Here is a 67,746-nt window from a genome sequence, read left to right on the forward strand (position 1 = left end):
TCCACACCTCTAACCCTGCCTCACTCTTGCATTAACCCCTTCTCCCAGGAACTCCCCTTGAGCTTGGCCTGGCTTTGGGGCTTGCACAGAATGGAATGGCCTTGCTGGGCCCCAAGCTTTAGCTTAACAGAGCTCTCTCAAAGAGGTCCCAAGCCTCAAATTCTTTTCCTTTGCTTTTGCTGTTCGCTCTACCTGAGTGTCTCTTCCATCTGAGGCAGGATAGTAAGAAGCTGGGAAATTTTCTTGGCGAGTAGAATGGGGAAACGGAGACAGATAGATGAACACACTGGCCAAGCAATTTACAGCCAGATACGGAAGGTCGCCTCCCTAGAGACAACATCTAGGCCTCAGCTGCATTTCTGCTCCAGGCCCAGAAAAGCAGCAAAACCAGGTGGGGGGTGCCAGGACCAGCTGCCGTGACTAATGACCCCCTGCCCTGGCACTGACCAATCAGTAGAAACCACAATCTTGAAAGTCACAACTGGAAAACGAAAGAATATTCTGCTGAAACCCTCCTCTGAGACCTCCCCTAAAGTTCCCATCTGCAAGAGAGAGATAAAAGACCTGGCAGTGTGGCTCAGTGAGTTGGGCATTTTCTGTGCACCAAGAGGTTGCTGTTTCGAATCCAGTCAGGGCACTTGCCCGGGTTTCGGGCTTGATCTCTGGTAGGGGGCATGCAGGAGGCAGCACTCTCACATTGCTGTTTCTCTCTCTGTCCCTCTCCCCTCCTCTCTCTCTCAAAATCAATAAACTATTCTTTCTTAAAAAAGAGAGATAAAAGCCTCAAAACAAAGGACCCAGAAGACCCAGTGCATGCTCTCCCTCCCTCCTGGGAGCAAACCCATGCCTTTCTCTTTTCCTTCTTCCCCCACAGACACGCATTTCCTAAACTCTAAGGGACCCCAAAGCCGCACAACTAGGGGAGCAGTGGGCAGCGGCAGCTTGTATCAAGCTAACCCCCTGGACCTGTCTCCAAGGCCCCCTTTTCTCTGACTTCCCAGTGAGCCAACGCAGCCCAGCCTGGGCTCTCCTGTTACTGCTTCTATGCTAAGCCCTTCCTTGTTTTGGGGGGCTGCTGGGCCATGCTGTACTGGAGCTGCCTGCCTTCCCCACACTGGGGATCGAGCCTGTAACCTGGGCATGTGCCCCGACCAGGAATCCAACTTCAACCTCCTGGTTCATAAATTGATGCTCAACCACTGAGCCATGCCGGCTGGGCCATAAAAATATTAACAAGTCCCTAGCCAGTTTGGCTCAGTGGATAGAGCATCAGCCTGCAGACTGAAGGGTCCCAGGTTCAATTCCGGTCAAGGGCACATGCCCAGGTTGTGAGCTGGATCCCTGGTAGGGGGGCGTGCAGGAGGTAGCTGATCAGTGATTCTCATCATTGATGTTTCTATCTCTCTCCCTTTCCCTTCCTCTCTAAAATCAGTAAAAATATGTTAAAAATGTTACTAACTAACATTTATTGCATCTCTACAGCAACCCATGACAACGGTACCATGATAGTCCTCTTTGCAGATGGGAAAGTTGAGGCACAGTGTCTTGTTAGCGCTGACCCGTCCTTCACATCTTAGCTTGATTGAGCATCACTCGTGTAGGGAAGCTTATGTGAGTCCTGATCTCTTTGCTGTGGGCCCACAGAGCAACCTCCCTGTATCTGTACTTGCTTGTTATCACACGGTTCCCGCTAGACCAAGCAAGTCAAACTCAAAGGCTCACACGGGCCAAATAAACAAGGTTTATGTGTATGTGGGCCGCAAAACAACAAAAGCTTCAATTTTCATAGAAACGTAGGTTTATTTCGATAGAGACACGCTGAATACAAAGGGCTGAAATAAATGAATCATTAACATAAAATAATAGAACATTTTAATAAAAAATTAATATTTTTTCTTGGACATTAACTTACCAGACACTGAATAACTGCACAAATTAATAAGCGTGACGCAAATAAACCTATTTTTCTTGTTCTCCAAAAACGAAATATTCCTGTTGCGCACACCAAACAAGTCAGTATAAGACCAATGACGTGGCAATCAGCTGCTAAAATATTCGCTGCTGTATTAGTGGAGAGAAATGGTGCACCTGCGAGTAAGGCGCGTAAGGGAAGTGAATGCAACACGATTATAGTAATCAGTCATTAGCGAACGCTGTAGTTCGTTATTAATAATTACGTATAACAGGATATTGTAAAAATTAAGTTACGAAATTTTTATTGAAACGTTTTTTTACATACTGTTGTATTGGCTGGGCCGCAAAAAATATTCATTGTGGGCAGTGAGTTTGACATGCTTGCACTGAGTTCCACAGACCTCAGATGAGTGGGTGAATGATTCTCAGCCCACACGACGCTGCTCTCCTGTCCATTACCCTCTTTCTCCATCCCTGATGGAGGAGACTGTCCCTTCCGAGGGCGGCCTCAGGGCTATGGCGGGATGGTCACAGGGACCCTGCTGGTCCCCACCTCCCAGAAGGGGAAAGTGAGGTTTCTGGAGGGGCTGAGAGCCTCCCTCCAGCTGGAAGCAGGCCTGGTGGAAGGGTAGTGGAGCGCCCTCCTGTGGCCTAGAAGGGGGCCCAAGGCCTTGCCCATAATCCAGGAGGTTAACAGTGTCCCTGAAATGGAAATTTCCCTGTTGGAATGGAAATTTCTCACTTACTTTCAGAAGTTAACAGGGTCCCTGAAATCAAAATTCCTCACTTATTTTGATCTTTTCTCTAAAAATAAAATTGGAACAATAGGAATCATGTACACACCTAATTACTTTGTTATTTTAGGAATTTAGAGCTTTTTGGCTCAAGACTTTGGTTCCCACTGAAGGGGAAATGCCTGGGGGTGTGGGTGGGCCAGGGTTGGGGCCAGGCCTGGATGCTGGAGCTGGCTGACCCTGGGGCCTCAGGGCCTGCCCTCCAGCTGCCCTTTTGGGCAGGCCTCCCAGGCGTCCCAGAGGGAGCACACAGCGCCTGAGCATTGGGGGTGAGGGGAGGTGGGGGCAGAGGCAGGCTCCCGGCTTCTGGTTGACAGAGGCCCATGACAGATGACTGCAGGCTGTTCTCCCACCTCACGTTCCGGTCATGATCATACGCTGCTATTTGGTGAGCACTTACTATGTGCTAGTCGCTGGGCCGAGCACTTTGTCTTCATTATCCCATAGAGCTGTCCTAATTTCCGGGGACGGAGGTACTGTTATTTATCCCTCTTTGGCAATTTGAGGGGACCTGGGGCCCAGGGCTCAGGGCTGAAGTGGTGGGCTGGGATTGTCACCAGCCTGTAGGACCCCAGACAGGGCTGCCCATCTAGGTCCCCTGGGTCACCCAGAGGGGACCGCTCTGAGGCTTAGAAGGAAACAGCTGCCTCACCCGTGTCCTGGCCTCCGGGTCAGCCTCCTCCAGGCCCTGTGTCACTCCAGTCTCCCCATAGTCCCAGGGCCCTGCCTCGGGAAGCCTTGCTCAGCCTCACCTGGGCAGCTTGGGGACAGGATTTATTTTCCAGGCCGGCACACAGTGTGGTCCCATCTGGTCCTCGGAAGAGCCCAGGACAGTCTGCGGTCTCTAAGCCGAGGCCCACAGAGTGTGGGTGACTGGTCCAACATAGGAGGGAGGGTGGGAGCCCAGTTTGTAAGATGCTGCCCTGGGGATGTAGAGGCCTGTGGGCTCCAGGTCCCTGTGACTCAGCCCTGTCTGTGTTCTGGGCCTCTGCTCCCTGCTCCCCCACCCACTAGCTCTGCACACGCCATGATGACCCCCCACCTGCTGCCCCTGTTGCCTTCTTCCAGGACCACCTGCTGCTCCGTGGGCCCCCAGAGCTTGCCTGATGCTCTGGGTAAGTCCCTAGTGGCTGCCTCGTGCTGCCTGTGCGGGTCGCGGCTGGTGAATGATGGTGCCAGGGAAGGGGAGCAAGGAGAGCTGCCGATGACGGGAGGGTGGCTCCGGGCTGGGCACACGGGCACGCGCTGGGGGCTGGCACCGTGCCGACACAGAGCATCGATCCGCATTTCCGGTATTTGCTGAATGGTGATTGTGAGAGTGGCGGGTGAGGGCCACTTCCGGAAACAAGGCAGGGTGGCTGGCTTAGGTGAAAGGTGGAAGAGGTGCCTTCCCCACGAGATGCGGGCGCTTTCTTGTGTGATTTCATTTCTGTGTTTTAGGGGCAGTGGTGCCCGAGCACTCCCCATGCCATCGTATGGAAGCTGAGTCCCAGACAGGGAAGGTGACTTGCCAGGGTCACAATGTCAGGAGGTGGGTCTTTGGGTCAGAGTCTGCCCGACTGGCTAAAGCGTGAATGAGCCTGCGTGGCACCTGCAGTTCAGAAAGCACCTTCACACCCATCGCCTCCCTCAGTCCTCATGTGGCTCGAGGCGTGACCCTCCTCTTTCACCTCTGCCCATGTCTCTGCTCAGAAGACCCGCACCCGAGGGCACACCGCGTCTGCAGGGGCGGAGGGGAGAGGAGAGCCTCTGCCCAGGCTGGTGGGGGGCATCACGTGGCCAGTGGGGGCAGAGCCAGGCCTGAGCTCAGGCTGGTGACAGGGTGGTCCCATCTGGTCCTCAGAAGAGCCCAGAACAGTCTGCGGTCTAAGCCGAGGCCCACAGAGTGTGGGTGACTGGTCCGAGGTAACAGCCTCCAGCCCCAGGTGAGGACCAGAGAGTGTGACGCTCTGCCGCGCCGGGAGGTCTGGGACACCTGGCAGGTGGGTTTGGCTCCGCAGAATGACCACCGTTAGGTTCACTAACCAATGGGACTGGCCCTAAAGGGCACCCAGGCAGGCGCCCTTCTACGGGTGCCCAGGGACCTCTAGGCTGTCAGAAGTGTTTGGGGCCACACGTGAGCACAGGCCATGGCCCTTGGCCTCCACTGGGCGGCATGTGACTGAACCCCCGGTTGCTGCCTGTAGCTCTGGCATGTGGGGTGGGGCGATGCACCAGCACCCCCATCCAGACCAGAAGTCCAGGCGCTGGCTTTCCCTGGGGCCTTTGCAGGTGCTGTTCCTCTGTCCGGAATGCCCTTCCCCTCCACTCCTGGCTCGTCCTTGAAGGTCCTTCCAGGAGCCATGCCTGAGGCCCATCCCAAGGGGATGTGAGCACCTGCGGGCAAGGCCGGTGTGATGAGGGCCTGGTAGGACATGCCAGTGGAGTGAGGGAGAGGACTGGGTCGGGGGGACTCGGGCGGTCACTCATGCCGTCCATAGAGCGTACTGTGCCATCCCTTCTGCCTGGGTGACACAGGGATGGAGTCTGTGAAAGACCAAGGGCCTCCTGGGAGGTTCTAAGAAGCAGCTGTAAGGTGCTGCCCAGCCCAGGTGACCGTCCCCTCAACTCAGAGAGGGGCCCGGCTGGGAGCCTTGAGGCCACGTGGCCAGCTGACACCACCCCTCCCACAAAGGAAACATTGAGGTCTGGGGCACTTGGGACTGACCCAGAGTGTCACGGGGAGTGGCGTGGGTCCCCTTCGTGGTGTGTAGGAGGGGAGCCGGCTGCGCTCCACCCCCACCCTGGTCCCAAGCTGCAGCCGTTCTCAGCGGGATCCAGGTCAGGTCTGTGGAGGGGATGGAAGGAGCCGGAAAGAGCCAAGTCCCAGGGCTCAGGTCCCCAGTATGGTGGACATGGCTCCTTAGAGAAAGTGCATGTCGCCCAAAAGCTGGCAGAAATCCATGTTGATAATTCATCCCAGCAAAAGGTAACACTGGGGGGAAAATCTGTGAGCGCTTAGACCAGTGATGGCGAACCTATGACACGCGTGTCAGCACTGACACGCGTAGCCATTTCTGATGACACGCGGCCGCATGCCAAGGATGAAACATTTGCTGCTCCTGAGGATGAAACATTTGCGAAATAATGTTTTTTCCTCAAAGTGACACACTACCCAAGTTATGCTCAGTTTTTTGGCGAAGTTTGACACACCAAGCTCAAAAGGTTGCCCATCACTGGCTTAGACCAAAACGTTAGCCTGAGCGGTGGCAGGATGGTGCGTGATATTGTCCTGTTTCTTTCACTGTGATTTCCAGATTTTCTAGAATGTCTGATAAACTTTTATAACCAAAGGGATGAAGTTATATTTTAAAGGAGAGAGGTAAGAGAGGTGCTCTGAGAACAGCCCGCTCACCATTTGTCCGATTCTGGAGTCACCACTGTGCTGGGCCTCACCAGTGGGCGTTGTCTAGCCCCCGGCAATCCCCCCGAGCAGGTGCACCTGCTGCAAACAGCTTGCGTGTCAATTGCATGTCTCTCGTCCTGGAAATTGGGTCAGTGAGTGTCCAGCTCTGGGGCTACTGGGGTGCAGTTCTGCTTGAATTCAGTCCAAACCTCTGACCTCCTTTCTCTGGCGCTGCTCTGGCCTTTGCTCCTCTTCCCCCATGCGCCCCACATTCCAGCCTTGGGACCGTTGCTGTTCTCTGCACACGGTCCTCTTTTGCCCACCTCTGGCCTTCGCTGTGCCAGGCCCTCTACCTGGAAAGCCAGCCCTCTACCTGGTGTTGCCATCCTCCAGGGAAGCCATTCCTGCCCCTCCCAGCCAGCGGTGGCCCCAGGGCTCTGAGCTTTGGTGAGCAGTAGTCACTCTCGTGGTCTCCGCTGAGCCAGGCCCACTGGTGCCTGACCTTGCAAGTCATGTCCCCTCTCCAAGCCTTGGTTTCCTCATCTGTGAAGTGGGGCCATGAGGCTGAGCTGAGATGGAGCACAGACTTGGGAAGGGGCACTGCTCTTGGAGCCCAGGGCCTCCCAGGAGGTTGTTGAGACTAGGACCCTGGCCACCTGACTCCTGGACCTCACCTCCACCCCACCAACCCCACCACGGTGCCCAGTGAGTGTGGGTCTCTGTTGACTGCCTTTCTTACTGACTCAGCTTGAAGTGACTTTCCGGAGGCCCTCCCACAGCATGGGCAAGCTCTCCCTGTGGTGATGGTGTTTGTCATCACAGCTGAGCCCTGATTTTGGGGGATGGGGGGGAGAGGGACTCAATCTCTGTCTTGCCCATGGCCCCTGACTCTGCCTGATACAGAGCACTCATTCATTCATTCATTCATTCATTCATTCAGTGATTATTCACTGAGTGTCCACTATGTGCCAGGGGCCGAGCTAGGTGCCAGGGGCACAGATCTGCCCACTTCAGGGTGTGACTGTCTGTGTTTTCCTGCATGCGTTTTGTGCACTTCACTTGCACATGAACACAGCCGAGCATCTCCATCACATATGAATGCGTGTCCCTCAGGCTGTGCCCACGTGCATTCCTGCTAGTACCTTGGGCATTCCTGGTTAATTCATTCAGCAAGTGTTAATCCACTGCCTGCCAAGGAGGTGCCAGGCCCTGACCCTGAAGGAAATACCCTCTGCCCTTGGGAAGCGCTCATCTCATGAGGCGGTTACAATGCAGACTGTTGAGGGCAAGGGCCAGCAGAGGTGGGGGTGGTCAGAATGGCATCCTGGGGGCACAGGGGAGAAAAGTGGAGAAGAGCATCCTGTGGGCTATGCCCCCCACCCCGGGCACCCTGGGCCGGCCCTCCTTGGTGCTGGATACGCCCCTGAAGCTGAGAGGCCAGCAGTATACTGAAAGGTACAGATGGGTGGATTTGGGGGAGAGTCATCTATTCATTCAACAAACAGGTTGACACCTCCTTTGTGTCAGGCTGGGGGAACCCAGGAAACTTGGGCAGCGCAGCCTTCGTGTGCAGTGAGGGATGCTGGGGGTGCAGGCCAGGGTCTCCAAAGCAGGGCCAGGGAGCCCTGGAGGACGTGCAGGTCAGCTGACCCCTCCTGAGACAGGCATGGGACAGGGGTGTAAGATTATCCACCAGCTTTAGCCTCCTGGAGGATTTGGACTTTATCCTGAGGGATGAGTTCCAAGGTGGGAGGGGCAGCGTCAGATTCGGTGGTTTCTTGGCTCAAGGGGATGAGGCTGTGAGGCCGCTGTGCTGTCCAGGTGAGCGCTGATGGTGGTGCAGCCAGCATGGGACAGTGGCCCTGGGAGGGGGTGGGTTTGAAAAGTATAGGACATGGAATCGACAGGGCTAGGTGATAGGTGTGCGGGGTCATCGAGGCGGGGGATTCCTGGGGTGTGCAGCTGAGTGGATGGTTATATCGCTAATGGGGCCCAAAAGGAGGAATGCTGGAAATTCCCGAAGTTGTCCAAGCGTCGCTGGGTGTCAGGCTCAGGTCACGGGTCATCAGCTGAGGTTGTTGGAACAATTTGAGTGAGGTCTTTGTGCCTCATTTTGCAGCGGAGGGTCCCAGGCAGGACGGAAACCGGCTAGAGTGCAGGCCCCGGCCCTCCCTGTGGTCTGGCCCAGGCCCCCTGGGTCTGCTCCTCTGTCTCCCTTACCCCAGCGGACACTCGGCCTCAGTCCACAGGTGTATCCACCACCTGCCACCCGGTACGCAAGGGGAAGTGTCCATGGGAGCGCCACGACAACCAATCTTTGCCTTCACTCCGCATGGGGGCGCTCCCCACCCCGACGCCCCAGGACGCAATGCAAGGAACCAAGCTTTCCAGCCTTAGCTTGGTTCTGTGGCTCTGTGCCGGGGGAGGCCCCCTGAGGACAGAGGAGGGGTGGGTGTGTCCTCCCCTCCCTTCCCTGCCTCAGGCCTTCTGGGTTGGAGACTTGTGCTCTGAAGTGGCCCTTTGTATATTGTCCCTGCAGGACAGGCAGCCTGGAGGGAGGGGCTGGCACTGCCAGGGCCAGAGGGGCTGTCTCAGCAGGGCGAGCGCTGGGGCTTTCCCTGGGCCTCCGGAGCAGGGGAGAGACCCTGCTGGGTGTGGGCACGCCCTGGCCAGGCCTGCTGCCCCCATCCCAATCCAGACGACTTTTGTCACTCAGAATCTGTCATCAGTTCTCATAAGTGTTCCGCTGTCATTCGGCAGCTGTTTATGGAGTGCTGTGCCCAGGCCAGGCTTTGTCGGGGTGTGGGGCAGCGGTGACCAGTAACCAAGGCCCACAGTGACCCTGCTCTCCTGTTGTTGACATTCCGAGCGAGCAGTGTGTGGGTGGGGGAGACAGCTTCCGCAGCGAGGAGTGCTGGGGAGCAGATGACCTGGGAGGGGACAGTTGCCGTAGCTGGCTGGTCAGGAAGGCCTCTCTGAGGAGGTGGCCCACGTGTGGAGATCCGAGGGAAGGGCATTCTAGGTGGAGGGAACAGCTAGTGCGAGGACCCTGAGAGAGGAGGACCTGGGGTGTGGGAGGGACAGAAAGGCAGGGACTGTGGCTGGAGCAGAGTGGACGAGAGCTGAGGTCAGCAAAGAGACAGGGACCAGCTTGGCAGGGTCTGTGGACACAAAGACAAGTTTGGATTTCACTCTGAGTGTGTGAGGCTGGAGGAAAACGGGGGTCAGAGGGGGTGTCAAGCAGGGGAGACATGGCCTGATGAGAACTGGGGGGTGGCAGACTTTGTGGGGCCCAGTGCCAAATGAAAATGCAGGGCCTCTTGTTAAAAAACGAAGAATTTTAAGATGGAATTTTTAAAAAGGAGGAGGCAGGAGGGAGGCCAGTGAGGAGGAGGATCGGGGTGAGTCCTTGGGACCATTTTCGAGGGAGGTGACGACAGGCCTTGCAGTGAGCGCCCAACCAGGCACAGGGTGAGGCGTAGAGGGCGCATGAGCCTCAGCTCAGAGGCCTGGTCTACGTCAAGACTCTTTGGATGTTACCTCATTTCACATGAGGGGCTGGTCGGTCCCACATTGCAGATGGGAACTCTGGGGCCCGGGGATATTGACCTGATCACACAGGGCTGAGGAGGGGCAGGCAGGATTTGAATCCAGCTCCCTTTGACCCCATAGTCCAGGGCGCTGCGGTCCCCACAGTGCCCTGCCCCTCTCCTCCTGAGAGGCTGGGCCTGGGGGCATCTCGCACAGCCTGGGCCCAGCGATGAGTTTCCGCTCTTGTCTGGATAGGAAGCACCCAGCTTGGGCCTCACTGGCCTTACTTTTCCTTAGAGTGAGCCTGGGAGGCGTGGGTGTCCTGATCTCCATCCCACAGATGTGGAAACTGAGGCAGGACAGGGCTGGTCTCAGCCTCCGGTCCCCTGGACTTGTCTGCTTGCTGGCTTCTCTTCTCTGGACAGGGCAGGGGGAGCTATTGGTCCTGGAGGCCAAGTGTTTGGGAGGGACCAGGCCTCTGGGTTCTGTAAGGATGGGAGTGATAAGCTGCATGGGGCACAGCTTGGTCAACAATCATCCAAGGACGGGGTCCTTTCTCTAATCAGAAAGTCTGTTAATGATTTATGCTTTGCTCAATTAATTATAGGCTTGTGCTGCTCCTCCCAGGGCTTCGACCCCCACCTTGGCTGGACTCTGATCTCTCTCTTCCTCCTGGCATTCTCCCTGCCCCTGCCCTCCCAGCCATCAGTCCCAGCCAGGCTCTCCCTACAGAGCTGGCCAGGCCCGAGCCCTTGGGGAGTGCCCCCTCGCCTGGCATTCTCTCAGCGGTCCTTCTCGGGCCTTCAGCTACCCCACTTGGTGGACGTTATCCCATCTGACAGAGGGAGACACATCGCTGGATGTTCACTTCCGGTATTCACTGCGTGACCAGCTCGGGAGCAGGACTGGGGCACTCACGGCCTTCAGGGCAGGAGAGGGGCCAATGGGAAGCTTCCACCTGGCACAAGGTAGAGCTCAGCAAAGCAGCTGAGATAGGACACGGCCTCACCTGTGACCGGGATCTGGGGCTTGAGGCAGGTACCAGGTCAGGGGACGGGAAGGGTGCAGGGAGAAACCAGGTGGGACGAGGCAGGGTGGAGTGTAGGGAGCAGGAAGCCCCAGGCGGGGGACCGACACCCCACTGCCACTTCCAGGGTAAGCCAGGAGCGAGCCAGGCTGGTCGTGGGCTCTCACAGGGACTCTGATGTGAGGGCACAATTAGCGAAGGGCTAGAGCCCTCAGAGCATGCTGCAGAGGGCGGTCCGGGGTGGCTCAGCCATGCCCTCCTCCTTTCTCCTTGTAGGTGCGGGGTTGGGTGTCCCAGCCCACACAGCCGGGCCCCACGGGCTGGAGATCAGGTCAGGCGAACAGGAAGCCACAGAAACCCCAGGGTGGTGGCTGCAGCCAGGGTGGGACCCTCCCTGTCTCCCGTTCCCAGCCGGCAGGGCTGGGGGAAAGTTCACAGCAGGAGGTGGGTGGAAGGTGTGGGCGGGGGCAGCGGGGGCGGATGTCTGCAGTGCAGAGCGGAGCCTCCTGAAGTCCAGGCCTCACCTCAGAGGTTTCCCAACTTTCTAGAGCACCTGATCCCTTCAAGTTCCTGGAGATCCAGCAGGTACAGGGTGATTTGTTCCATTTGGAATCGGTGGGGGATGGGAGGGAACCCTTGGCTTAGTGAGACCAGGTTGTGGAGAGGGCAGCCTGGGCAGAGGGGTCTGCCCGGTGAGCTCTCCACTGGCTCTTGCTGGGGACCAGGCAAGGCTGGAGGCAGTCGCCTGAAATCTTGAGGACCCGCAGCGGTGGTGTGTGGGTGTGAGTCCTGCTGCTGCCAGCTGGGCCTCAGGTAGGTCCTCAGCCCGTGCCCTCACTGCCCGTCACTGTGAGGATAATGCAGTCAGGCGAGTGCACACCGCATCTGGCACCCGGGAGCACCAGTGCTGCTAAATGCAGCTGCCAAGAGGGATGATGGCAGAGGCACCGTCTCCTGGGAGGAATGTTCCAGGCCCCCTGCTCCCCAGCCTGCCCAGCTAGAGGGTTTGCCTGCATTGGGATTACAGACCCAAGAGGGTGGCTACTGAGAGGGTGGTCAGGCTTGTGCCCAAGCAGCCCCTGAGGTGTGGGGAGTATCCCTTGCCACTCCACTTGCCTCTCAACAGACTCAGGACCCCCCGACGTTGCTGCACAGCACTGGGGGTTCCCAACACACAGGCCTCTGTGCCCTTGGCCCGCTGCCTGGGGTGCTGTCTCCACTCTGCGCAGTAGCTCCTGCTGGACCTTGGGTCTTGGCTGGGCTGAAATGTCCTCTCCTTGGAGGCCCTTGCTGACACCCGGCATGCTCTGTCCCTCCACTGGACTGAGCTGTGTGAGGACCTCATCCACCCATCTTGCTGCACCCCAGCGCCAAGCCCAGAGCTGATCTGCCCTCTCCACCCACCCACCCACCCACCCACAGAGCCTGATCAGTTCTCACTCTTGCTGGTCTGGGACATCAGGTGGCCCCCAGGGCTGTGTCCCTCCTCCCGCCCCCTCCCTCCAGCATCTAGTATCTGCTGAGCACCTCAGCATCAGCTCCGCTGTCCCCACCCCTCCCCGTGTCCCAGGCTGCATGCCCTGGCTGCCTCCTACCCCCAGTACAACAGCTGTGCCCCAGGGTCCTCCTCTCAGCTCCTCCCACTGCCTCCTCCACATGCCACCCCCCACTGTCCTGCCTCCCTTCTCCCCAGTCCTTTCTAAACCTACTCTGTCCAGTTCGGTAGCCACTAGCTGCATGTGGCTATTAAAGCTAACATTTTATTTAAATTACAAGTTTCTTTATTGTTGACAACATTACAGATGTCCCCCATTTCCCTCCCCCTTTGTCCTCCTCCACCCAGCCCCTGCCTCACCCCAGGCTTCTCCACACTATTGTCCATGTCCATGGATTATGCATATATGCATATACACTGAGTGGCCAGATTATTACAATCTCTGAACGCATGATAATCTGGCCACTCAGTGTGTGTGTGTGTGTGTGTGTGTGTGTGTGTGTGTGTGTGTGTGAATGAGGCCCGGTGCATGAATTTGTGCATGGGTGGGGTCCAGCCAGCCTGGCCAGGGGGAGGGGACATGGGTGGTTGGCCAGCCTGCCTGCTGGTCGAACTCCTGGTCTAGGGGACAATTTGCATATTAGCCTTTTATTATATAGGATATAGACTGCGTGGCCAGATTATTATTCGTTCAGAGATAATAATAATCTGGCCACTCAGTGTATATATTTATTATATAGGATATAGACTGCGTGGCCAGATTATTATTCGTTCAGAGATAATAATAATCTGGCCACTCAGTGTATATATTTGGTTAATCTCTTCCCTTCTTTCCCTCCCCTCTCAGATGTCAGTCTTTCATGCATCCATGCCCCTGCTTCAATTTTGCTTGTCAGTTTATTTTGTTCATTAGATTCCACATATAAGTGAGATCATGTGACATTTGTCTTTCTCTGACTGGCTTATTTTGCTTAGCATAATAATATCCAGGTCTATCCATGCTGTCTCAAAGGGTAAGAGATCCCTCTTTTTTACTGCTGCATAGTATTCCATGGTGTAGATGTACCACAGCTTTTTAGTCCATCTGCTGATGGGCACTTGGACAGTTTCCAGATCTTAGCTCTTATAAATTGTGCTGCTATGAACATAGGGATGCATATACTCTTTCTGGTTGGTGTTTTGGGATTCTTAGACTATATTCCCAGAAGTGGGATCGCTGGGTCAAACAGCAGTTCCATTTTCAGTTTTTTGAGGAAACTCCATACTGTTCTCCACAGTGGCTGCACCAGTCTGCATTCCCACCAGCAGTGCACGAGGGTTCCCTTTTCTCTACGTCCTCGCCAGCACTTGTTGATTTATTGATGGTAGCCATTCTGACAGGTGTGAGGTGATACCTCATTGTCGTTTTGATTTGCATCTCGGATTAGTGACGAGCATTTTTATGTGTCTATTGGCCATCTGTATGTCCTTTCTGGAAAAATGTCTATTCTGGAGAAGTATTTATTCAGCTCCTTTGCTTCAGTTTCCCCAGTCAATTTCTTTATTTTTAAAATTTATTTATTATTTTTGATTTGACAGAGAGGAAGGGACCGTGAGAAACATCGATTTGTTGTTCCACTTAGATATGCATGCATTGGTTGATTCTTGTATGTGTCCTGACCAAGGATCAAATCCGCAACCTTAGTGTATCGGGGTTGATGTTCTAACCAAGTGAGCTTCCCGGCCAGGGCGCACCAGTCAATTTCACGTGCTCAGTAGCCACATGTGGCCAGTGGCTGGTGGGCTGGCCAGCACAGGCCCGGAGGTTTCCACCATCAAAGAGCGTGTCATCAGATGGCTTTGCAAGCTAACAGGTTCGTCATCCTCAGGCCCAGCCTGATGCTGTTGCCCTGCTCAGAGCCTTCAGGGGCCGGTGACAGGCCAGCCTCCCTGCCCCTGCCCCAGCCCCTCTAAGTGGAGGCTGTGTGGGCCTCAAGCCCTGGAGAGCAGGGGTTTGTACAGGGCATCAGAGAAACGCTCTACAAGTTGCTTTACCCTCTGAGCCTCCGTTTCCTTGTCTGTAAAGTACGGATAATAATTCCTACCTCCAAGGATGGTTGTGAGGGTCACATCTATATGCAACCCAGCCAACAGCTGGCACATAGATAGTTAAGCATGCAGTAAGTGGTGACCGGCACATTAACATGAACAAGGCGAGGTGGGGCAGATAGAGAGGCCAGGGTCACAACCGCTGTGAGCCTCAGTGCTGAGCACAGCTGTCCCGTTGGCTGGTACGTGAGGATGAGTAATCTGCTTAGCCTACAGTCCTGTCCATAGGACGTTTTGGGATAGCAGGAATGTTCTATATGTCCACTGCCCACTGGCCTCTGGAGACCATAAGCTGGTGTCCTGGGTGAGCCAGTGACCAGTGGGGAAAGGGGAGGAGGCCCCAAGGAGCAAGGGCAGGTCCCAGCCTTGGGAACCAACCTTCCCAGGCACGTGTTCGCCCTCTGGGGGAGCTGGGGTTGGGTGGAGAGATTTGGAGGAAGGAGAGGGACAGGGCGCACGGGCTGGTGGTGGAGCAGGGAGAGAGGTGGTTCACCCTGGAGAGGGCTTCTGGGCTTGGGCGTTGGCCTGAGCGTTCCGCCAGCCCAGACCCTTGTGCCCAGGCACGTTGGGTATTCTGGTGGCATGGGTGCCCTGTCTTCCTCCAGCACTGCCTGGCTGGTCCAAGAACTGGTTCCCCATGCAGCTCTGCCTCTCCCTTCTGGGCCTAGGTTTCCTTCCCCCTCTGCGGCTCGGACAGCTGCTGCCTCGGGGTGAACAGCGTTTGCCAGGACTCTCGTCACCTGGAACAGATGGAGTCCTTGGCCAGGGATGGCCCCATGAGGCCACTCCCTCACTCGGGAATGCCCGTGGAGGCAGAATTCCTGGGACCCGGGGTCTTGGTACAGCAGACCCTCCATCAGCCAGGCCATTCGTGATTATCCTAGGGCAGGACCCCAAAATCTGCAGTCCCACTGTCTCAGTTTCCATCTGTTTCATTCCCACTAGTCCTGTGTGGCTAAGCAAGTACTCTGTTTTCTTATCTCCCCAAGTACCTCCCCAAGCCTCTGTTTTCTTATCTACAAAATGGAGACATCTGGATGTTCCTCCAGGGTTGGTCCCCTGAACTGGCTTCTAACTTCTCTCCAGCCCTCATAGCTGCAATGCCTGGCGTACAGCAAGGTCTCAGTAAATGCCCACCAGTGGCCTGGAAAATGTGCTGGCTGTAGAGTGACCCCTGCATGCAGGCTTGCCTTTTGGAGCCCTGCCTGATGGAGGTGGACCGAAGGAAAGAATACGATGATGAGAGGTGAAGAAATAAACAGCATCAGTTGTGTGCATCTTGCCAGAACTCCAGACTCTGTGCTGTTCTTAGCCACCTCCTCTGCCCCTCTCTCCGTGTGGAGTCATGGAACCTCGTGTTGGAAGGACCCTTTGGTCCCCAAGACAAAGGGAGTTAGAAGTCACGGTCGCTGCCTTCGATCCCTGAGCCACTGACTTCCCTGCTTAATCCTAAGAAAGGACCTGGAAGCAGTAGCAGCAGCTCCCGGGAGGCGGGTTCAGGCTGCTAGGAGGACTCTGGCAGCCCAGGGGCTTGGAAGGGGAGGCTCTAAGGATTGGACAAACAGAAGCTAAGGGGGCACTTGGCAGGGACACTGGCCTGGGCAAAGGCTTGGACAATATTCTTACTTGAGGGCCCTTCAGACCCTGGGAGAGGAGTCTGACCCCTCTGTGGGGCTCCAGATACCCCAGGTTCTGGCCTCAGGTTTGGATGAGTCACTGAGAAATGCCCAGGAAGGTGGTGGGTGCCAGTTGGTGGTAAGGAGCCCTACAACTGGCCTAGTCCTCTAACAGAGCTGGCCAGGAGCCAGGCCTGGCGTGTTCAGTCAGGTCATCTGCATTTGCTCATCTGGCAGGAAACCCAAATGGAAGGAAAGAAACAGGCATTTTTAGAGCATCTATCAAGTGCCAGGCTCCATGCAGGTGTTTTGACACCTGGGCTCATCCTGATCGCCCACAGGACTACAAGGGAGGGGATGTTATCTGCCTTCATTTGAAGACAGGCTCAGAGAGGCCAAGTAACTTGCTTAAGGACACACAGCTAGTAAGTGAGCACTGGGATTCACACCAAATCCTCCTGACTTACAGTAACACTGGGAGCCAATATTTACTGAGAACCTACCGTATGCATAGGCCCGGTTACTAGTCGTTGGCATGGATTAACTAATCTGATTCTCACAGTAACCCTGTGAGACAGGGAGTGTTATACCTCCATTTTATTTAGAGGGGGAACTGAGGCATAGAGAGGTGGAGTAACTTGCCAAGGTCAGGGACAGTGTTCAGACCTGATGTTGTAACCACTGGCCTACTCTGTGTCTTGGGTGCTGCTGGGCACGGCAGAGCTGGCTGCCATGATGCACCTCCCGCCTTCCTCAGGTCACGAGGGGCAGGACTGAAGTGGGTGGAGGGTGAGCACAGGGAGGTGGACTTCAGCTCAAAGTCAAGATGCCCCTTCAAGCAGATGAACTCTTGGAGAGGTGGCGAGAGCCCATTCGAAGTGCTCCGAGGGTGAGGGTTTGATGGGCACGTTCCTGAGCACCTACCAGGGGTTGGACCTGTCCTGCCGGATACAGACCACAGGGCCCTTCTCCCAGTTGGAGGCGTTGAGTGCCCCAAGGCTGTCCCAGAGAGGACACCAGCATCAGGTTCCTCAGGCTGGTGAGGAAGGGGCCCGGGAGTGGGCCCACAGGGGAAGTGGCCATGAGCTGCTGAACCACAGAGGAGGCCGCCTCAGGGCACCCCCAGGATGAGCTAGGACCCTGGTCAGCGCAGGAGAGCTCAGGACCATGGATAGCACCCCGTGACAGCTGTCGGGGTTGTCTGCACTGGAGGCTGCTGCCCGCCTGGCCAGCTCCAGGTCACAGCCTCAGCCTCCAGGGAGCACCTGTCTCCCCTCACCACAGTCCCCACTGGACTCAGCCTGAGCCCCACCCTGCATCATACTGTGCCATGGGGTTTGGGCTCACCTGCTTCCCTCCTCACTCCATCAGTCTTCCAAACGGAGCCAAGGGGAGCAGTGCGAAGAGGGGGGAAGGAAGAAAATCTGCCCAGCTGGGACCCTCCCGATGGGCACGGCCACAGCCGGCCGTGAGGCTGCGAGTCAGCACAGGAGGCGGCAGTCCAGGGTGGGCTGGTCCTGCTGCCATCCTGGGTCAGGGTCAGCATCAGCCTCCCTCCTCCATGATTGGCCACCAGGAAGCACCTGGCCCATCCCCCCCACCTTCACCCACTCAAAGAGGAGACCCAGCCCCCGGGGCTGGGGGCAACTCATGGAATATGTGGGGGTCCTTCTACGGAGGCTCCCAGACAGCCTCTCAGTTCCCTGGAGCTCTGGCCTGGCTCCACTTGCTAAGCCCCTCACTCTGCTCCTTGTTGCTCTGAGACTGGACAGCACCTGCCGAGCCTTTGCCCGGCTGCTCCTCCCCCGCCCCAGGCTCTCTGCGCTCTGCCAGGCTGGGGAGCAGCAATAGCAGCAGGAGGAGCTGAAGCTCATCGAGCCCTCGGTGTGTGCGTGGCTCTTTACGTGATTGTTGCGCCCTTGTATAGATGAGAGGGAGGCGCAGGAACGCTGTTAGCCTACCTGAGGCCACACGGGAAACGGCGGAGCTGGGATTGGGACCAGGCAGTCTGGTTCCAGAACGTGCGCATGGAAGCAACGGGGTGCTTTTGAGGAGGTGAGGGTCTAGTTCTGCCACCCGGAGACAGACATCAGGGATGATGACCCTGGCTTGTCTTCCCTCGTCACCAGTGGACACTTCGTAGGATCCTGTCGCCCACTTGGGTTGAACCTGGCATATGGAAGGGGCTCAGGATAGCTTTACCACTGGATTAAATCCCACTGTTGACCCCACAGAATCGAGTCTGACCCTTATGGGTTGTGTGACACTGAGCAAGTTACAGCATCTCTCTGGCCTCAGTGTCCTCATCTGTGAAATGGGATGACAACGGTACCTGCTCCGTGTTGGGAGGATTCAGTGAGGTTGTGTGTATGACGTGCTTAGGACAGCAGCTGGGCTGTGTCAGTGACCGTGAGCTTTCTGGTTACACCCGATGGTTTCTCTGTGAAGCTTTACAATGGACGCAGATGCTGCTGGCTGGGCCCAGGTTGGCTCCATGGCCACCTGCGCTGGGGAGGGACACCGTCTCGGCTGTAAGGAGGGAACAGGCACTGGTTTGGGAACATGACTTATGTTCAAGTCCTGACCATCTACTTAGTGTCATTGGGGAAAGGCTCATCAGCTCTCCGAGCCTCAGTTTCCCCATCTGTAAAAACAAAGCCCTCAGAATGACTTTCCAGTGTGGTTGAGACTTAGGGAGACCCGCTTTCCCAATGCTTATGTATTTATTCCATCTCCTACTTCTATCCTCTCAGTCAAGAAATGCATTGAAGCCCTAACCGGTTTGGCTCAGTGGATAGAGCATCAGCTTGCAGACTGAAAGGTCCCAGGTTTGATTCCAGTCAAGAGCATGTACCTTGGTTGTGGGCACATCCCCAGTGGGAGGTGTGCAGGAGGCAGCTGATCGATGTTTCTCTCTCGTCGATGTTTCTAACTCTATATCCCTCTCCCTTCCTCTGTAAAAAATTAATAAAATATATTTTTTAAAAAAGAAATGTATTGAAGCCATGGCCAGTGTTGGTAAGTGGTTAGAGCATCAGCCCGCACATCCAATGGTCTTGAGTTCAACTCCTGGTCAAGGGCACATTCCTGGGTTGCGGGTTTGTTCCCTCCCCCCAGTAGGGTGCATGCGGGAGGCAACCAATCTATGTGTCTCTCTCACATCAATGTTTCTCTCCTCTCTCTCTCCCTTCCCCTCTGCCCCCTCCCTTCCCTTTTCTCTAAAAATCAATGGAAAAAATATCCTCGGGTGAGGATTTAAAAACAAACTTATTTGAAGCACTTATCAAACCACATGAAGATCGGTAACGAATCAGGCCAGGAAGAATAAGAGTTTAAAATACGGCCCTGACTGGTGTGGCTCAGTTGGGTGAGCATCGTCCTGTGCACCACAAGGTCTCTGGTTCGATTCCTGGTCAGGGCACATGCCCAGGCTGCGGGTTCAGTCCCCGGTTGGGGCATGTACAGGAGGCAACCGACTAATGTTTCTGTCTCACATCGATGCTTCTCTTTCTCTCTCACTCCCTCTCCCTTCCTCTCTCAAATCAATAAAAACATTTTTAAAAAATACCAGCAGCTGTGAGTGAAGGTGTCCCGGAAAATGCAGTTTATGAGGCACTGACTTACTCTGAGCTGACCACTGTGCACGTTTGAGCTTCCTGGCAGCCGAGTGACAGAGAAACATGCTCAGTTCCGTGATTCTCGGCAGCAAGTGAGGCTGAGACTTCTAAAGGGGCCTCACTCTGAAGGCCCCGGGAGCCAGAGGGAGATAGATCCCAGGCATTGGTGTCTGTCCTCGGAAGGGCACAGCTGGCCAGCGGTAACCAGAGCCTAAAAGCCAGCCTGGCCAGGGGAGTTGGGGCATTGTGACCTCGGTGGGGTCAAAGTGCCCCCTTGGGGAAAAGCAGGTGTTCACTTGCCTCCCTGAGTGTCTCACCTGCTAAGGCCTCCGTTCGATGCTGCCCGGGATTTAGTCCTGGCCCCGCCCTGCCCTGCTCTCCACTGCTCGAGCCCAGTTCACTCCAGCCAGGGCAGGGATTGGGGTGTGCCCTGCAGAGGCAGGTCCCAAGTAGGGGGACAGTCTGCCGGAGCCATCGGGGCTCCCTTGCCAGGTCCTGAACTCCTTAGGTGGGCCACTCCGGAGGCTTCTGCTGTGCTGACCTCAATTTGCAGTTGCCTTTGACCCGGTGCTTGCCATGGCAACAACTCCCCGCCTGCCTTTATTGGGCCTCACCCCACTGCCCCTCCACTCATTCTGCTGGCTGGTCTACCTGCTCTCGCTTCCCCAGAGCACGGCTGGAATCCATTGTGGACCCCAAAGACCCCCTTCAAAATGCTGCCAGGGAGCAGCCCCTCTTCCCGCCTTCCCGAAGGCCAGTGGCGACCAGCCCTGCCTCTGCCCTGGGACAGCTGACACTCGACAAAGGTTACACCGCCCCCCTCCCCAGTTGTCCTGCCTGCCTGCAGTCCGCTGTGCTAGCCACCTGTGGACAGGCTCCGGGAAGGCAAGCGTTCAAATGGAACAAGATGGGACACCTTGGACCTGACAGCACAGGTACTGCCGGCCAGGGGTTGGCGACTCGACCGTCCCTGACGGCCTGCTCAGGAGTCGGAGCCACTCAGGCTCTCGCCCCAGCTTTGTAACTTGGAGCCGGCCCCGAAGCCCCTCGCTTCCCTCCTTTATAAAACGGAAGGATTGGAGGAGGGGTCCTTAAAATCACTTCGAGGTCCAACATTCATGGTTCGGTGCCTTGTGACCTTGCAGCTCGGAGTCTGGAGCCTTCTAGCCTTGAGCATGGAAAGGACGAAAGTTCGCCCTGGCTGGTGTGGCTCAGTGGGCTGAGCGTTGCCCCGTGCATGGAAAGGTCACCAGTTCCATTCCCGGTCAGGACACATGCCCGGGTTTCGGGTTCGATCCCCGGTCGTGATGCGAACAGAAGGCAACAGATGTTTCTCTCTCACATCGGTGTTTCTCTTCCCCTCTCCCTTCTCTCTCTCTAAAATCAATAAAAACATTTTAGGAACGGAAGTTCGGTGCACTCTTCCTCTCGGGAGCACACGTGCCTTTTCCGTCCCCTACTCCTCCCCCCAGGGAGTTGCCTCGGCCGGTCCCTCTCCCAAGCTCCCAGGGCCCTTCCTGTGCTCCTGTCACTTGTTTCCTGAGGCTCCACAGCCAGCCGGCTCCCTTCTTCTGCCTCTTTAACTTGCTAAATAAACTTGCTCTGATAAGTTTGGGGGCGGGGGAGGGGACAAAAGTTTACTGAGCACCCACTGCATACCAAGCACTCTGTATCCATTTCACAGATGTAGAAACAGGTTCGGAATGGCGACGAGCCTTGCATAGATCACAGTCGTTTAAAGCCAAGTGCATGTTTTCCCACTGCACCCGCTGTCCTCCGAGTTAGGAAGTGGAAGGGAGACTATGACAGGAGGACACACTCAAAGGACTCAGAAAGAACCAGAGAAGAAGCCACAGAAAGGAACTTTAAAAACACACCTATCCTCCCCCGAGGACACCTCCATTGATGCTAGAGAGAGGAACATCGACGTGAGATAGTAACGGCGGTTGGTTGCCTCCTGCATGTACCCCTACCTGGGATCAAACCGACAGCCTAGACGTGTGCCCTGACTGAGAACTGAACCTGCAGCCTTCCAGTGTCTGAGCGACACTCCAACCAGCCGAGTCACGGCAGAAAGGACCATTTTAAGGGAAAGGACGTTCTAGGTGTAAGGACTGTGCCCTACTCACCGGATCCATGGAAGGAGAAATGGCACGAGGTGCCAAAGGCCAGCTTTCTTTCCCACCCTTCCTGTGACAGTGGGTCACCCCAAGCAAGTCACTGGTCCCACTCCGTGCAATGGGTATAACCTCCCGCCTGCCTGCCCGCCGCCCTGGGCTCAAGGACAGAATGAGCCAGATTGGCCCAGCCGGCGTGCAGGAGGCAGCCAGTCACTGAGGTTTCTCTCATCGATGTTTCTCTCCATCCCTCTCCCTTCCTCTTTCTCTAAAAATCAAATGCTTGCTTTAAAAACATTTTTAAAAGAAATGATCCGGATTGTTCCAGTCAGAGTGCTCTCTTGCACAGGCTGTTCAGGAGATGCACATCCAGATCGAGTGTGGAGTTTAGTTCACAGTAACGCGCCCGTTTCCGTCTCCTCGTTGTGACAAATGTACGTGGTGATGGAAGATGCTGGCCCTGGGGAGACTGGGGAGGAGTGTAAGGGAACTCTCTGTACTATCTTTGCAACTTTTCTGATAAACTACAAATAATCTAAAATAGAAAGTCTACTTACATTGTAAAAAATACTTCTCTGAGGCCCTCCACAGCCATAACGAATTGATAAATAAGACTGTGTACATAGAGAATGGTTATATTCATGAACCACTCATGAATAGGGTGATTCATTCAAAAGAACCATGGAATATTATGTAGGATTTAAAAGGAAATGGTAGCTTTATTTCTACTGATCTGAAAATCTCTATTATTGATTGAGAAAAAAGGTTGATTGGACTTAGTGTCCAATATTTAAGAAAACTATTAAACCAAGAACAGAAAAATTGCATCTTAAAGCCAGCAATACACCTCTAATAGCTGAAATTATTTATGCCTGGAGACCAATCTAGTGTAATGAGGGGAACTTTTACTTAATTTTATTCTTTAAATATGTTAGAATTAAATGTCATCCCTTGAGACCTGTGGTTTTTTTTCAGCGAAAAGGCATTCAGAAGACTTGTCACTATTCCACAAGAAAAGGTACAATAGGTAGAAAGAACAAACGAACGAACAAGACCATCACCCTGGGCAGTGCAAAAAGGGCCCCCAAGTCTGCAGCCTGCTCCCCTCCTTTGGGGCCCGTAAGCCCCCTGGGTAGACTGCACTGCAGGGTTGAGCTTTTCCCAGGATGCATTTTGTTCCTGGAGCAATGCAGCTGGTGCAGTTGGGGTGGGGCGGGCTGGGTGGCGGGTGGGGCTGCAGAGGCTGGGTGTGGGTGACCTGGTGGTCTCTGGGGGAAGCGCTGTGGGAGCAGAGGGAGGTCCTGAACCAGGAGGGGAGTTTCTGTGATACTGGGGATTCCGGAGATACTGGGTACAGCAAGGTGGACCAGCAGGCTTGACGCCTGGGCGGGGGCAGGAGGTGATTGCAAGCAGGGTCCCCAGCCACTGGCCAGGACATTGACAAACACGGTGGCGGCAAAGGCCTGGTCATGTCCGGCTCCTAGAAGGGCCTCAGGTTCCCCTGCCCCAGGAATGCAGACCCTGACCTGCTCTCCCTCTTCCCCGCAGGATGAAGATGAGACGCTACAAGCTCTTTCTCATGTTCTGTATGGCCGGCCTGTGCCTCATCTCCTTCCTGCACTTCTTTAAGACCCTGTCCTACGTCACCTTCCCCAGGGAACTGGCCTCCCTCAGCCCTAACCTCCTGTCCAACTTCTTCTGGAACAATGCCCCCGTCACGCCCCAGGCCAGCCCCGAGCCGGGGAGCCCCGACCTGCTGCGTACCCCGCTCTATTCCCACTCGCCCCTGCTCCAGCCACTGTCCCCAAGCAAGGCCGCCGAGGACCTCCACCGCATGGACTTCGTGCTCCCCGAGGACACCACCGAGTATTTCGTCCGCACCAAAGCCGGGGGCGTCTGCTTCAAACCGGGCACCAAGGTGCTGGAGAAGCCCCCATCGGGGCGGCCGGAGGAGAAGACGGAGGGGGGCGATGGCTCATCTGCCCGGGGCCCAGCCCGGCACCTGCTGAGCACCAGGGAGCGCACAGGGGGCCGGGGCACGCGGCGCAAGTGGGTGGAGTGCGTGTGCCTGCCGGGCTGGCACGGGCCCAGCTGCGGGGTGCCCACCGTGGTGCAGTACTCCAACCTGCCCACCAAGGAGCGCCTGGTGCCCAGGGAGGTGCCGCGGCGCGTCATCAACGCCATCAACATCAACCACGAGTTCGACCTGCTGGACGTGCGCTTCCACGAGCTGGGCGACGTGGTGGACGCCTTCGTGGTGTGCGAGTCCAACTTCACGGCCTACGGGGAGCCGCGGCCGCTCAAGTTCCGGGAGATGCTGACCAACGGCACGTTCGAGTACATCCGGCACAAGGTGCTCTACGTCTTCCTGGACCACTTCCCGCCGGGCGGGCGGCAGGACGGCTGGATCGCCGACGACTACCTGCGCACCTTCCTGACCCAGGACGGCGTGGCGCGGCTGCGCAACCTGCGGCCCGACGACGTGTTCATCATCGACGACGCGGACGAGATCCCCGCGCGCGACGGCGTGCTCTTCCTCAAGCTCTACGACGGCTGGACCGAGCCCTTCGCCTTCCACATGCGCAAGTCCCTGTACGGCTTCTTCTGGAAGCAGCCGGGCACCCTGGAGGTGGTGTCGGGCTGCACGGTGGACATGCTGCGGTCGGTGTACGGGCTGGACGGCATCCGCCTGCGCCGCCGCCAGTACTACACGATGCCCGCCTTCCGGCAGTACGAGAACCGCACGGGCCACATCCTGGTGCAGTGGTCGCTGGGCAGCCCCCTGCACTTCGCCGGCTGGCACTGCTCCTGGTGCTTCACCCCCGAGGGCATCTACTTCAAGCTCGTGTCCGCCCAGAACGGGGACTTCCCGCGCTGGGGCGACTATGAGGACAAGCGGGACCTCAATTACATTCGGAGCTTGATCCGCACCGGGGGCTGGTTCGACGGCACGCAGCAGGAGTACCCGCCAGCCGACCCCGGCGAGCACATGTATGCCCCCAAGTACCTGCTACAGAACTACAACCAGTTCCGCTACCTGCTGGACAACCCCTACCAGGGGCCCAAGAGCACGGCGGAGGGCGGGCCGCGGAGCAGGGCTTCCGAGGGAAGGCCCCCCGCCAGGGCCAAGTCGGAAGCGGTGGAAGGCTGAGGTCGCAGGATGTTCAGGGCCAGTGGCAGGGCAGGGGTGCGACAGCCCTCCTGTGATCTTCCTGCCTCCTAACCTCGGGGGTCTTGAGAGAGAGGACCGGAAGTGGATGCGTGGGAGAATCTTCCCTGTCCACGCCTTTGTGGATCAGGGGTCAGGCCTGTGACCTCAAAAACCGTCATTCCTCATGGTGAGAGGGGACCCTGGCCCTCTGCCCTCCAAGCGTGCTGTGCCAGGAGGTGCCGCGGACAGTGCATGGTGGTAACTGGGTAGCAGGGGAGGGCGGGGAGGAGCTGGAGGAGCTCCTGGTGGCCCGGGAGCTGCAGCGCTGCTGGGAGAAGCCAGCCTTTGGCCCTGCAGTGGGAAAGGGCCAGCCAGGAGGTCCCCAGCTCTGTAAATAGTTGCATTGGGGTCCAGCAGGAAGCGGGGACGCCAGGAAAGGAGGGTACAGAAAACAGCATCCAGCTGAGAGGTCGCCCAGGGTCCTCGGAAGTGCTGGGCCAGGAGCCGGGGGCCTCCACCCGCCTCCCCTCAGGGCCCCAGATGCTCCTGAGCCGACGTAGGCGTGGGGCCTGGGGAGTCCTTTCAGTTCTGAACCTGGCGTTGATGTTCCTTCTTACGTTTTATCTTTCTGTCTAGTGGGCTCCCACTTGGCCCTTGCAAGGCCAGGAGTCCAATTCTCAGGGTGGGATGGGACATCAGCCAGCCTAGTGGGTAAGACATGGGGTGCCCACACCCCTTCCTGCCAGAATCCCCTACCCCAGCCCTCCACTGTCTCATGTGGAGTTACCCTGTACCCCTTCTTGGTGTTGGCTAGGGGCCAGAAAGGAGCCCTGAGTCTGCCCTGGGCCAAGAGGGCCCTTGAGGCCAGTTCTATGTCATCTCCTGCCTCTTAGTTTGCCCCATGGGGGCAGGAGATGTATTCATTAAAGTAGATTCTAAGCTGCTGTAATGAAGAGACCCCGAAATACAGTGCTTTAAGCAAGACAGAGCTTGTGTCTAATTTAACTGTCCAGAGGGAGATGGTCTGGATCGAGGAGGGCAGCTCTGCTTTCCTCATACACCCCTTCCAGTTCTGGACAGAGCGGTTGCTCCACTTCCCACCATCACGTGCATCCGAGCCTGGGGGAAGCAGAGAAAAGCACAGGAATGCACACCCTTTCCTGTTAACGGCGTGAGCCAGAGATGGCCCAGCTGCTGCTGACCGCATCTTGCTGGTCAGGACGTAGTCACATGGCCACCGTAGCTGCAAGGGAAGCTGGGCCTCCACGTGCCCAGCCTCAGCTTAGTTCTCTTCTTAAAGGAAGGCGGAGCGGGTGGATACAGGGGACAAGGAGCATCTCTGGCACAGGGGGAGGGAAAGAGGGTAGAAATGACTGTTGGAGTCATAAGATCCTCCTCTCGTATTTGGAGCCCCTGGAACAACCTGCTCCTGCCCCCTCACTGCCAGCCCAGGGCTGGGGTGCAGTGAGAGCCTGCAGTCATGGGGAGGATGAGACACCCCCTCCCCAAGGCCCCATTGGATGCTCACCAGTGCTGCCAGGAGGCAGAGGCTGCCTGTGGAACGGTACATGTTGGTACGCGTGTGTGTATTTATGGGCATGGGTGCATGCTTGTGTGTACTTGTATGTGTCTGTGTCGGTGTGTCCCTGTACATAGATGCTTGTGTGTGGATATGGGAGCAGGGCCCAGACTTCTTCCCGGGATCTGGAGCCTATGACCATACCTCCTGCAGCTCCCCAAAATGACAGGCAGAAAGCCCTTGGGGAGCCTGGAAAACAAGGCTGAAGGGGATGCAGGGTCCGTCTGTCTGTCTGTCTTTCAGTCCAAGAGATGAGAATCCTCCTGCCCTGAGGGCTGTGCAGCTGAGCGCCCACTACCTCCAGCCGCTCTTGGCCCCACCACATCTTTCCACTCAGTGCCCTCTGGCCCCCAGCAGGGACTTTCTCTGGGTGTCTCCTGACGGGCCAGAGGAGGTGCCCCTATGCCACAGCTCTGTCTGGGGGAGTTCCCGGTGTGGGCGTGGCCTGGGAGCAGCCTCTGGTGGGCAGGAATGCAGAAGGCTGAGGGGCTCTATTTCCTCACTCTCCTCCCTTGGAGTTACAGCAGCCACCCTCTCTGATCCCGCGTGGGGCTGAGAAGTGGCTCAGGAAGCCAGCAGCCTGCTCGCCCCTGGACAGGCAGTGTCAGGGCTCCTGAGTCGTGCCTGAGTCCCAGCCCAGAAACCTCCCTCCTCGCCAGCTCCCTTACCCCACGCCCCTGGCTCTCCTGCGACTGCAAATGCCGCTTCCCAGGCTGGCCTCCAGTTCACCAGCTCAGGGGCAGGGGCAGAAGATGAAGCGAGGACCAGCCAAGCCCTGCCTTTCCGTAGACCCAGGAGGGCTGTTTGTGGTCTGCCAAGTGGAGGCCTGGCCATTGGGTGGAGATGGCAGCTGTCAGAGGGGTGGGGCCAAAGCATGGGGTTGAGTTTCAATTATAATCACATCATACACTGGGAATTTGGGGGGTCAGGGGAGCCCTGGGCCACTCCCCCAATGTGAAGGGAAACCGAACTGTGAATGTGAATACTGGTGCGCCACTGGCCCTGTCAGATAGCCTTCCCTGGAAACACCTGCCCTGTGCCTCCAGGAGGCCCAGCCCACCCCCAGGTCATGTCCGTTCCCAGGGACAGGTGTGGGGAGCTTTGGGGACAAAGGTGACCATTGGGATGGGGAGGCAGGACTTGCCCAAGCAGGTAGCAGGGCCCTAGGAAAGGTATAATTTAAGGACACCATTATTTCTTTTGTAAGGGAAAATCAATATGTACATTCTGAAATCATTTTCTCTGTAAATGGTTGGATTTCATTTCACCCTTAAAGGGATGTTTAAGATAATATTAATAATAAAAACATCTACAAAGTCTGCAGCGTGTGCATGTTGCTGGTTTGGGAGTGCTCTGGGGCAGGGAGGGCTGCAAGTGGGTGGCTCTGGTCTTGCTAAAGCCACTCTTGCTATGGAGTGTGGCATCTGTGGGGGGAGGGCCTCCCCAGGGCTGGGTGCAGTTACCTCCACCAGCACCAGGGGGCAGCCTTCCTCCCACTGATGGAGATACACTGAGAAAGGGAAGGCTCTGGGCCGAAGGAAGGGGAAGCGGACCTGGGACTTCTGGGGGGTCTAGATGAAGACTTGGGTGCCTCTACCGAGAGGGCAGCAATTCTCCCCAGTCGTGCTCTTGGGGCAGGGGTCCCCAAACTTTTTAAACGGGGCCAGTTCACTGTCCCTCAGAGAGAAGGAGGGGAGTTCGGAGAGTGCGGCGCACATTCCACACATGCGCACTGCGGGCCCGGGACGAGTGGGCTGCTAAGCAGGACAGGCAGCGGCGGGCCGGATAAATGTCCTCCGCGGGCCGTAGTTTGAGGACCCCTGTCTTGGGGCATCGAGACCAATGCGTCCCCCTCAGTCGTTTCCTCCCTGAGCCTGTGGGTCCTCAGGATGTTGTGCAGCATCCCGGCCTCGACCCACTATTCACAGCCCCTTGAGGGCAGGACAGGCCTGGACCTGGGTTGACAGCGCTGGTCCTGTCACCAGCCCTCGGGCAGGAGAAGACGGCAGCCTCCAGGACCAGTCATCTCTCTCCTGGGGAGCTGACCGGGGACTGACTGGGGACGTGAGCGGCGATGGCGCCTGGAGCCGGGGGATGTGGGGGCTTCCTGGAGGCTTCCTCTGGGACCTGTGGATACTGGGCGGTCCTGGGGAGGGGCCCTCTGGGTGTTTTCTAAGGAGAGTCAGAGATGGTGGGAATGGGTACTGTGAACTCTGCCTTTGTCCCCTGTGGGCTGGCTGTGCAGCCTCCGTGTTGGATGGGGAGACCGAGGCCGGAGACGGGAAGGCGTGACCTCAGTGTTGGTGGCCAGAGCAGGGGCTAGTGCCTCCTGAGCACTCGCAAGGTGCCACGCCCTTTGCATGCGGTTGGTGATGGGAGGAACAGCCTTGAGATCTTAGGAGACAGGGAGTTGCCCCATTCAGGCCCAGTTCACCGTGACCACGTCCTGGGGCACAGGCTCTGGAGGGGGTACTCGATTTTACAAAGCCCTTGAAGGGTCCCCTTGATGGCTAGCATTTAACGCGATCCGGTTAGGATGCTTAGGAAGCAATTTTGTTATTGCGAATCGAGTTCATCTCTCCGGAAGCCCCCGTGCCCAGGCAGTTAGGCACGTGACCCCGCTCTGTGACAATTAGGCCTTTTGTCCTGCCACCCACGGGTCCCACCCCCCATATCTGTGCCACCCTTTTTGCCATTGTTTGTCTTTCAATTCAATCCTACACTCAATCATTGACTGCGTTGGACAGCAGGCCCTGAGGAAGATGTAGAAACAGACATGACATTTTCTGGCCGCCAGGAGCTCCAAGTCGACTGGGAGGAGCCTGGCGCTGCTGACATTGTGGGCCGGGTCATTCTTTGTGTCGGGCTGTCCGTTATAGGGCGGTTAGCAGCATCCCCGGCCCCTACCCACTAGACACCACTAGCATCCAGTCCCCAAGTGTGGCACCAGCCATGTCTCCAGACATTACTAAATAAATGTCCCTTGGGGTGCAACGTCACCGAGGCTCCCACAGGAGGAGCAGGACCCAGCTGCTGAGCATCTACTGTAGACACGCCAGGCACTTTGTACAATTACCTCACCTGCTGGTAATCCTGTGGGATAGATGACAGTGGTCATTGGAGGTCAGCTTTTCTCTTGTGGAATTTAATGGTATTGGGGGCGTCCTCCTGCTCTCCAGCCTGGGAGATGGGAGGTGGGGAGGCTAGGATTTAGGGAGATTAAGGGTAGACTTGCTCCAAAGCACACAGCTCCCAGTGGGCCAGGATCCTGTCCTCTGTCTACACTAAATCCCAGGCAAGATTTAGGACCAGGGTCCCCACTGCCCTTCTGACGGTGCTGCACTGCCCCCTAGTGGGAGGGCGAGGCATGTCGCTGCAGCGGCCTCGCTTCCCTGTTTGCCTTTCTCTTCCTGTCTTCTCACTGGAGGCCACACTGGGTTCCAGGCAGCTGTGCAGATGCTGCTGCAAAACGGACAGGCAGATGAGTAAAGGCTAGAGTCATGGAGAAGTAGAATTCTAAAAAAACAAGCCTAGGAAGCAACAGACAATGCAAAGGCAACGCTAGGGGCGCGTCAAAGTGTTGATGGTGCAGAGGAGCGGGGCACGTCCTCTTCTCGCTTTTACAGATCAGGGAACGAAGGTTCCAGAACTTTCACAGGAAGTGGTGGAGCTTTGGGATGAACGCTGACAGCAGGCACCTCCGGGGCATCTGTCTTGTCTACAGGGTGTTCCTCACTTTTATGTCCCCAGCACTCTGCCCAGGGCCCGGAGTGCTCCCCAAATCCCGCTGCATTGTACTGACATGATGTGCACATAATTCACCCTTCCTTGGGTGACCCATCCCCGGGCCTCTAACTTGTGTTATTAATGGTTTTAGTGGATGTTGACCCCAAAGACCCCGGCACCCTGGCCGACCAGGGCAGCTCCCTTCCTCCGTCGGGTTCACTCACCCCTCCACCTCACCCAGGACGAGGCTGCCCCGCTGCGGAGCTGTGTTTGGAGAGGGCGCCTCCCGCTCTCCAGCCTGTGTGTGGCCTGTGGATTGCCAAGACCCCCAGGGAAGGGAAGGCTGTTTGGCCAGCAACCCAGCAGGAGGGCACCCGGGGGTCAAGTTCTAAGACTCAAAGGATGAAGAACATGTACAAACATCAGAACTCATCATCTAAACCACACGTAGGGTGCCGGGAACCAATTCCAGCATGTGATAATTACAAGAGTTTCACCAAAAGGTTGGTGAAGCTTGGGGGGCTCAACAAGGGTGAGCCACATATGTAGTTTACCTGTTGGAAATGGCTAAATGGCACTTCCCCCAAACCTGAATAGGATAATTGCTTGCTGCCAGACAACTCAGGGCATTTTATTGCCTCCTGTTGGCCAAACACCTGAACAGCTGTAGGCTATTCCCCAATCTGACAATATCCTTTGATACCCTACCCTTTGAAGTGTATGTCTCCACCTCACCTTAGGACAAATTGTGTTAATAAATAGCACGGGGTCCTTAGACAAGGGGTAGTCTTCAGTTCCTTTAGCTGAAGCTCCCCTGACCCCCAATGCCTTTCAAAATTATCTTTCATCCTTGGACTCCTTCTTGAATCTACGCATCAGCCCCTTTCTCCAGAATGCTGAACCCTTTGTAAGGCTGGGAAAAGAATCCCGGCAGTAGGGCCCTCCCAGCCCTGCTCACCCTCTGGGAACACATCTCGTCTTAAGCACTGGGGTCGCCATGCAGTCCAGACCCTGACCTGGCAACGCAGAAATCACCCCTTGCTCCTCCTTCTCCCTCCTCCAGGCCCTCCAACCACCTTCTCCACACAGGCCTTCGTGCAAACTGGGAAGGCACCCCTTCCTCCAGACATTTACTCCCACCTGTTGGAAGACTGCCATCATGTGCGGGTGTCCTTAGAACAAGACACCTCACTGCCTCCCGCCAAAGACATGTCAGAAGACGCAGGCAACTAACTGTGCGGTCTATGACGTGAAAGGCACCCTTGGGCGCAGCCCCTCTGCCTTCCAGGTCTGCTCCGTCACTGCCCTTCGACTTGACAACAGTCCGTGGCTCCCCATGACCTGCAGTGCTGGCACCACAGCCCTGTCACGCTACCCCGTGCTGTCTCCTTGGACGGGAGTAGACACCTGACGCGAAGGCAGCCACGCCACCTGCAGGCCTGGTTGAAGGGGTGCGCCGGGCCCAGCAAAGGAGGCAGTTGGAAAGGGGCGAAGGGAGCGGGTGCAGAGGGAGCGGCCAGGAGAGACCAGCCTCCAGTCACTGGCTCCGGTGGATGCTCAGGACAGACCTGAGTGGCGCTCTGCCCTGGGAACTGAAAGTCGCCCTGTCGGGGAAGCTCGCTACAGATTGATTCATTTGCCTGTCAGCATAACTATTATTGCTCGTCTCACATTCAGTTCTTATTAGTATATATCTAGTGACATATGATCTCGCTCATCTAGGGGAAATGATGAACAACATAGACTGAGGAACAAGAACAGAACCAGAAGCAAGGAGGCATCGATCGGACTATCGGGCCTCAGAGGGAGGATAGGGGAGGGTAGGGGGAGGGTGGGGGGAGGGGGAGAGTTCAACCAAAGGACCTGTATGCAAGCATATAAGCCTATCCAACGGTTAAGTTCAACAGGGGATTGGGGCATGCGTGGGGAGAGGGGTGGGATGGGAATGGGGGGATGAGGACAAATATGTGACACCTTAATCAATAAAGAAATTTAAAAAAAAAAAAAAAAGAAAGTCGCCCTGTCAGAGCTGTGACCTGGGGGGGTCACGCTGACCTGCAGTCAGCAAGTCCCAGGTAGTCACAGGATGCTGGAGGCCTGCAGATGGGTCCTCGGATACACCCTGCGTGAGCCCGTGGCTGTCCGTGGCATCGTAGAGGGTAAAAGTAGCTTTTCATGGCGCAAGGGTTAGTGCATACACACTGACAGCTATGTAGAGAAAAGCCTAATTACAATCCTTCCCTCACTCCTCACACCAAAAAGTGAATCCCAGAGGAATATACCAAAGATATAAAAAGTTGGAAAAGTACAATCTGGGCAGTCTTACCAGTTTTTCTCTCTGGGCTGGAGCGTGTGTGTGCACGTGTGTGTGTGTGTGTGTGTGTGTGTGTGTGTGTGTGTGTGTTGGGTCCGGCTGGGAGGGGCGGAACTGGATAAACTCTCAGGCCTCTAACTGTTATGACAGCTGCCAGTCATTATGCCCTGACCCTAAGCCCAGTAACCCTCAGCCCACCATCCCCATCTTCCTCCTGTAACGCTTCCTCTGTAACTGGGGTATCCTCGGCTCTCAGCTCTTTGCCCCTGCATCCCCTTCTCCTGGAACTCCTGGCAGAGGGCAGGGGCTCTGCAGGTCCCCCACCCCCTCAGGAGTCCAGCTCCAGGCTGCACACAGGGCTTCGGCTTCAGTTCCTTTCCTGGACTTTAGAGGCGTTTACCTTGGACTTGAGTCCAAGCTCAGAACGAGCTATGCCATTTCGGTTTTCCTTCTCTAGTTTAAAGGTCAGGGCCTTGTGATGGCGGCTGGGAAGGTATGTCAGAGAGCACACTCACCGTGGCTCTGGGGGGCAGTCGGCCTTTCTCTTTGATTCCTTTCCCTTCCCACGTAGATGAGAAACTCAGGCTCGAAGACTACAGGGGCCCAACAGGCAATGGAGAGGAGTGAGCACCCGTGGGTGAGACAACAGGGAGTGATGGGGGTTGGGTAAGCGGGGGAGCTCAGACTCTGTCCAAAGGTGATGACTATTCCTCTTCATAGGTGGCGAGCCTGGTGTGGCAAGATCTAAATATTTGAGCAAACCAGGAAAGCTGTCTTTTATAGCTGTCTGGGGCTTACAAAGCTCTTGGCCCAATCCAGCATGCAGACCTCCAGTTTGCTCCCGGAGGATGAGAAGTTGGGGGCGATAGTCAGCCTGAGTGGTGCTGCCTCATCTGTAAAATGGGTACACTGGTCCTCAGCCCGCACAGGACTGTGGTGGGGACCAGTGGGGATAGAGGATGTGAAAGAAAAACAAGCAGCATTCATTGAGCAGTGGCTCTGGGCGGCACTGCACTCAGCCTCCCCGCCTTTCTCCTGTCCTGAAACTCACAGTGGTTGCCCGGGTGTGGAGTGGAGATGCTGGGATCTAGGCTCTGAGCCTGGGCACCTGCCAGGCCCCGCCCCCCACTCCTGAGGCCTGGCCAAGGGAAGGTATTGGGGTATTACATTTCCTCACCCTTTGCAACACCTCCTCCTCCCCCCCCCGCCCCCCCCCCCCACACACACATCGTGGGCAGCAAGGAGTTCACTCACTTCAACCTCCCTCCTGTCCAGGGTATCAGATTTAGTCTGGCGAATGCAGAATCGGTGACATCTGATTAGAGCAGACCCCATTCTGGGAGGTGGTGCTTTCTGAGAGTGATTTCCAGGTCCCTGGCCCGCTGGCCGACTCCTCCCTCCTCCGCCAGTCCAGTGATAACCGCGCCTGTGCGTTCCCTCCGTTCTGGGTCCTCCCCTGGGGGGCTGGGGAAGTGGAGGTGGCTGGACTGAGCTTTCTGTCCTGTCGTCCAGTAGCAATTTCCCTCCAATTCAGGGCGACAAGCATTTGCAGAGGGTCTCCATTTGATCAGGGACCCAACTGAGCAACGTGAAGGGAATGAAACTGGTGAGACGAAGGCCCCAGGGCACTCACCCTCTCTGCCTTCTGGAGGGAAGCCTCGGGCGCCCTGCCCTGCTCCCCCACAGGTAAAAGCCCCCCTGGCCTGCTCTCTCCCTCTCCCTCCGCCTCCTCTGTGCCCTCATGATCCCTCTAACAACGCTCTCCACCACCTGTCCTCTCGTCGTGCCCTTTGCCTTCCCAGAAAAACAACTGTCTCCGCAGTCCTGTCCTCATGGGGCTGTGATGAGTTAGGCCAGCGGTCGGCAAACTCATTCGTCAACAGAGCCAAATACCAACAGTACAACGATTGAAATTTCTTTTGAGAGCCAAATTTTTTAAACTTAAACTTCTTCGAACGCCACTTCTTCAAAATAGACTCGCCCAGGCCGTGGTATTTTGTGGAAGAGCCACACGCAAGGGGCCAAAGAGCTGCATGTGGCTTGCGAGCCGCAGTTTGCCGATCACGGAGTTAGGGGGTCGGCGTGTGCCAGTGCCGGCCACAGGAAAGGCTCAGGAAGCACTAACTCTCACTGGCCACTGGTGGCTCTCGCCAGGGACACCGCCGTGGCCTGAGGCTGGCCTCCTGCAGGGCTCAGCCCGCCAGGCTAGTCCCCCAAAGTGGCCAGGCCGCTCTTCCCAAGACGCAAGTCCACCCATGACGCGGACTTCCCACTGCAGCTGGGTCCGGGCCAAATCCCCCGCAGTGGCTGCTGGGCCCCGCCTTCCTCAGTCTTATCGTGGACTCTTCTCCTGCATTTCCTGGGCTCCAGTCCTGTGAGCTCTCCAGGGGGCCAGGATCCCGTCCTCTGTCTACACCACCCCGTGTTCCACCCTCCGGGCTCCCTAAAACCTCAGCCGTGGTTACAATTCTCACCGCACACATCTACCTGACCTGCTTCTCTCTCCCTCCATTTTAGTTAGCAGGGGTGCGTGTTGAGGTCTGATTGCCTAGGCCCTTATATTAATCCCCATTTATGAGTGGAGAAACCAAGGCTCAGAGAGGATGAGGACCTTGTTGAAGGTCACCCAGCCATCAGGAGGTGGAGCTGGGATTCAAACCCACGTCTAAGGGTGCTGGTGCCCCAGCCTGAAGCACACCTGTAGGCCATCAGTCCTCCCTGGCTGCCTCCGGATGCTCACCCGGCCCCCTCAGCTCCCCACCTGTGCTCCGGCTAGTGGTGCCCACCCCCCTGCTTCTGCACTGGGTCCCAGGCTCTTCCGCGTCCCACCGTGAAGGCTTCTCTCCTAGAGCCTGTCTGTGTGCGTGTCTGTCTCCTCCCTCCACCCTGCACTCCCCGAGGACAGGAACTGCGTGTTTTAGTTCTACACTCCTGCTCCTGGCTCACACCAGGTGCTCACGAAATGGTGAACAGGTGACTTGGGAACAGCAGTGTTGGTTCTCATGGGTCATTCAGCAGAAATGTTTCGTCCATTTCTGTCCCCTTCACAGATGAGGAAACCAAGGCAAGCACAGCTTAAGTCACTTGTCCCATGTTCATCACCTCCCCGTATGCCCCTTTCCACTTCGACTAGACTTGGCTGGCCTAACTCCGGGGAAATGGTCCATCTCTCCCAACCCCCTGGAAAATGTTAATTAACTTATTCCACAATTAAAGGCCCACTCTGTGTGAGCGACTGTTTGGTTGAGTAAGTGCTTCCCTCTCACCCTCCAGCCATGATCCCATAAGAAGCTGTCGTCATCATCCAGATGGGGGACCAGGGGTCATAGCAAAGCTGCAGGATCCCTCAGAGACATCCCAGAAGGCCCCCTGTCCTGTTAAACCCAGCAGAGCCCTGAGATCGGGGTCAGTGCCCCTTGCTGGGGTCTCCAGTCTACAAAGTCACCACGGATGCCTGTGGGTGCCAGACGCCCGCCTCACTGCCCTGTCTCCTCCCCCTCCGCACATTGTCCTGGAAGCACTGGAGGCAGGAGGAGCCTTGTGAGTCTTGAAGTAAATAGAAAACCCTGAAGAACAGGAGAGGCTGGGGGACTGATTGAAGGGCACCCCCCCGTCCCCAGATGACCCCCCTCCTTCTCTCCTAAAAATATTATTCTGTAGAACAGCAGGGTCAGGAGGGATATGAAAGGTCACCTGGTCTTCCAGCTGGAAATGTCACCATTCAGATTTATCTGGGTCACAAAATCATTTGTTTAAAGAGCAAAGTAGGGCAGCCGGGAGGAGTGGAAAGAGCCCGTTTCGGAGTCAGACGGACTTGTTCCACTGAGAGATTCTCGGTGCCCAGCTCGGTGCCCGGAGAAAGTGCCGAACCTCTGGGTCTTGGTTTTCTCACCTATAACATCAGACAGGGGCTCGGACCAGGGAGGGGGCCGCCACCAAGGCAGTGGTCAGATCCTGGAAGCGTTTGGAGACTGAGCCACCAGTAAACCAGGTCTTGAGCTCTCTGTCCTCTGCCTGTGACAGTGGCTGCACGTCAGAGGCCCTCAACGATGATTTCTTGCATCAATGAATGGAGGAGCTACTACTCCTTAAGTGCTAGATACCTTTTCTGTTGTTATTAATCCTCACCCAGGATATGTTTTCCATTGATTTTTAGAGAGAGTGGAAGGGAGGGAGGGGAAGGGAGAGAGAAAAATATTTTTTAAAAATATTTTTATTGAGTTTTTTACAGAGAGGAAGGGAGAGGGATAGAGAGTTAGAAACATTGATGAGAGAGAAACATCCATCAGCTGCCTCCTGCACACCCCCGACTGGGGATGTGCCCGCAACCAAGGTACATGCCCTTGACCGGAATCGAACCCGGGACCTTTCAGTCTGCAGGCCAACGCCCTGTCCACTGAGCCAAACCAGTCAGGGCGCAAGAGAGAGAAATATTGATGTGAGAGAGACACATGGATTGGCTGCCTCCCGCACGCACCTCAACTGGGGCCAGGAGTCAACCTGCAACGCAGGTACTCAAGGGAATCGAACCCCCAACCCTTTGGTGCGAGGGCCGATGCTCCATCCACTGAGCCAAACTGGCTGGGATTTTAATCCTCACAACAGCCCCAGGCCGGAGAGAGTAGGGAATGAGCCAGAGGGCACTGAGCTTGAATGGCGTGGAACTGGGAGCCAGCGGCGCTGACTGCAAAGCCCAGCGTTCCTTGGCTTCCCTCAGAGCTGGGCACCCGGCCGCACTGGGGGGGCGGTTTACAGGTTCCGGAGGCGTGGCTCCTGCCCCCAAAGCTGCCGGGAGACAGCGAAGCCAGTGGATCAATTGGGAATCAGGGCCGGGCAGATGACAGGCGCCAATAAATATGTTCTGTCGTTGACCCGCTTCAGGGCCTCACCGTGCAGCCATTTCTGTGGGCCCCAAGGAGGCACCGACGTGTGTTGGGTGAGGGGCACGGGGGAGGCTGGAGAAGACTTCTGGAGGGGACACGAGGTGGACCTTGAAGGGTAGGAGTTTGCCAGGAGCCCAGGGGCCTGGCAACAGCGCGAATGAATGAAAAGATTTGAAATCGATCTGAGAAACGGGCTTTGAAAGCTGTGATAGGGGATATTATGTCAGAATTCCCGCGGGGACCCCCACAGTCCAGGCCCAGACGGCGCTAAGGCCTGGCCTGACCCCCTGCTGGTGCGGCTGGGGGGGCCCCCTTCTCCTTATTCCAGGATAGCGTCCCCGGGACCACGACCCGCCGGGTCCCTAGTGACGTCACGAAGGAGGCGTGGCCTCAGGGCTGCGGGCAGGGTCCGATCCAGGGGGCGTGGCCCGCGCAGCCCCAGGCCCCGCCCCTAAAGTCAAGGAGACCGGAAGTCCTCCCGCCTCCGGCCGCCTCCGTACTCCCTCAGTCCCACCCCTCAGTTCCGCGCACAAGGTCGCGTCCCGGAAGTGAAGGGGCCATGTTGCTGGGTGACCCGGGGAGAAGTACCGGGCGAGAGGCGCGTCCCGAGGAGTCGTAGCGCGGCCCGCGGGTGAGTGCGGGAGGATCGGGGGCCGGATTCGCCGAGCCTCTTCTCGGGGCGCTGCCCGGCGCCCCCCATCCGTCCCGGGGCTACGGGCCCGGACGGCGGGGTCTCCCCAGCCCGCCCTGGGCAATCTACGGAGCCGCTCCGGCGCCCCGAGCCGGCCTGCCCAGCCCTTGGGTCCCCCACCCCGACTCGGCCCGCCCCCGTCCCCCCCCACCCCCCGGGTCGGCGGAGGACCTGGGACCTGCCGGGACCTCGCCGCCCACTCGCCAAGAGACCCTGTACGAACAGCCTTACGTGACAGTCGCCTCCCACCTCATAAAGCACTTTTCCTGCTGGTTTTCTGGGTTCATCTCCCACTTGCGAGGCCCTTGGGGCCGGGGGTGGGGGGAGTCCTACATTCGCGGAAAGGGACGGGGACAGTGGCTTGCTCGGGCTCGCGCAGGAAGTCTGCAAGGCCAGAGGCCGATGGCTCACTGACTTTGGGCCCAGAGTTCAGATCTTTTCCCCAAAGATTTCCCCCACTCAGTCTCATTACTTTATTTGTGAAACGGGGTGATCATTTCTTCCGCAGAGGGGCGTTGTGAGGGTTCCCTTTTTCATCAGCTGGTTTTTGAGCTCCTGGTGTGTGCCCGGCGCTGAGCTGGGGAAGTTTGAGAGCCGCACATGGTGGGACAGAGGGAACCCTCCGCCCGAGGCCGGAATCGGGGTCAGGAGTGCAGCCACCTTCACAGCGTGTTCCCTGGGCAGTTACTTCTCCCTGGGAGCTGCAGGCTCCCCGACTTCACGTGGGGATGGCGATGACCTGGGACTGTTGATAAAGTGAGATGTGGGACATGCTTAGAACATGTGTGATACATAGTATTATTATTGTGATCCCTGACCACCTCATAGGTTCCTTAATGTAAATATGATAATGGGTGACAAAGCACTTTACTAATGCGAACACTCTGTTCCTGAAAGGGGATGGTGGCAGTTTATGTGGAACTAAATCTGTTTATTGAGCACTTACATACCAGGCTCGGTGGCACTAGTAATCGCGATCCGTATTAGATGGAGTCTTGGTATGTGCCACGTGCTGTTCCAGACATGTTTCCATACATTAACTCATTTTACCCTCATACCAGCCATTTGGGCAGAATGCAGTTTTAACCCTCATTTTACGGGTGAGAAACTGAGGTGAGGCGCAGGGGTTAAGAAACTTGCCCAACGTGAGGAGCTCATGAGTGGGGATGCCAGGATTCACGTATGTCTGAGAGTCCTCAGGCAGGCTGGACCACCCTGCGGTGAAATGCTGTTACAGATGCTTTGCATGTATTATCTCACGCCGTTCTCAACTATGTAGCAGCTACTGTTAACATAATATCATTCCCATTTTACAAGTGAGAAGGCTGATGCTTAGAGGGGTCAAGTGCTTTGCCCAAAGTCATGTGGTTAGAGGCGGAGGGAGGGCTCAGGCCCAGGCAGTTCAGCTTCCCAGCCCTGGCCCTTCAGCATAAACTGTAGTTCCCAGAAGGGGGTTGAGAGGCTGGGGTCTAGTCCTAACCCTGTCCCTAAATTGTAGTGTGGCCTTGGGGGTGTCAGACGTACATTAAGAGCTCTTGACTTAGATCGTCTCTATAGGCCCTTCTGTTATTAATTCTGACTCTAGGCTTCTGTTTTCCCTCCTGCTTATAGCTTGACGCCCAGCACCTGCCAGTCCCCCATGGCCCCGTGGAGCCGAGAGGCGGTGTTGAGTCTCTACCGGGCTCTGCTGCGCCAGGGCCGAGAGCTTCGCTACACTGACCGGGACTTCTATCTTGCCTCCATCCGCCGTGAGTTCCGGAAAAATCAGAAGCTAGAGGATCCTGAGGCCCGGGAGAGGCAGCTGGAAAAGGGCCTGGTCTTCCTCCAGCGCAAACTGGGGGGCCTTATTTAAGACCCTCTCCTGTCCTCTTCCATCCTAATTCCCAGGGAAAGAGGGCAAAGGTGCCTTCTGCGGACCCTCCTGCGCGCCCACCCCCACCTCACAGATGCAGTAGCAGCTGCAGGTAGGTAGGCCCTTGTTTGTGTAGGTTTCGTTTTTTTCTGATGCCGGGGACCAGGAGAGGGAGGCCCTTTTCTTTTAGGGACCAAAGTCCTTTAATCATTAGAAATCAATGGAGAAACGACAGACATATTAACAGAAGCATGTCCCCTTACTGAGAAAAGATAGGCCCTGAGTGTCAAGCCCTCCCAGTTCAAATAGAACAGTTTACCTATGAAAACGTTAGAAAAGACATTGGTTAAAATGATTAGAGTTTAATTCCAGGCTGGCTCATTCTTCAGTACATTGTTATCTTACAGGTCTGACCACATCCCCCCAAACATAACTAGACCCTGTGACAGCAGTCTGTAATGTAAAGCAAGCAGAGTGTACAGAGACCGGGGGACGATGTCTGTGTTCACAGCCTGGCACTGCTGCTCATAGTTGTGGGATTTAGGGCAAATCACCAACTGTTCTAGGCCTCCATTTCCTCATGTGTAAAATGGACATAATCCCTCTTCAGGTTAGGAGAATTCAGTGAGCGTGCACACACAGCACTTAGGATTCCTCGGCAAGTGGTGTCAGTGCTGTTTGCTCCCGATACCAGTTACTATCCCACTAAATATAACCTAACGGTCGTATGTAATTCAGCAGCTTCCCCAGAGGGCCTTCTATGGTGCTGGCTTTCCGGCAGGCGCTGGGGTAGAGGTGAATGACGCTGCCCATCAAGGGACTTGGTCTAATGAGATCAGCAGGAAGTAATTCCGGCATGAGCAGCTCTGTAGTAGAGGGTGGGCACAGAGCTGAGAGGCACGGACAAGAACTTAGCTGCCTTGGGCAGGTGGTGGTAGGGGAACCGCAGGGAGCTGTAGGAAAGGGGACATCTGAGGTTGCTGAGTAGATGGGAAGAAGCAGCAGATGTGGAGGTGCAGCTGCACTTTGTGCTGGAAACTTGAGTCTGGCATGGCTAGAATGGGGCACCTGTAAGGCAAGTGGCTGGAGTGGAGGCTGGGCCAGGTCCGGAAGGACACTGAGTCCCCAGGTGAGGAGATTGGGACATCTGATAGTAGGGGGACCGTCACAGCTTTGAAAACAGCGAATGTCCTGGGAGGGGGAGCGTGGCAGTGGCAGGCGGAGAAGACGTTGGGGAGAGATGCTAGAGGCAGCGAATATGGCCAGCTGAGATTGAGGGGCTGAGGAGGTGGGGTGGCCGCACGTAAATACAACTTGTACAGCAGTGGGGCTTGCTGACCCGTTGGCTGAAGCGGGAGGGGAACGAAGAATGAAGGATAACTGAGGTGAAAGCTTGCCAGCTGGGTGGGAGGGGCTGTTCAGCTTGGACAGGAAAAGCAGGGGGGAGCCTTATGTAATGGCTTTTGGTTCTCCTCAGCCACTAGGTTGATGGGCAGCCGGCCGTAGGCAGCGTAGGGCCCATAGGGGCTGCCTGCACAGGAAGGGCGGCGGGTCTGGAACGACAGTGAGTTACTGAGTCTTTGAGCTCCTAGTCTGTTTTGACGGAGTTGGGTTACAGGTCGCCACCACCCCCTCCTTGAAGAAAAAAAAAAAGCCACAGGGTTCATAGCTCATTTGTGCACCAAATACTGTGTGTCCAACATGGGCTGGGCAGGAGCAGTGAATGAGCCAGATGCCCCCCAGGCTTGTGGTCTAGTGGTTAACAGAGGACATGTGAGCAGGCTGCCGGAGACCCCGTAAACTACCCCCAGCAGCTTGTCTGGTTCAGACCTTGGCCCCACTTACTGACATGGTGACCCTGGGCCAGTTCCTTCACCTTTGTCTCCGTTTCTTCATCTGAAAACTGGGGATAGTATGACTGCCTGACGGGATTGTTGGGGTGAGGAGTGTTTCTCTTCCCTGAAATGTTGGCAGTGCTCAGATTCTCCGCCCCGGCCCTGCCCTGCCCGCCAGGCCACCACCGTTTTTTAGTGTACAGTTCACTAGTGTTAAGACTATTCACATCGTTTATGCCACACGAACAAAATCACAGATTTGGTTTTGGGACTCTTTGTATTCAGATGGGTAGTACTTCCAATTCAAAATGAGAAGAAAAGCTGTTCTGTATCAAACCGTCTAAGCAATGTTATATTTTAAAAATGGCAAAAAAACAAAAAAACAAAGAATATCCACTCTGTGGTGTAACATCTCCAGAACTTTTTATCTTGCAAAACGGAGACTCTTTGCCCATTAAAACGCCAGTGCTCCTTGATAGCACTGAGGAGCCCGCCCCTCCTGCCTGGGGGGGAGTCCGTTCCCAGGAGGCTCCCGCTAGTGCGGCGGAGCCTGAGTGCAGGACGCACGGCCGATAAGCCCTTTCAGCTGGAACAAGTCAACTTTTAAAGTAAGACCTCATAGCTCCCTGTTGGAGTTCATGGCTGCGATGCGCTCTCCTCTTCCAGGTCACCAGGCCCTTGGGTGGGGAGCATATCGCGCTGGAGTAGGAGCGGCCTGCTCAGCTTAACAGTTTTAATCTCAAGCCCAGGACAGCATGAGCCTGAGCTTTAGAGGCCATTGCTAGCTCTGTCTCAGAGGCTCAGATGTAGCTCAGAGAGCATCTGGATTGCTGGCTGCCTTCTGGAAGTTGACCTTTTGTCCTGTGGGTGCAAATCTGAAAAGACATAATGATAAACCCACATTTTTGGAGTACTTGACAGTTTATGGAGTGTTTACAGTGTTTTAGTGGATTTTCCCCTCACTACAGCCCTATGATTTAGGCCCTGCGGGCATCATTCCCTTTTCATAGCTGAGGGGTTAAATGATTCAGGGTTCAAAGGCATGGACTCCATCTCAGGATTTCCGACTCAAAAACCCAGGCTTTTTTCTATTCTGCCACCGCACCGCCTGCACTCACCAGTCATCAGTCAGATGGACCAAGGACTAAATGGCCTGGGTGGTGGGGTGGGGGGCTCCTGGCTTCTGCTCGGAGGGAGGACATGCCCTTCTGGTCTGCTGCGTCACATCCAGGGATCACTCAGGGCAGGGTGGGAGCCTTTTTCTGCCAGGGGCCATTTGGATATTTATAACATCCTTCGTGGGCCAGACACGATTATCAACCTAAAAATCAGCCTGCGTCAGACATTTAACTCACCCCTAACGCCTTGGCAGGGCCAACATGGCCCGCGGGCCAGACGTTCCCACCCCTGCCTTAGAGTGCCCACATCCAGGGGTTCTCTCTACTATAAACATATTAGCAGAGCTTCTCTTGTTTAAAACAACCACCTCAGAACGGTGGTTATCATGTGTGGGCACCATGCAATGTCCATGTGGTCCTGACTGGATTCTGCTGCCTCACCTGCGTGGTATGTCCCATCTCTGTCTCAATGGCCACTGGAGAGAGGATGATCGGCATTCCGGCCTGCCTCCACCTGTAAATACAAAGGAAACTCTCCTTGGCCTTGCTTGCTCTGTGCGTTTAAAGTGGGAATGTAGTTCATTTGGCCAAGTGGTCTCATTGGCCCCTCACATGAAGCTTCTGTTGACTCTGAAAGATGGAGAAAAAGGCCACCAAGGCTGTGAACTCTAGTTAGGGGGAAATATTCTTGGACTTGACAGTGACTGTTAGCTAACAGTGTTTGAGGCCCCAGGTGGTGATGGCTGTGTTCTGCCTTCATCCTCAGGTGAGCAATGGCAGGCGCTGGCCAGCGCAAAGGCAAGAAGGATGACAATGGCATCGGCACAGCCATTGATTTTGTGCTCTCCAATGCCCGGCTGGTGCTGGGGGTGGGTGGAGCAGCCATGCTGGGCATCGCTACCCTGGCTGTTAAACGGGTAAGTGCCTGCAGCCTGAGCCAGCGGGGGGAGAGGTGGGAGCTGTCTCTCCAGAGCAGAGCTGGTCTGGAACAGGCTTGGACGCTGCTCATGGAGTCCAACTGGGTCACTGGTTATTCGATGAGACCTTAAGAGAGTTCAGTTAAGGCTACTGCTAGGTCTCTGCCCTAAAGAAATCATTGGAGATACAAATAAAGACGTTTATCCCAGCAGATAAGTTATAAATACCCAAAAGGTTCTTCCTTGACTACCTTATTTAAAACAGCAACCCCACCACGCATACACTTCCTGTTTCCCTCTTCTCCTTTATCTAACGTTTACCTTTCTGCCTACTTTGTATTTAACTTGTTGGTGTTTTGCCTGTGTCCCTCTGCTGGACTGAAAGCTGCAGGGGTCTCTTCTTTTTTTTTTTTTTACTTTTTATTATTTATTTATTTATTTATTTATGTTTGTTTGTTTAAATTTCTTTATTGATTAAGGTGTCACATATTTGTCCTCATCCCCCCCATTCCCATCCCAAACCCCTCCCCACGCATGCCTCCACCCCCCTGTTGTCCGTGACCACTGGTTTGGCTCATATGTATGCACACAAGTCCTTTGGTTGATCTCTCCCCTTTATTCCCCCTCTCCCCGACCCTCCCTCTGAGGCCCGACAGTCTGATCCATGCCTCCTTGTTTCTGGGTCTGTTCCTGTTCATCAGTCTATGTTGTTCATCATTTCCCCTGGATGAGTGAGATCATGTGCTCCTCTCCAGGGGTCTCTTTGGTGAGTGCTCTAGTCTTGTGCCTAGAACAGCACGTTGTAGACACTCAGTATTTGTTAAGTAAATTAGTCCGTGTTCACCATTACATTCGTAAGGTACAGTGTTGTATAGTTAGAAAACGTACCATAATGTTGAACACCGGTTCATTTTTACTGGTCTGAGTAAATGATAAAAATCATAAGTGAAAAAATCAGGTTTCAGAAGTATATATAGAGCAGAATCCTGATTACCTAAACCTATATTTCCAGAAAGAAATATACTAAATTATTAACATTTATCTCTGCGTTGTGACATTATGGATAAATCTGTTTCTTATTTATATCATTTCATGTTTCCTGAACTTTCCTATTTTTCTACATGGAGAAAGTATTCCATAATCCAGAATAAAGCAAAGGTGTTGGGAATTAGTTTAGCGCTCACTAAAGCTGCTGGGAAGGAGGGAAGCAGGAAGGAAGGAAGGAACATGTGTGGTCCTCTTGCTGTTTCAGATGTACGATAGGGCAATCAGTGCCCCGACCAGCCCCACCCGCCTGGGCCATTCCGGGAAAAGGAGCTGGGAAGAACCAAACTGGATGGGCTCCCCCCGACTGCTGAACAAGGACATGAAGACAGGCCTGAGCCGGTCCCTGCAGACCCTTCCCACAGACTCCTCGGCCTTTGACACAGGTGAGAGAGCCTCTGGCCCCTTGTGGGATTTACCTGTGGGCTCTCAGTGCTACTCCTGCATGTAGCAAACATCCCTTGAGCACATACATGCCAGGCACCGTGCTAGCACTTGCCTGTGGTGCTGAGCTCTTCTTTCTGGGATGGAGGCAGCCTGGGAAGAGCTGACATGCCTCTCTCTCTTGCCTTGGCAGATCCATTCTGCCCACCCCAGCCCAAGCCACTGGCCAGGAAGGGCCAGGTAGACTTGAAGAAGTCACGACTCCGCATGTCCCTGCAGGAGAAACTTCTTTCTTACTACCGGAACCGGGCTGCCATCCCTGCCGGTGAGCAGGCTCGGGCCAAGCAAGCTGCCGTGGACATATGTGCTGAGCTCCGGGGCTTCCTGCGGGCCAAGCTGCCTGACATGCCGCTTCGGGACATGTACCTGAGTGGCAGCCTCTATGACGACCTGCAGGTAACAAGGCCGCGCTCACAGAGGGTCGGGCTGGGTGCTGACCAAGGTGCTGCTCAGCCGTGCTATTGGTACAAAGGATGAGTGCCCCCGGCTTGCCAGGAAGACGAAGTCTGGCTGCTTCTGAGCTCTGCACACCGGGAGCATTTGGAGATCCTTATCTTGGGTCTTGTGTTTTTTTTTCAGATATAGATCTCATTCATTTTTAAAAAAATTATCTTGGTCTTTAAAAACCCTTTCTTGTTTTTTAGTCACACAACTTCTAGGAAACCATAAGAGGCTCCTCCTTCCTCCACTCCTGTCCCTGTCTCTCCTTTCTAGTTTTCTCTTATCGGGTCTTTAGGCTTGGGGGATGTCCCGCATACTTTCATGCCCCAAGACAACGTGCCATGTGGCATGAGCACGAGCTGGTGTCTGCAGACCTGGGTGAAAATCCTCAGTATGTCTATATCTGAACTGAAAGGTTGACAGGAAAGAATCCTTAGTTTCCTTTATTGTTGCGGGAATACAAGATAGAGGCACCTGTGTTTGAGGAAGCTGGCTTCTTGAGCAGATTACACCCCTCAAAACCTTTTTAATTCTTCTCATCAGGTGGTGACAGCCGACCACATCCAACTCATTGTGCCCCTTGTCCTGGAGCAGAACCTGTGGTCGTGTATTCCTGGCGAGGACACCATCATGAATGTCCCTGGCTTCTTCCTGGTTCGTCGTGAGAACCCAGAGTACTTTCCTCGTGGCAGTAGTTACTGGGACCGCTGTGTTGTAGGGGGCTACCTCTCCCCAAAGACAGTGGCGGACACATTTGAGAAGGTAGTGGCTGGCTCCATCAATTGGCCGGCCATAGGGTCTCTCTTGGACTATGTGATCCGCCCGGCACCCCCCCCAGAGGCCTTGACTCTGGAAGTGCAATATGAGCGTGACAAACATCTTGTCATTGACTTCTTGCCATCGGTGACTCTAGGTGACACTGTCTTGGTGGCCAGACCACACCGGCTAGCCCAGTATGACAACCTGTGGCGGCTGAGCTTGCGTCCTGCTGAGACGGCGCGCCTGTGGGCTTTGGACCAGGCCGACTCGGGCTGCCGATCTCTGTGCCTCAAGATCCTCAAGGCCATATGCAAGTCCACGCCAGCTCTGGGCCACCTCACTGCCAGCCAGCTCACGAATGTCATCCTCCACTTGGCCCAGGAGGAGGCTGACTGGTCTCCAGACATGCTGGCCGATCGGTTCCTGCAGGCCTTGAGGGGACTCATCAGGTACCTAGAGGCCGGAGTCCTGCCCAGTGCCCTAAACCCCAAGGTGAACTTATTCGCTGAGCTCACCCCTGAAGAAATAGACGAGTTGGGATACACTCTCTATTGCTCACTGTCCGAGCCGGAGGTGCTGCTGCAGACGTAGGGCAGGCGAAGGCCCAAGTGGGTGTTGGGCGTCAGGCCCTGGATTCTCTTAGAAACACTGGGCTCTAGAGATGGTGCCTCACAGGGTCCTAGGTGCCTCCCGTCTTGCTGTTCATCGCCCTGGTCACTTCATGCTGATTAGAATGACATCTCTTAAATCTCCTATTTTCTCAAACCCAACCCTTTCTATTTTTGTTACCAAACACTGTGCTCCCTCCTCCTCCTCCGCCCCGTGCTCCAGGCTGATTTTGCTGGAATGAATTGGCGAGGTGGAGCCCTGGCCTGAGCTATTGAAACCACTTGGTGTTTTGCATGTGGCCCAGGCTTTCTGCTCCTGTCTGTCCTGCCTTGCCCTTTGGCCTGCTTCTCTTCCGTGTCTTCTCTACCTTTTCCTACTGTTCATGCCTGTTCTGTTCCTTTCCCTGGAGCACACCTGCCAATCAAGATGTTGCCTTTAGTTGAACATCACTGAACTTACGATCGCATGTTTCCAAGCTGACCTCTGCAGAGCGCTCAGGCAGTATTTAGGGGTTCTGGGGTAAAGTGGCGGAAGAGCTGGCCGTTGATTCAGGTTCCTGGGAAAGAAGCCCATTCCCCCAACCTCCTGACCAACTCATAGCCATAGTGCTGAGGGGTCTCTCATGGGAACACTGTTACTGACCCACACAGGATGGGGGCTCAAGGTAAACTGGACGCAGTTATTTGGAGATTCTTAGTGGCCATCAGTGAGCGTGCAGCGTGGGGGACCGGAGGTGACCTGGGAGAGGGTCTGTGTATTGATGTCTCCAGCTCATGTGGCTGGTCCAGGCCACACCACCTGTGTGCCGGAGTCACAGGAAGACGAGGAGGGAGGGGCTGCAAGGGCAGCACCTCTGCATGCGCACGTTCCTTCACCCCCTTCCTTGCCTCGTTGTCCTTTAGGATGAGGCCTTCAAGACCACAGCCTTAGCCCTAGAGGTTGAAGGGAGGTTGACAGGCAGCAGGATGTCAGCTGGAAGACCCAGTCACCAGTTGTGGCTCAGTGACCATGTTTCTCCCCCATCAGGCCTGCCTTTCTAGGATGTTGTCTTAGAGCAAGAACAGTCTGCCATAGGAATGTGAGAGGGCTGTTTGCTGAACTCTCCAGGCACCTCCAGAGGCCAAAAGGCAAGCAAACATGCTCAGACCTCTCCCCTTCCCTCCACCCCCACCCCAGTCTGTCTCTCACCCAGCACCTGGGGAGACTGGTGCTACCTAGGAAGAGTGCACATGGATAAACCACACATGAAGGAGGTGGGTACTTCCTACGCTCCTTGTTTCCCGCTGCTAAAGTTGCACTATTTATTGCAATGTACAAAGTATCCTGGGTGGGGTGGGGTGGGGAGGAGTGTTCAATACACAATGCCAGTGCATCTTCTTGTTTGGTGTATTTCTTTCCTGTTTGTGGCAAAAGCCTGATAGTTCTGTTTCTGATCACCCTGTCCAGTATTTTGTTCTCCCATCAAGTGTTGCTGTTTTCTCTGTGCATACTACCTCTCCAGCCAGTGAGATTCTGGTGAAGCTCTCTGCAGCTGTCTCCTTCCTTCCCAATGACAGTGACATGAAAACGCTCTATAAATAGCAGCGAGACCTCAGCTAGCCTCTGAGTTCATAGTGAGATTCCTGTTCCCTTTTGTCATGGATTAGGCGGTTGAGAACTAGGGTTAACCTTGGAGAACTTCCTGCCTTTTCTATGTGTGAAAGGGTTCCTTTAATGGCCCAGTTGTTTCATTTGTATGAAGGTATTGGGACAGAATGAAAAACATAAAGCTCAGAACCCCGAAAGGGATTCTCCAGCCTGGCTGTTCAGAATCAAAATGGAGTTTTAAAACTCTATATGCCAGAGTGCTGCCCTGGTGAGTGGTGTAGAAGGTAATGGGTGGAGCCTGGCATGGCATCCAGGAGGGGAGGGTGGGCTGAGAAAGTGTTGCCAAAACATGGGTTATTATTCATTGAGATCAAGGATTTGGTTTTCCCAACGTATTATAAAACATACAATTTGCCTGTCGGTGTGGCTCAGTGTTTGAGTGTTGACCCATGAACCAGGGGGTCATAGTTCAATTCCCGGTCAGGGCATATGCCTGGATTGTGGGCTCAATCCCCAGTGTAGGGTGTGCAGGAGGCAGCCGATCAATGATTCTCATCATTGATGTTTGTGTCTCTCTCTCTCTTCCTCTCGGAAATCAATAAAAATATATTTAAAAACAAATATAAAGGCAGGGATTCTTACTGCCTTTGCACTGAAAGATTAGACAAAAATAGAAAAACAACAACAAAAAAGCCCTACAGTTTTCCCAAGGTGGTGTCTCCAACCAAATTCCATATAAAATATTGAAAGGAGAGCTAAAGAAAGAAAACATTTTAAAGATCAAGTCTCAAATTATTAAAGCCAAGTGTAATTGTGATTTGAGTTTATCTCCTCTCTTAAAGAGCATCTTTCTAAGGGCATCTCTCTCTTAACTGTGTTTCACAAAACCAAGAAACCATAACTTTGCCATTTCATAAACAAGAACCTCTTAGAAGTTCTCAGAACTAGAAGCTGTGGGAATTCCCTGCCCTGGTCCTGGCGGTTTCGCTGACCAACTGGGCAAACCTCATCATAAAACATGGAAGACAGACAAGTACTTTGAGATTCTCGGGTAGAAGAGAGCAACATTCTGCCTCCCCGTCTCCCCCTTTAATTTTTGGGGAAAGATGTGCCTTTCCCGCCATTCTGCCTTTCTACTCATAACTCACCTTTCCTGAAGCAATAGCATCTGGTCCTATGTCTCCATTTGGAAATTTGTTTACACCATGTAGGATAAGCAAACCACAGCCTAATGCTTACAAAGTACACTCATCGTCTGGAAATTCTAATCAATTCCAAAGTGTGTTTTGGTTTTTCCTGTTGCCCCTTTTTAAAAATGAGTTCAGGACAATAGTATTTTTTATACACTTGCTTGTGACTTTTTTTTTTTCCAAATAAATAATCAAAGCTCGTTTGGAAAAGCTGTGTTGAGGCCTACAGTCTTTCTTCCTGCGTCTCAGCCCTGGTGGTCCACTGGTTGACACTCCAGACCAGCTGAGTTTGCTCCCTCGTACTCCACTAAAGTTGAGAACAGGAGTGGTTTGGACGAGGAATCGGCCTCAGGGTCACAAGGCTCAGGAGAGTCCCGCAGGGGTTTCTGTAAGTGGGGATCCCTGCATGTGTTCAGAGTCGTCTGCTTGTGGTACATCTTTCTTGAGACCATGACCTGGCTGGGAACGGCTGTTGTCAGGATTTGTTAGAACTCTGCCCTTGCTGCTGAAGCTCAAGGCCACAGACACCTAGGACTAGGGCAGTGAGGCTGCAGCCTTCTTGGACTACTGATTCTGAGTGGCCAATGTGCCAGAGATGTGGTTCTGCGGTTGATTGTATCCAGTGTGTTTACCTTTTCATTTTGATCACCTGGGTCCAATGCCAAGTCCACAGTTTGCCTTCCAGTCACTTGCCTGCCCCTCAGTAGCAGTTGGTATGTTTGGCTGGTAATGTGGAATCAGTCACCAGTCTTTCTGCCCTCTCGTGGTTAGCTCCATGGAGAAGCAGCTTAGCCTTGAGACCCAGAGAACTGCTGTCCCTTTTCTCCTTGAGGGGATAAAGCTGGAAACCTGATGCCCTTCACAACACCGGAAGAAGAAAATAAAAGTCTCCTTTCCAGCAGCTTTGACTTGTGTGTGGCGTGCAACATTTTCCCACTGGCGTGCTACTGGTTCTTCCTATCCGCTAGAACGCTGAGGTGCTGGATCTGGGTCTCCATAATAGAATGGCTGGGACAAGCTGCTACTGAAGTCTTTCTTCTGTGGCCTCGGCGGTGTCAAAACTGGGGCAGTGTTACTTTCTTTAATTTTCAACCATCTGCATGGTCAGCCCTCAGGAGGCACTGACAGGTCTCTTGACACAACAAAAGGAGGACACGCCCTGTGGGTCCTGAGTTCTGCCTTTGGAAGACTTGTGTAGTGGCTCAGGGACTCCTACTGCCTTTGCGCTGAAGGCTGGACGACTTCTGTTATCTCAATACTTGGGACTCCCCAAGGGGAAAGAAAAACCACACACACCAGGACCCAGTATGCTTTGCATATACCAGTTGTTTATAGTTGTTGGCTTCCTCTCAGTAAATGATAGGAGTCCTCTGAGAAAGCAGGATGACGTAATGGAGATGGGGAGGTGGGTATTGGGAGGTCAGGGTCAGAAGACCTGAGTTGTAATAATAATCGATTGAGCACCTATCAGGTACCAGGCACTTTGCTCAGTGCTTTACACACACGATTTCACTTCATTCTAAGGATAATGATACTACTCATCATTAGCCCCATTTTACAGATGAGGAAACTGAGCCCCAGCAAGAATAAGTCACTTAACCAAAACATCCTGGCTAGTACGTGAAAGAGCCAGGATTCTTTTGGGTTTGCCCCCCAAGGTCTGTGTTCTAGCTCCTACCCCATACTGCCCTCACTGGGAGTATGTGACTTTGGGCAGAACACCTCATCCCATTAGTCCTGTTTTCCATTGTAAAGAAATTGAACTAGATGAAGTCAATTAGTGGTTTGTATTTCAGGACAGAGGTTCCCAATGTCTCCTCAGCACAGCCCTCCTGGGAATATCTGTATGGCCCACTGAAATGCATGGAGGCAGAAGCTCAAGGTTTCCGTCCCTCCAGGGCCTGACTGGGGAGATGGGAAGCTTTCTCAGCTCCTCACGGGGCCATTAGTAGGACTTGCTAGGAAGTGGACGCCTGGGAGTTAGAGAAGTGGCAGGTAGTCGAATAAATTCTTTCCTTGTTTAGAGAAACAACTTCCTCAACCGAAGAAGTTCTGCCGTGATAGCCTGCGTTATTCTAATAGACAAGCAAACACATTTTGGCAGAATGGATATATAAAGACAGAATTGGTTGGGCTATAGGATGATGCATCTTCCCGGCGCAACTTGACAGAATTCAGAGTAAGGACGCAGAGCTGGCCTTCGATGGTAGGTGGGCAGGGATCAGGCGACCTCCCGCCTCTGATCCTCAGTCTCCCCTCTCAGCTACCCAAGGGCTTCCATGTGGTGGAATCGCACACGAAATGACATTTCCTTTGCCTCGTTTCATCTTCCAGCCGCAATCTGGTCCTTAGAGCTCCGCTAAGAGCAGGCAACTTAGCGACCGCAGGGGCTGGGGCCTGACGTCACCATCGGGGACTCACTGGGTGAGAAGCGCTTGTGGCCGACAGGCCTGAGGACGCCACTGCAAAGGAGTGTCGCCACAAAGGGCGGACGGACGACAGAGCGCCAGCCGCCGCACGCGGGAAACCCTTTGCCGCCCCGCCCTTCCCTCGCGCACCAGAGGTCACCTCACTGCAGAGCCCACCCACCTTGGACCCTGAGCCAATAAAAACTCGAGATATATATGACTCACCAAGGGTGGCCAATCAGCTCGATGCGCGCTCTCCGCCGGCATCTCGCGCGACGAGAAGGCTTCGGGCTTCACAATAAAAACCTTTCTTGGAAATGACTTTTCTCCCCGCCCTTCAGTTAAAACCGGAAGCGGGGCCTGTCTGGTGATCCCTCCGCGCTCGGCAATGAGGTGACTCTTTGATCTTAGGAGCCTTGTAAAGCAGTGCGTCTTTTGTTTCTTGAGGCCTTTAAAATAGCACATTTTCTCTTTGGAGTTACGCCCTGGCCAAAAAAGTCGTTGGTTGGAAGAGGTAGGGCGTCAACGGATGAAAATAAGCGGGTGGGAGGCGGAGGTCACGTGACAGCGGCGGAAGGATCTTTGTGATGCGTCATAAAGGAAAAAGTTATAAAAGACCCGCGGTGCGTCTGTTGCGGCCATTTCCTCTCCCGCCGCAGATGTAGACTTTCGAGCGTGTCCCTTCCTCCTCCGCTCCCGCAGCTCCCGGCCGACATGGCGCACTAGAGGCAGCAGTGCCAGCGGCAGCATTGGCCTTTGCAGCGGCAGCAGCAGCACCAGGCTCTGCAGCGGCACCTCCCAGCGGCTTAAGCCATGGCGTAAGTAGGGGGACGGGCTGCTGTGTCCGGGCGCCCCTGGGTCGACGGGGACCTGCGATCTGCATGGGTGCGGCCGCCGGCCGGCGGCGTCGCGGGGGGGGAAGCGGTTTTACGAGCGCGGGGGACGCGTGGACCCAGTTTGCCTGCTCCGAGACGCCGGCGCCTGAGCTGGGAGGGTGCGGCCTCGGCTCCGTGGAAAAGCCCCCGGTGGCCTCGCCTCTCCCACCCCCACCCCCTCCTCCACCCCCAGCCCGCCGGGGCCCGCCTGGCGCCGGGCGAAACGTGGCAGCAGCAAAGATGGCGGCGGGCTGGGCGGCGGCCGGCGGCGTGAGTCACAGGGCGGGGGCGGGGGAGGCGGCGGCGCGGCCCTGTTTGGCCTGGAGGAAGCGGCGCCTACCTCTTGTGGCCGCTTGGGGAACGGCCCAGCTCACGGGCCAACTCGAGCCGCCTGACCGGGAGCCGGGAAGAGGAGCACAATGGCTCTGGCGCCACGTGTTTCCAGTTCCCCACAGCCAAGCAGAGGTTGGCCATCCTGCCTCGGCGGTGAGAAAATGAAAATTTCAGGCCAGCTGATCGCTAATGGGACTTTGTTTCTCGTTCCTATTCAGGCTTTTCACGGCATTCAGCAGCAGCATTGCTGTAACCGACAAAGACACACTCGACTTAAACACATTCCTCGATTCCAGCAAAGCCCCACAACATGACCGAGATGAGCTTCTTGAGCAGCGAGGTGTTGGTGGGGGGCTTGATGTCCCCCTTCAACCAGTCGGGTTTGGGGGCTGAAGAAAGCTTAGATCTCTTAGACGACTACCTGGAGGTGGCCAAGAACTTGAAACCCCATGGGTTCTCCAGCGACCAGGCTAAGGCGGGCTCCTCCGAATGGCTGGCTGTGGATGGGTTGGTCAGTGCCTCAGACAACGGCAAGGGTAAGTGCCCATCGTTTACTTGCCACTGAGTTCTGGTCATGGTTGGTTGCTTTGTGCATCTGGCTGAACTGATTTCATTCTTTTTCAATCTTTTTCAGAGGATGCCTTTTCGGGGACAGATTGGATGGTGGAGAAAATGGATCTCAAGGAGTTTGACTTTGATGCCCTGTTAAGTTTAGGTGACCTGGATACCATGCCCGATGAGCTTTTGGCCACGTTGGATGACCCCTGTGAACTCTTTGACCCCCTAGACCAGGAGATTAATAAGGAGCCCCCCCATACAGTGAACCCAATTGGCCATCTTCCAGAAAGTTTACTACAGACTGACCAGGTTGCCCCCTTCACCTTCCTGCAACCTCTTCCCCTCAACCCAGAGGCCCTGTCCTGCACTCCGGATCATTCCTTTAGTTTAGAGCTGGGAAGTGAAGTTGACATCTCTGAAGGAGATAGAAAATCAGACTCCACTACTTACATTACCATAATCCCTCAATGCATAAAGGAGGAGGATGTCACCTCAGACAATGATAGTGGCATCTGTATGAGCCCTGAGTCCTATCTGGGCTCTCCCCAGCATAGTCCCTCCACCTCCAGGGCCTCCCCAAACAGGAATCTGCTGTCTCCAGCTACCCCCTGTGGGTCTGCTGGCCCCAAACCCTATGACCCTCCTGTAGAGAAGGTGGTAGCAGCAAAAGTAAAGGGTGAGAAACTAGATAAAAGGCTGAAAAAAATGGAGCAGAACAAGACAGCAGCTACTAGGTACCGCCAGAAGAAGAGAGCAGAGCAGGAGGCCCTCACCGGTGAGTGTCAAGAGCTAGAAAAGAGAAACGAGGCTCTGAAAGAGAAGGCCGATTCCTTGGCCAAGGAGATCCAGTATCTGAAAGACCTGATGGAAGAGGTCCGCAAGGCCCGGGGAAAGAAACAGGCCCCGAGTTAGGGTAGTCCGTGTGCGTGTACAGAGGCGGCTTGTGCTGGAGATTGTATTATAATAAATTATTTTGTAGTGAAAGGACCGTGCAGACTGCTGTATCTGTTTTCTTGCCTCAACCCAGCCAACTGTCTAGGGAGATTTCAGCATGCTGAAGGTTGGCCCAGAGTGAAGTGTGCTGTAGGTCAGGATCACTGGTGACCAACAGCAGGTGGTTTCCCCAGAGCTGGGAATTGGGCTCTCGCTTGGTTAGGGGCAAGGCTCCAGGGAGTTTTAACCTGAGGGAACTGGGTAGCAGGAACTGCCCAGGCTCCACCTGTTCTGGTCTGGCCTTTGCCATCTGTCATTCAGCACCCAGATGAGGTGCCACAGCCCTTGAGCTGGGTGTGCTGATGAGTAGCTTTGACTTCTCTTTGGTTTGATGCCCCTGTAATAAACTAGTTAATAGAAAAGAAGCAAAGGGAAGGACCTAGGCCTGTCATTTGGGCAGCTTCACCAGGAAGCTACAACTTGACGCTCCCCAGGAATCCATAGGTGTAGGGTCTATTCCCTCTAGATCCCTGGCGGGAGGGGCGGGGGGAGAAGAGATGCACGCCCAGTAAAGTTGGGGTGACATAGGGAAGGTACTTAATCACCTGGGAACAGAGGTCATGGGCCAGAATTGTGGCCACTGCAAGCATGGGAAGATGCAGGATATTTAATCTGGGCTAAAGGGAGTTCCTGCTGTTCTTTGTTCCTCCATTTTGGGGCTGTTCAGGGAGCGCCGTCCTGAATTCACACCCACATTCAAAAGGACTGCAACTAGCCTAAGCTTGAAAGATGAAGCTAAGGATAACCTGTGTCTAGCTCTCCCCCAATCAGGGTTAAGACTCTGCTGGGGAGAGTGGGTGGAGCATGAGGCAGGAGACCAGCTGCTCTCTGGAAGAGGCACATCTGAGGAAGGTGGGCCAAACCTGTTTGGTCGGCTTCCTACTGCTCGGGTGAGGCCATCTGCAGACAGGACCAGGTCCAGCTCTACTCCAGCAGTTCTGTGGCCACTCCTGTCCACGCTCAGGATGGAAATCTGGTTAATAACCAGGAACAGAGCTCCAAGGCAGTGGGTAGGGGTGAGGAACCCTCCTGGCATACTAGTACCCATGCAAGGTTGACTCCAGCCACAGGGGACCCTTCAGAAGTGACAATGCCACGACCTATGAAGCCCTTTGGGGGAGGGGGAAGAGGTAGAAGAGCTGCCTGAAGGTGCCCAGGGCCCTCTTCTCTGGAAGGCCCCCAACTCCAAGGGGCCCCTGGCTTCCAGGACTTGTCCTCGCCACAAGGCAATGCTGGTCGGTACATCCTGTGCCCAACACCGTGCCGGCTGCAAGGGGTCCAGCCCCTACCTTGGTGCTCAGGCAGACCTGAGTGTGAAGCCCTGTTGCTTGCAGTCGCCTCCTGAATCACCCCACCAGTCCCCCAACTCTGACACATTCCCCATGCTCTCCCCCCGCCCCTCCCCCACATTGAGCACGGACTTGGTGACAGGCTGGCAGCACTCCCTCCCCCCCAGACCCTGGATCAAAGCCTCTGGCAGCTGTGGGCGCCACCCCCAGGGGAGGAGGGCCCTCGGCTGTGCCAGCAGATGCGGTGTGAACTCGGGGTGGCAGCCTGCACTGGGGCTGAACTGAGGAATTGTGCCCTGGATCGCCAAGAACCGCACTGGGAGGTGGGGAAGGGAGGGAAGGCTCTGGTGCCACAGGAGAGGAGATGCCTCATGGGTTGAACAGCGCACACCCAGCTCGAGCCCATATTTATTAGAACCCGGAAGCATACCCAGCAGCCCGCCCCCTGCTCCTGGAGGTGTGGCCCCCGAGGGCCCAGTAACTGGCCTCTCCACAGCAAACAGCCAAGGTCCTACTTGGGCCAAAGCAAACAACAGAAAGATTCCTTTTTGGCAGGTAGGTAGCTCCTCCCAAGCCTGGTCAGTTTAAATGCTCCCGCAGCTTCCAGCTCGCCAGCTCCACTCCACCCTGCCCCTGGCTTCAGCTCCAGGGCTTCCGAGGGTCAGCCTGGCCCCCTCTGCATGGCAGGGTGCCAGGCCCAGCGGTGGCTGTGAGGTCAAAGGAGGAAGCTGAGCCCAAGCCTCTCCCTCTGGGCCTCCAGGGGCCTAGCTGCCGAAGTATTCCTGCTGGAACTTCTGGAAGTCCTCCTCTGTGAACACAGTGCCTTCAGCCTTCTTCTTCTTCTTCTTGGCCACAGGCCGGTCACAGGCCTTGCGGCCCCGATTCTGGCGCAGAATCTGGGGGTGTGCAGGAGTCAGGACATGAGGGAGCTGTACAACCCGGTACAGTTGGCCAAGTGCTGCCCCCTCCCCTGGTATGCTCTTAGCCCCGTGGTCGGCAAACTGCGGCTCACGGGCCACATGTGGCTCTTTGGCCCCTGGAGTGTGGCTCTTCCACAAAATACCACGGCCTGAGCGAGTCTATTTTGAAGAAATGGCGTTAGAAGAAGTTTAAAAAATTTGGCTCTCAAAAGAAATTTCAATCGTTGTACTGTTGATATTTGGCTCTGTTGACTAATGAGTTTGCCAACCACTATCTTAGCCCCTTGGGGAGACCCCCCCCACAGCACAACAATATAGGAATGTGGGAGGTGGCCCAAACTCCACCCTATGCTAGGGCTGGGATGCCCAGGAACATCCTCAGCTCTCCCCCAAGCTTCCTTCTCATAGCCACCCCCGACGCACCTGCTGGGTAATGGACTCGGGCACGGTGCTTCTCGCACTGGTCATAAACGTCAGGTTCACTCCAAGGTAGCCTCGACGCTCTCGCTTCTGGAACTCGGCTGTGGATGGTAGGCAGGGCGGCAGAATTTCAGATGCATTCCCTGCAAGCCTTCTAGGCCCCTCTTGATATCTCCCCATTACCTCCCCCTCCCTCCTCCCCCCACAGCCTTGCCAAAGGCCTTGTTGTCCCTTCCCTCAATTACTGTAACAGCCTGGGCTCTTTTCTGTCAAATCCACTCTCCACACAGATCCTGCTGAAAGACCTCTTGGCTCCCAGATGCTCAAGTGACTTACGCAACAAATATGTCCCAAGTGCTTAACTGTGTGTCAGGCACTGTCCTGGGTGCAGAGCACACAGCAGGACACCGACGGGCAAAACCTCCTGCCGCATGGAGCATACATGCCAGTGGGAAGAGAGGTGGTAAGCAGCATTTAGAAGGTGATACATTTTATGGAGAAAAACAGAAATCAAAGATGGGGGGCTCATTCTCTTTTTATTGATTGATTTGAGAGAAAGGGGGAGAGGGAGCGGGAGAGAGAAACACTGATGTGAGAGGCACACATCAATTGGTTGCCTTCCTCACTCACCCCCACTGGGGCCAGGGATCGAACCTGCAACCCAGGTATGTGCCCTTGACTGGGAATCAAATCGGTGACCCTTCAGTCCACGGGCTGAAGCTTTAATCACTGAGCCACACGGGCCAAAGGCTAACTTTTTTTTTTTAACCCTCACATGAAAAAGCCTCAATGAAATGATGTTTGAGCAAAGACTCAAGGGAGAGTGTAGTATCTGGGGGAAGATCATTCTAGACAGAGGAAACAGCCGGTGTGAAGGCCCTGAAGCAGAGGTGTGAAAAATGGCTGGAAGGGGAGGAGAGGGCTCATTAGGCACCCTGAGAACTCGGGCCTTCACAAGAAGGTGTAGGGCAGAGAAGAGAAAGGTCCGGCACCATTTTGTAGGACCACTTTGGCTGTTTTGCGGAGGGGGGAGTGGTGGTGAGACACCAGTTAGGAGGCTTTCACAATAATTCAGGCAAGAGATGTAGTTCCCAGAAGCGGCAGCCACAGAGGTGTTTTTCAGAGTGGCCATTGAGGCCTGTGAGTCCCCTCACCAGTCAGAAGCCCGGTGCACAAAATTCGTGCACTTGGGGGGGGGAGGGGAGGCGCACGATGTGTCCCTCAGCCCAGTCTGCACCCTCTCCAATCTGGGGCATCCCTCTCACAATCTGGGACTGCTGGCTCCTAACCCCTCGCCTGCCTGATTGCCCCTAACTGCTCCCCTGCTGGTCTGATCGCCCCCAACTGCCCTCCCCTGCAGGCCTGGTCGCCTCCATCTTGTGACCATGTGGGGGCGGCCATCTTGTGACGTGAGGGTCAATTTGCATATTACCTCTTTATTATATAGGATTATGGGACAAGGTCTGGGGTGGATGGGGCCACCTGTGTCCTATGCCCTTCACACATCACTGTTGCTCAAATGGGCCTCACTTTTCTGCCTCCACACTTTTGCTCGGGCTGTTTCCTCCCTGGATTTCATAGTTCTTTGAACAAACACTTGGAACACTTTTTATGCAACAGACCCAGGTTCAGAGACTCTAGGAACTCACCAAGTCCTGGCACATATCCTCCCTCCCACCATCCTTCCCATACCTGCCCCTCCCCAAGTCTGTATCTCCTTAAGTGGCACCACATCGCCCACCATGCTCTAGAAACTGGGCTCCCTTCTCCGTGTCTCCCTCTCCCTCCAGTTCACCACTGAAGCCCATCAGTGCCCCCCCCCCCCCCCCACGTCTCTCATCTCTGCACCCTCACCACTGCCAGGCCACAGCGCCTCTCACTGAACGGGGTGGGCAAGCGCAGGGCTCTGGAGGCACTGCCTGGCTGCCACCTGCACCATCTCACAGGGCTGCTGTGTGGATTACACGAGTGAACGTTTGCACAGGGTTTAGCACCTGGCACACCGACTAGTACCTGGTTACATGCTCCATCTCTGACCCTCGTTCACACATGTCACCTTCACCAGGCTTCTTTCTTCCAAATTTTCAAAGGCAGCAAACTTCTGACTCTGCATATGCCATTCTCTCTAGAACACTCTTGCCCGTGGTTCGCTCTATTCTTCCTTCAGATCTGGGCTTAAATGTCGCTCCCTCAGAAGTCTGATTTAGTGTTACTTTAAGTCCCTCTCAGAGCACAAACCTTCAAAGCCCTCCTCACACTTAGCTGATTCTGAAACTCTTGGATGCCTCTCTCCCCACGGGGCTGTAGACCGTGCGCCCTGGGACCTTGTGTTTCATTCACTCCGTTTCCCCAGGACTCCGCTCTGCGCACGGCTCACAGCAGGTGCTCTAGGGCTGCCTGACATGCGTTTCCAGCCCGGCCTCAAGGTCCCCTTCCTCCAGGGCACAGCCCGGCCCCGGGGGCAGCACGCCCGGCCCCTTCCCGACCTTACCCAGCGCCGACTTGGGCACTTTTCCTTTGGCCGAGTTCCGCAGTTTCCCGGCCTGGGTCGCCTTTGCCTTCGCCTTCGCCTTCGCGGCCTGCTTCCCCGGAGCCCCGCTCGGCTTGGCCTGGCCTGGCGCGGCCTGGGGGGCTGTAGGGAAAGAGAGGAACGGACCCGGGTCGGAGAGCGCGCAGGGCTCCCATCCCACCGGGGATAAGGCCGGACAGAACCGTTCTGCTCCCTCCGGGCTCCCGCCCCCGGCCCCAGCCGCCCCGGCCCGCGCGGGAAGTCTCCGGGCAGGCTCTCCTCACCCTCGGGCGCCCCCAGCAGCTCCAGGCCTCTGCGCAGCAAGGCCGCGGACATTGCTGCACCTGGCCCCGCCCACACGCCTCACGCTACTTCCGTCCTGGCCGCCCTAGTTGTCCCAGCGGAAATCCGAGCTGGAACAGAGCGTCGGGGTGAGCGGGCGGAAGTGCTCACCTTCCTTAGGACGCATGCGTTAGGGTTAGTCGGTTTACTACTGAGAGGGAACAGGGGCGGGGTCGGAGGCGGGGACAACGTGCAGACAGACGCATTACTTGTCCAATCCTAGCCAACTACCCCTTTGGGCGCCAGGCCACGCCCCCTTCCGGAAACCGTTTACAGCCTAACCAAGTAGATCCAAACTCTGAGGGGGCGTGGTCGAGCGCAGTGTGAGTATTCTCAATTTTTACAAAGAAGGAGACTGTTGAGTTGGATTTTTTTATGTACTTCAACCAAAGCAACATATCGCACAGACTGAGTGCGGCATGAGAATTCAGCTGTCTTCCATTAAAGACATATGCAAAAATGCAAAACAATACTGTTTTCACAGTTTTGTTTGGGAAAAAACATTTTCATAAAAATATGTTATTTATGTTAACATGCAATGAGTTTGTTATTTTAAATGAATTGGTAAACATTTAAAAGTTTTCTTAGTTTTAGTTTTTTTTTTAAGTATATTTTATTGATTTTCTACAGAGAGGAAGGGAGAGGGATAGAGAGTCAGAAACATCGATGGGAGAGAAACATCCATCAACTGCCTCCTGCACACTCCCTACTGGGGATGTGCCTGCAACCAAGGTACATGCCCTTGACTGGAATTGAACCTGGGACCCTTCAGTCTGCAGGCCAACGCTCTATCCACTGAGCCAAACCGGTTAGGGCAGTTTTAGTTTCTAATATGGCAAATAGCAATAGATATTAACATACACAAAAGCTCTTTGGGATCCTGAACCTTTTAAAAGGGTGTAAAGAGGTTGTTAGGCCAAAAAATGTGAGAACTTCTGGCCTAGAAATGACTCTTCTTGCAGTGGAAGGGAGCCCAGTCTTCACTACTCCATTGCAGCTCCTAGTCCAGTGCTCCCTGGCATGCAGACACACTCAATAAATGAATGGCGAGAGGAGGAACCACTGAGTTCACTGAGCAAACATGTTCTGAGGGCCTTTTGTATACCTGACACTGTGCATGGGACGTGGAGATGACTCAGCAGGTCCTTCCTGCATGACCTCACTGTCTAACGGCCATCAGCAATGCTAGGAAAAGAGAAGCACCTAAATAGACGTTAATAATGACAAAACTATGTCAAGATGCTGTTTTAAGTGTTTTACCTTCGTTAACTCACTCCCCCTTCCCCATGATTGTGAAGTAGGAGCAACTGTTTTCCCCATTTTACAGATGAGGAAACAGAGAAGCCACGGTCACAGGTGATCTAGAGCTAGGAATCAAGACAGCCTGGCCTGAGCTTTTGTGCACTGGGTGGGGCCGGCCAAGCCTGAGGGTCACAGACCTCCAGAGGAGACAAGGAGCTTTGTGAAAGGGGAGAGTCCCAGCAGGAGGACCCCGTGGTGAGGTTACATCCCCTGGGACAGGGGTGGCCCCAGAGGAGACAAGAGGGGAGGGTGGTCTAATTGGCGTCAGTCTCCTTGAGTTTGCCCTAAGTGCACGCATGTGCACAGGCGTCTGTGTGTGTGTGTGTGTGTGTGTGTGTGTGTGTGTGTGTGTGTATGTGCATGCGTGTCTAGCAAAGTGACTTCTATAATAATAAAAGCATAATATGCCAATTAGACCAGACAGCCGAAAGACCTTCCAGGCAACTTTCTGGATGAAACGGGGGCTGCGAGGGCCGAGGCAAGCCACTGCGGCTGTGAGGGCCGAGCCCTTGCACAAATTTCATGCATCAGGCCTCTAGCTTTTTAAAAATAAATCTTTATCGTTTTTTTTCTTTTAAAAAAAACCCCAAAACTTCATTGTTGAGATTGTTAAAGATGTCCCTCTTCTCCCCCCCCCCCGTTGCCCCCTTCACCCAGTTCCTGCCTCACCCCAGGCCTTTGCCACCCTATTGTCTGTCTCCATAGGTAACGCATATATGCATATAAAATCTTTGTTTAATCTCTCCCTGCCCCCCACTCCCCTTCTCTTGGAGAATCTTCAGTCTGTTCCATTTCCATGCCTCTGATTCTATTTTATTCAATTTATTCTGTTCATTAGATTTCTTATTTGTTTATTTTGATTTTTAGATTCAATTGTTGATAGGTATGTATTTGTTGCCATTTTGTTGTTCATATTTTTAAAAATATTTTTTATTGAATTTTTACAGATAGGAAGGGAAAGGGAGAGGGATAGAGAGTTAGAAACATTGATTCAGCTACCTCCTGCACACTCCCTACTGGGAATGTGCCTGCAACCAAGGTACATGCCCTTGACCAGAATTGAACCTGGGATCCTTCAGTCCACAGACCGACGCTCTATCCACTGAGCCAAACTGGTTAGGGCTATTGTTCATATTTTTTATCTTTTTCTTTTTCTTCTTCTTCCTCTTCTTAAAGAATACCCTTCAACATTTCATGTAATACTGGTTTGGTGGTGATGAACTCGTTTAGCTTTTTCTTGTCTGTGAAGCTCTTTATCTGACCTTCAATTCTGAATGATAGCTTTGCTGGGTAGAGTAATCTTGGTTGTAGGTCCTTGCTATTCATCACTTTGAATATTTCTTGCCACTCCCTTCTGGCCTCCATAGTTTCTGTTGAGAAATCAGCTGACAGTTGTATGGATACTCCCTTATAGGTAACTATCTGCTTTTCTCTTGCTGCTTTTAAGATTCTCTCTTAGTCTTTAGCCCTTGGCATTTTAGTTATGATGTGTCTTGGTGTGGTCCTCTTTGGGTTCCTCTTATTTGGGACTCTCTGTGCTTCCTGGACTAGTAAGTCTATTTCTTTCACCAGGTAGGGGAAGTTTTCTGTCATTATTTCTTCAAATAGGTTTTCAATATCTTGCTCTCTCTCTTCTTCTGGCACCCCATAATTCGGATGTTGGTACACTTGAAGTTGTTCCAGAAGCTCCTTACACTTTCTTCATATTTTTGGATTCTTTTTGCTCTTCTGGTTGGGTGTTTTTTGCTTCCTCATATTTCAAATTGTTGACTTGATTCTCAGAATCCTCTACTCTAGTGTTGAATCACTGTATATTATTCTTTATTTCAGTCAGTGTATGCTTAATTTCTGACTGGTCCTTTTCCAGTTTTTTGGCGGTTTCTAGAAGATTCTTGAGTAACTTATAACCATGGTTTTGAACTCTATACCCAGTAGTTTGCTTTCTTCCATTTCTTTCATTTGTGACATGTTTATTTGTATCCACATTTTGGCTGCTTCCCTGTGTTTGTTTCTATATATTGGGTAGAGCTGCTATGTCTCCTTGAGTTGGTAGAGTGTTCTATAGGGTCCAGTGGCTCAGCCTCCCCAGTCACCTGAGCTGGGAGCTTTAGGTGCATGCCTTTGTGGGCTGTGAGCACAGACTTGTTGTAGTTGAGCCTTGAGTGCTGTTAGTGTCACTGGGAGGAATTGACCTCCAGGCCAATTGGCTGTGAGAACCAATTGTGACTACAGTGGGAGAGCTGCTGTGCAGGAAACACCCCTATGGAGCAGTACTTGCTCCCGTGGGGCTTTGGTGCTCACTGAGTCTTCCCCTTGAGTGTGTCGCTTATGGGTGTGTAGAGTTATAATCTGGTATGGTCTGACTCTGACCACTGGGTACACTGGCTCTTGGGTCTCCAGAGAGCTGCAAAGTCAGCCACTGCCTGGGGCCATGCAGCAGGAGCTACAGAGAGATCTGCAGATTCCTCCTCTTTGTATTGGGTTTGGAAGTGCCCAGATGAGGCCCAGCTACGAAGCCAGGCAGGCTGGTGCTGGTAACCAGGTCTTGGGCCTTTTATTGATAGGTTTTGGGCTCTCTGACCCAGCTACAGCTCGTTTGAGAGATTTTAGCCTGAGCAAAGAAAGGCCATTCATAAGCAAAAGCTGCTGCTCGCAGCTTGGGTGGGGTTGTAAATTGGATGAGGTGGGGTCTTAGGGAATCACCAGGGCTGAGCAAACAGAAATAGCTGCTACTCAGCCCTGCGACTTGGGAGGTCCCAGCACAGGAACAATGATCCCTGCCAGCACCTCCCACCTCCGTCTGGGAGCAAGCCACCTCTGAGTTCTTGCCCCGATGCCAGACAGTCCAGTTCCTCCTCGTATGTGTCTGTGTTCCCTAGAGACTTGCCTTGGTGCTGGACCTCAGAGGAAGTGGGACCTTGTAAGTTCAGTTCGCGGTGCCGGCCTTTTAAGAGGAACAGCTGGGTCTCCAGCAGCCTCTGTTCTCACTGAGCCCCAATCCGCACTGGTTTTTACAGCCCGTAGTTCTTACTGCCCGTAGGGACTTCTTTTCCCAGCTCTGGGACTCTGGGCTGGGGGTCTGGTATGGGGCTGGGGCCCCTTGCTCCTCCGAGTGGCCTCTGCAGAGAAGATCTTCCTCCCGATTAAAAAAGCAGCATGTGTGGGTGCCGGATCAGCCCTTTCCACGCCTCTGCACCTCCTACCAATCTCAGTGTGCTTTCTTCTTTACTTCTCTGGTTGTAGTACTTCCATTCAGCCAGCTTTCCAGTGGTTCTGGATGATGGTTGTTCTGTATTTTAGTTGTAATTTTGATGTGGTTGTGGGAGGCGGGGAGTACAGGCGTTTACCTATGCCTGCCAACTTAGTTGTCTCCTAAATCTTTATTGTTGAAAGTATTACATATGTCTCTTTTTTCCCCTCATTGACCCCCTCCAGCCGGCACCTCCTCCCCCTCGCTGCGCCCCCCAACCCCAGGCCTTCAGCATCCTATTGTCTGGGTCCGTGGGTTATGCATATATGCATACAGGTTCTTTGGTTGATTACCTCCCACCCATGCACCCTCTCCCGCCTTCCCTCCGAGATTCCGTACTCTGTTCCATGTCTCTGGATCCACTCTCTTCATCACTTTATTTTGTTACTTAGATTCCACATATGAGTGAGATCATGTGAAACTTGTCTTTCTCTGACTGACTTATTTCACTTAGCATGATACTCTCCCGGTCCCTCCATGCTGTCTCAAAGGGTAAGAGAGTCTTCTTTCTTACAGCTGCAAAGGATTCCATGGTGTAAATGTACCACAGCTTTTTTATCCACTCATCTGCTGATGGGCACTTAGGCTGTTTCCAAATCTTAGCTATGGTAAATTGTGCTGCTGAGGAGGCAAAGAGGGCTAATTCCAATGTAGCCCTGATATTTGGGGCTAGTGATCTGAATCCAGGCTAGTAAAACATTCCTGATAGCCTATAATTAAGTCACTGCCTCTCTCCCAGACACTGGTCTTGCAGAACCGGTTACAAAGGCCATTGGAATGTGGACAGTGTACTGGCCAGAGGGAAGGCTCCTAACTCTGATGCCAGGCCAGACCACCAGATATGGCCTGGAGACCCCCAACACCTGGGGGCCTTCTTGCAAGGCCCGTGAAAAGGACCGGAAGCATGATCCATGCTTGTGGGACAAAGAGCACAGGGAGGGAGATATAAGGGAGGGCCCCATGCGTGTTCCTTCACTCAGATTTGGAAGACTGTTCCCTGAGTCCGCTGGCGTTATTAAACAGTGTCCCTCCAACTTCCTCAGAAGCGTCCTTGGTCTTCTTGGTCTTCTGCAACACTGCTATGAACATAGAGGTGCAGATATCCTTTCTGATCGGTGTTTCTGATTTCTTGGGATATATTCCTAGAGGTGGGATTACTGGGTCAAATGGGAGTTCCATATTTAATTTTTTGAGGAGACTCCATACTGTTCTCCACAGTGGCTGCACCAATCTGCATTCCCACCAGCAGTGCACGAGCGTTCCCTTTTTACCACGTCCTCGCCAGCACTTGTCATTTGTTGATTTGTTGATGGTAGCCATTCTGACAGGTGTGAGGTGATGCCTCATTGTCATTTTAATTTGCATCTCTCTGATGATCAGTGACTTTGAGCATTTTTTCATATGTCTCTTGGCCATCTGTATGTCCACTTTGGAAAATTATCTATTTAGGTCCTTTGTCCATTTTTTTAATTGGCTTGTTTGTCTTTCTTTTTTTAAGTTGTATAAGTTTCTTACATATTTTGGATATTAACCCTTCATCAGATGTATCATTACCAAATGCGTTCTCCCTTACAGTGGGCTCCCTTTTCATTTTGTTGATGGTTTCTTTTGTCCTGCAGAAGTTTTTTATTTTGGTGTAGTCCCATGTGTTTATTTTCTCCTTCGTTTCCTTTGTCCTAGGAGATGTATCCATAAACATACTGCTATGAGAGATGTCTGAGATTTTGCTGCCTATGGTTTCTTCTAGGATTTTTATGGTTTCATGACTTACATTGAAGTCTTTTATCCATTTTGAGTTTACTCTTGTGTCTGGTGTAAGTTGGTGGTCTAGTTGCATTTTTTGCATGTACCTGTCCAATTTTCCCAGCTCCATTCATTGAAGAGACTGTCTTGACTCATTGTATGCTCTTGCCTCCTCTGTCAGATATTAATTGAGCATAATTAGCCCCGTGACTTGTCAGACATGCTCCCTTTCCCTGCTTCTCAAAAAACCAGACTGTTTTCCTATTTTTTATGTTCGTTGCTTATTGTGCTTCCCCATCGCCCCACCGTAAGCGCCGCAGGGCAGGGGTCTTTATTTTGTGCATCGTTATATCTCCAGCGCCTGGAACAGCTCGGCATGCATAAGTGCTTCGTAAGTGCACGAATCAGACAGACGAAGGCTGGGTTTGGGGCGTCTGAGGGCGGCGGGTCGAGATGTCCAAGTGCTTGTGGGATGTGTGAGTCAGCTCCCGGGCTGGAGGAATTCTTTGCATCCCATGTTTCAGCGACGGTGTGTGTGTGTGTGTGTGTGTGTGTGTGTGTACGCAAGCGCCTGGGGCCCCCCAATCCTGAAGCATCCCCCGCTCAGCCGGCCTCGCAGAGGCCGCCACTAGATGGCGCCGCAGGATAGCTTTCTCGCGCCACGAGACTCAGACCGGTTGTGCTGCCATCCTGGTTGGGGTGTCCAGGACCCGGTTGGGGTGTCCAGATAGGAGTGTGGGACTGGGACACCCCTGGGTCACAACGGGCTCTTTGCAGCCAGCCCCGCGTGGCCCCGGCGTCCTGGTGTCCTGGCCCCGCGGCCTGGGGGAGTGGGTGGGAAGTGGAGGCAGAGCGTCAGGCTGGGCTGCTCAGGAGAGGGGCCTCCTTCCGGGAAGGGGTGCGAGTGGGCAGCTGGGGCGGCTGCGGGGGGCGCTGTGGCCCTCGGCAATCCCTTCACAGAGGGCCTCAGTCTCCTCCTCTGTTTAATGGGCTCAGCTTCCTAACAAGGAGGGTGTGAGGAGCCGGTACATTAATACCGTGAAGCACCTCGAACAGAGGGAGTCAGTGCCCAGCGACCGT

The 67,746-nt window shown here is 54.5% G+C and overlaps 5 protein-coding genes and 1 long non-coding RNA gene across 9 annotated transcripts; 4 read left to right on the plus strand and 2 right to left on the minus strand.

Moving 5' to 3' along the window:
* The first annotated feature begins 23,133 nt into the window (after positions 1 to 23,133).
* MGAT3 (beta-1,4-mannosyl-glycoprotein 4-beta-N-acetylglucosaminyltransferase) lies at positions 23,134 to 27,633 on the plus strand. The gene has a single exon (XM_028149969.2). It carries the CDS (start codon positions 23,134 to 23,136, stop codon positions 24,733 to 24,735), a length of 1,602 nt encoding a protein of 533 aa, XP_028005770.1. The 3' UTR covers positions 24,736 to 27,633.
* Positions 27,634 to 37,444: 9,811 nt separating this feature from the next.
* On the plus strand, positions 37,445 to 39,814 carry LOC129149859 (MIEF1 upstream open reading frame protein). 2 transcript variants are annotated; one of them, XM_054719546.1, is made up of 2 exons: positions 37,445 to 37,868; positions 39,540 to 39,814. In XM_054719546.1, the coding sequence occupies exon 2, from the start codon at positions 39,568 to 39,570 to the stop codon at positions 39,778 to 39,780; it is 213 nt and encodes a 70-aa protein (XP_054575521.1). In that variant the 5' UTR covers positions 37,445 to 37,868; positions 39,540 to 39,567; the 3' UTR covers positions 39,781 to 39,814. The 2 variants fall into 2 exon arrangements, with proteins under 2 accessions (XP_054575521.1, XP_054575522.1); XM_054719547.1 differs by lacking the exon at positions 37,445 to 37,868 and adding an exon at positions 38,429 to 38,684 and having other exon boundaries at positions 39,540 to 39,810.
* Position 39,815: 1 nt separating this feature from the next.
* On the plus strand, positions 39,816 to 48,541 carry MIEF1 (mitochondrial elongation factor 1). 2 transcript variants are annotated; one of them, XM_054719544.1, is made up of 6 exons: positions 39,816 to 39,892; positions 43,500 to 43,650; positions 44,903 to 45,080; positions 45,272 to 45,534; positions 46,123 to 46,787; positions 47,974 to 48,541. In XM_054719544.1, exons 2-6 carry the CDS (start codon positions 43,507 to 43,509, stop codon positions 48,182 to 48,184), a joined length of 1,461 nt encoding a protein of 486 aa, XP_054575519.1. In that variant the 5' UTR covers positions 39,816 to 39,892; positions 43,500 to 43,506; the 3' UTR covers positions 48,185 to 48,541. The 2 variants fall into 2 exon arrangements, with proteins under 2 accessions (XP_054575519.1, XP_008142825.1); XM_008144603.3 differs by having other exon boundaries at positions 46,123 to 48,052.
* Positions 42,014 to 52,667, minus strand: LOC114232644 (uncharacterized). 2 transcript variants are annotated; one of them, XR_008556674.1, is made up of 3 exons: positions 52,358 to 52,667; positions 43,175 to 43,247; positions 42,014 to 42,490 (listed from the first exon to the last, which is right to left on the minus strand). It is a non-coding gene; the product is annotated as an uncharacterized LOC114232644 (long non-coding RNA). The 2 variants fall into 2 exon arrangements; XR_008556675.1 differs by having other exon boundaries at positions 43,175 to 43,363.
* A 106-nt stretch (positions 52,668 to 52,773) lies between these two features.
* ATF4 (activating transcription factor 4) lies at positions 52,774 to 54,886 on the plus strand. The gene is made up of 3 exons (XM_008144602.3): positions 52,774 to 52,950; positions 53,559 to 53,876; positions 53,975 to 54,886. The coding sequence occupies exons 2-3, from the start codon at positions 53,651 to 53,653 to the stop codon at positions 54,808 to 54,810; spliced, it is 1,062 nt and encodes a 353-aa protein (XP_008142824.2). The 5' UTR covers positions 52,774 to 52,950; positions 53,559 to 53,650; the 3' UTR covers positions 54,811 to 54,886.
* A 1,690-nt stretch (positions 54,887 to 56,576) lies between these two features.
* Positions 56,577 to 60,420, minus strand: RPS19BP1 (ribosomal protein S19 binding protein 1). Its single transcript, XM_008144601.3, has 4 exons — positions 60,314 to 60,420; positions 60,012 to 60,152; positions 57,524 to 57,621; positions 56,577 to 57,076 (listed from the first exon to the last, which is right to left on the minus strand). The coding sequence occupies exons 1-4, from the start codon at positions 60,363 to 60,365 to the stop codon at positions 56,945 to 56,947; spliced, it is 423 nt and encodes a 140-aa protein (XP_008142823.2). The 5' UTR covers positions 60,366 to 60,420; the 3' UTR covers positions 56,577 to 56,944.
* Between the last annotated feature and the right edge of the window lie 7,326 nt (positions 60,421 to 67,746).

The sequence above is a fragment of the Eptesicus fuscus genome, chromosome 7 (assembly GCF_027574615.1).
Source record: "Eptesicus fuscus isolate TK198812 chromosome 7, DD_ASM_mEF_20220401, whole genome shotgun sequence".
Taxonomy (NCBI): domain Eukaryota; kingdom Metazoa; phylum Chordata; class Mammalia; order Chiroptera; family Vespertilionidae; genus Eptesicus; species Eptesicus fuscus.

Coding starts and splice junctions, on each gene's coding strand:
- MGAT3 (XM_028149969.2), top strand. CDS start 23,134: ATGAAGATGAGACGCTACAAGCTCTTTCTCATGTTCTGTATGGCCGGC.
- LOC129149859 (XM_054719546.1), top strand. CDS start 39,568: ATGGCCCCGTGGAGCCGAGAGGCGGTGTTGAGTCTCTACCGGGCTCTG.
- MIEF1 (XM_054719544.1), top strand. CDS start 43,507: ATGGCAGGCGCTGGCCAGCGCAAAGGCAAGAAGGATGACAATGGCATC. Junction 43,651..44,902: donor CTACCCTGGCTGTTAAACGG/GTAAGTGCCTGC, acceptor TTGCTGTTTCAG/ATGTACGATAGGGCAATCAG. Junction 45,535..46,122: donor GCCTCTATGACGACCTGCAG/GTAACAAGGCCG, acceptor TCTTCTCATCAG/GTGGTGACAGCCGACCACAT.
- ATF4 (XM_008144602.3), top strand. CDS start 53,651: ATGACCGAGATGAGCTTCTTGAGCAGCGAGGTGTTGGTGGGGGGCTTG. Junction 53,877..53,974: donor TGCCTCAGACAACGGCAAGG/GTAAGTGCCCAT, acceptor AATCTTTTTCAG/AGGATGCCTTTTCGGGGACA.
- RPS19BP1 (XM_008144601.3), bottom strand. CDS start 60,365: ATGTCCGCGGCCTTGCTGCGCAGAGGCCTGGAGCTGCTGGGGGCGCCC. Junction 60,153..60,313: donor GCTGCTGGGGGCGCCCGAGG/GTGAGGAGAGCC, acceptor CTTTCCCTACAG/CCCCCCAGGCCGCGCCAGGC. Junction 57,622..60,011: donor AGTGCCCAAGTCGGCGCTGG/GTAAGGTCGGGA, acceptor TACCATCCACAG/CCGAGTTCCAGAAGCGAGAG.